At 37.9% G+C, this 72089-nt stretch overlaps 3 protein-coding genes and 1 long non-coding RNA gene across 6 annotated transcripts; 1 reads left to right on the top strand and 3 right to left on the bottom strand.

Annotated features, from left to right (window-relative positions):
* Positions 1-8600: 8600 nt before the first annotated feature.
* On the bottom strand, positions 8601-10490 carry LOC145488886 (uncharacterized). Its single transcript, XM_081467712.1, has 2 exons — positions 10115-10490; positions 8601-9930 (listed from the first exon to the last, which is right to left on the bottom strand). Exons 1-2 carry the CDS (start codon positions 10239-10241, stop codon positions 9863-9865), a joined length of 195 nt encoding a protein of 64 aa, XP_081323838.1. The 5' UTR covers positions 10242-10490; the 3' UTR covers positions 8601-9862.
* A 7123-nt stretch (positions 10491-17613) lies between these two features.
* LOC145488884 (uncharacterized) lies at positions 17614-19540 on the top strand. 3 transcript variants are annotated; one of them, XR_014049538.1, is made up of 4 exons: positions 17614-17825; positions 17945-18077; positions 18392-18492; positions 18848-19540. It is a non-coding gene; the product is annotated as an uncharacterized LOC145488884 (long non-coding RNA). The 3 variants fall into 3 exon arrangements; XR_014049540.1 differs by lacking the exon at positions 18392-18492; XR_014049539.1 differs by having other exon boundaries at positions 18392-19540.
* Positions 19541-31904: 12364 nt separating this feature from the next.
* On the bottom strand, positions 31905-35686 carry LOC145488869 (uncharacterized). The gene is made up of 4 exons (XM_081467695.1): positions 35207-35686; positions 34027-34168; positions 33281-33823; positions 31905-32584 (listed from the first exon to the last, which is right to left on the bottom strand). The coding sequence occupies exons 1-4, from the start codon at positions 35522-35524 to the stop codon at positions 32271-32273; spliced, it is 1317 nt and encodes a 438-aa protein (XP_081323821.1). The 5' UTR covers positions 35525-35686; the 3' UTR covers positions 31905-32270.
* A 589-nt stretch (positions 35687-36275) lies between these two features.
* LOC145488860 (uncharacterized) lies at positions 36276-50636 on the bottom strand. The gene is made up of 11 exons (XM_081467684.1): positions 49974-50636; positions 49536-49603; positions 48865-49116; positions 48397-48538; positions 46346-46674; positions 43688-43832; positions 40970-41104; positions 40133-40314; positions 39002-39143; positions 38315-38658; positions 36276-36428 (listed from the first exon to the last, which is right to left on the bottom strand). The coding sequence occupies exons 2-11, from the start codon at positions 49587-49589 to the stop codon at positions 36276-36278; spliced, it is 1878 nt and encodes a 625-aa protein (XP_081323810.1). The 5' UTR covers positions 49590-49603; positions 49974-50636.
* Between the last annotated feature and the right edge of the window lie 21453 nt (positions 50637-72089).

The raw sequence follows: 72089 nt of genomic DNA, 5'->3' as shown, positions 1-72089 counted from the left end.
ACAGCCCTTATTGCGGACGCGCTACAGGTTTTTAAAAATATAGTTCGTGCCTTAATTCAAGTTATCACTCAGTCTTTTTAACATATTAAAATATGCAAGCCAACTGCCGCGAACAAAACCAGCTGGTTGAACATTTTTACAAGTTTTTTAGCTCGTCCAAATTGTACCAAAAAAAATAAAAAGAAAAGAAAATGATTTGTAATGAAGACAATTGACTTCTATTTTTTGCCTTAGTATGTATATAGAGAGTCTTTTTGGCGTTTCACGTTGTCTTATTCGTATAACAGTTTCTTCGACCTACAGCAATATTTTTAAACAAAACTCACGCTTCCTCTGTTTGGAAAGTTTCAATAACCATTCATTCTGTCTAAGGACAAAATATTGATTATTATTTTGTAAATATATATATATATATATATATATATATATATATATATAAGTGAATAAATGTTTGAAAGAAAATTCGCCCCACTCAGGGCGAATTTTCTTTCAAACATTTATTCACTTTAAAATATGATTACTTGGGGTGAACAGGGTTAGGGGTTCTCTCATATACAGTATATATATATATATATATATATATATATATATATATATAAACGTTTAATAAAGCAAGGACGGACAACTTCTGACGGTAAAAAATTATTAAATTTTTAACTTTTTAACTTTTTTTACCGTCAGAAGTTGTCCGTCCTTGCTTTATCAAACGTTTTTAAATTCATTTTTGCGGTGAGGCTTGGATTGTGAATCTTCATTGATCCTCCTGACGCAGTGGCATTCTTTGTTGGCTTGAGGCATTTTATAACCGTTTATATATATATATATATATATATATATATATATATATATATATATAGATATATATATATATATATATATAGATATATATATATAGATATAGCTCGCTGGCATACAAAGCTCTGCTTTCTGCCCAGTTTGGGCACTCTACTAGGATGAGTTGTTACTCTTGCAATTGCGCATTCTCACTAGGTCGCTAGTTTGAGCACTCTGGTAATGACTTAGATACTACCACATGTGTAGTATTTGGGGCGGCTTTTTAAGCTTAGCCTCCATCCTAGTCTTCAGCACTGCACTGATGAGGCCCAGAAGGCCGAAACAGTACTGTCTGCAGTTAGTTATATATATATATATATATATATATATATATACATATAAAACGGTTATAAAATGCCTCAAGCCAACAAATGGCCCCTAATGACTCAGACGAGATCGATAGGTTTTTAATTACGAAAGAGGCTTATTTGAGTGCTCAACTGTTCTCTTTGGCTCCCCATGGCTTAAATAAAAGAAAAGAATTTCACTCCAAAAACAGAATTTGTTATAATTAACTTTCTCTTGTGTAAATATGCGTTCGCGCCATAAGGCAGTTCAAAGGCCCTTCCTTGGATTTTGTCAGCTTTTTGGGTGTTAGGTATGCTCAAAGGCCCTGCCTGGGATCTTATTACAGCTTATTGTTTAAGGGCCCCTCCAGGGATTTTGTTGTTTGTCAACCCTTTAATGCTCCAAAGGCCTCGATTTGGGATTTTGTTATTAACCTTGTCCAGCGTAAACGTAGGTTTCTTCTTTTTTTTTTTTTTTTTTTTTTTTTTTTTTTTTTCAACTGCTTATCTTTGCAAAATATTTCTCCCGTTATATTTACCGCATTGCAAGAGTCCGTTTTATCTATTTTAACTCTTTTAGTTTTTAGGTTGAATTTAACCTAGTTCTGCAATTATCACGCTCTATAATGTAATTTATGCACAGTATTGTATTCTTTTCGTTTGGACTATTAATTATCACCCTGTATGACGCAATTTATAGTACAGCATTGTATTTCTCGTTTTGCATTTTCTTCCTGTATTGTATTAATCACGATGTATTAATAGCACAATATCGTATTTTTCATTTCGTTACGTAATCTCCCACACTGTAACCGTATTTAAACTTAGTTTTCGTCATTTTTCTCTTGTAACTGATGAAGGTCTAAGACCGAAACGTTTTTCTATTAAATTTTTAACTTTTTAACTTTTTTTACCGTCAGAAGTTGTCCATCCTTGCTTTATCAAACGTTTATATATATATATATATATATATATATATATATATATATATATATATAAGCAAAATTTAAACAAAACTCACGCTTCATCTGTTTGGAAAGTTTCAATAAGCAAATATATATATAAAACGGTTATAAAATGCCTCAAGCCAACAAAGAATGCCACTGCGTCAGGAGGATCAATGAAGATTCACAGTCCAAGCCTCGCCGCAAAAATGAATTTAAAAACGTTTGATAAAGCAAGGACGGACAACTTCTGACGGTAAAAAAAGTTAAAAAGTTAAAAATTTAATAGAAAAACGTTTCGGTCTTAGACCTTCATCAGTTACAAGAGAAAAATGACGAAAACTAAGTTTAAATACGGTTACAGTGTGGGAGATTACGTAACGAAATGAAAAATACAATATTGTGCTATTAATGCATCGTGATTAATACAATACAGGAAGAAAATGCAAAACGAGAAATACAATGCTGTACTATAAATTGCGTCATACAGGGTGATAATTAATAGTCCAAACGAAAAGAATACAATACTGTGCATAAATTACATTATAGAGCGTGATAATTGCAGAACTAGGTTAAATTCAACCTAAAAACTAAAAGAGTTAAAATAGATAAAACGGACTCTTGCAATACGGTAAATATAACGGGAAAAATAGTTTGCAAAGATAAGCAGTTGAAAAGAAAAAAAAAAAAAAAAAAAAAGAAGAAGAAACCTGCGTTTACGCTGGACAAGGTTAATAACAAAATCCCAAATCGAGGCCTTTGGAGCATTAAAGGGTTGACAAACAACAAAATCCCTGGAGGGGCCCTTAAACAATTAGCTGTAATAAGATCCCAGGCAGGGCCTTTGAGCATACCTAACACCCAAAAAGCTGACAAAATTCAAGGAAGGGTCTTTGAACTGCCTTATGGCGCGAACGCATATTTACACAAGAGAAAGTTAATTATAACAAATTCTGTTTTTGGAGTGAAATTCTTTTCTTTTATATATATATATATATATATATATATATATATATATATATATATATATATTTATATATATTTGTTATTCTTTACTCGATCTATTCATCAATCATCAATCAAAGTCTGGATATCATATTTTTTGTAGACTAGAAACTCAGTCAAGGGAAAGAAAGCAGACGAGTTAAGAGTGCCTGCCTGTAAAAATCAGACAAATTCTTAATTTCGCGGCAAGGGTCGAAAATTCGATTTCGCTCATATTCTTATGGTAGATAGGCTAGGGCATGACAAAGACTACTGGATAGTTTTCTTGGCAAAATATCCTTTTATTTCAAAGAAATATGCAAATTACCAAATTCCGTTAAAATCGTCATTTGACGCACCATTTTATTAAGCAAGTTTGAGAGCCTCGCATGCAAAACCGCATCAGTCTTCCGTCTTTAAAACACTCAAATATTTTTATGCCGTGTTTAAATGTGTACTGGGTTGGTTTTAGGGAATGTTGCGTTGTCTTTTTGGGTGCAAAATAATTAAATTTCGAAGACATGTATCTCATTCACTTAAAAGTACTTCGTGCATATAATTAATTTTCACCATATGCGAAACCTTCAAATTGATTAAGCTTCTGGTGGTTGAATTGCAGAAGGATGGTCTACAGATTCCTGTAAAAATTTCTTTGGGCAAATGATTGTGAGCGACGCGAGAGCTTTCCAAAGTACGTCAAAAATGCACATATTTGACCATTCGTCGTCAAATTTCAATTTACTGGTTAGACGTATATTTTAGCATGCGCGACATGACGTGACCTATGATAAGTTGAAATAGACACAGAGCTGATAATTTCGAAATGTTCTAACCTTATTTGCCGCAAAAGGCAGGTCCAAAGCCGATTTGACGTGTTTCTAGTCGATCTCTCACCATTCGTTGTACATAAAGCAGACGTTTGCTTTTGTTTACACAAGGTTAACGTCCGATGTACATCGCCAACTGTCAACCTATCATTGGTCGAATATCATGAATCTGTGACCATCTTTCTGCGCATATGAACATCACTGCATCTAAGTCAAAAACGGTTGAGTCATTTGTAGATAGTTGCTTGCTTTGCACTGCGCCAAAATAATACGTTTGATCGATTGCTGACCATTGCTGATAAGCGTGTCGGCGCAGCCGCAATCTTACAGCCGTTATTTATTCGTCACGCAATGCTGTCACGGCATATGCTGCACATTTTGATTTGATTTGATTTGATTTTGTATAGAGCACTCTCAGGACAAATGAAACAATTTAATCATTGTTCATCTGTTTATTCATATGCATAATAACATGTGTATATTTATATAATCGTATTCTATAGTGTGCGTGGCCTAGGTCCAAATCACGTTTGTTGTACGTTTTGATGTTTCAGACAACAGCTGATAAAGCTAGTGCCTGTACTCACTAGAATTTTAAAAAAATCGCTATGAAACCAATTTTAGATCAATGAAGCAAGAACTAGCTGAAATAAAAATAGAAAATCGCAACGTGTCTAATTCGTGAGAAAAACAGACTAAATTTAATTAGTGATTACGTGAGTAAATAACCCTGGCCATGCCATTTTATTTGGCGTATTTTGTTTGCCTTGTGGCGAGACATTGGTATGTTTGTAACAGGAAATAGAGGACTGTTGTCAATACAGTCCAAAATTATTGTCAGTAAAATATTGTAAATAAAACACCTATTGACCGGTTACCTCCGCGGCCACCATTTGGTCGTTCCGATAGGGGTTTCATTATTGTCTTTACCCCTATTAAGCGGCCACCCAAAATTTAAGAACTTTGTTTTGGAAAGGGCGATGGCAGATAAGAGTCTGAAATTGAAGGTGCATGACGAGTGATAATTCAAATACACGTCGATCATGATTGTCTTGAATTGACTCCATGTTCACCAAGAAATTTATAACCCGATAGTGAAAAATTAAATATTCAAGGTACACCAACCTCTATTTAAGCGGCTAGCCCCATTAAGCGGTCACCACCCATTTCCCCGGGGGTAGCCCACTGTATTACATGTAAACCAAAAATAATTGCACAGTGCGAAAAGACCTAGGTATGAGTTTAGCGTTACAGTATTACGCAGGGCATGTAGGTAGCGGTGGTCGAGTGAAAGATAACAACAGGGGCAATGGTAAACTATTCATTCTTCTCATTTCTTAATTTAATCTCTTCCTACTTAACACGATTGTGTGCTCCCAGTGGTTCCCAGCCTTACGGAGCCTTATGTATTAGGATAGGAATTGTCCTACCCCTACCCCCTCAAATGGGATGACAGCATTGCGTGACGAACAAGGAACCGCTGCAAGCAAGGATTCAAGCCATCAAACCATGACGATCAAAACGTAATATTTTAGTGTAGTGCAAAGCAAGCAACTATCTACAAATGACTCAACCGTTTTTGACTTAGATGCAGTGGTGATCATATGTGTCGAAAGAGGGTCATAGATTCATGGTATTCGACCATTAAATAAGTTGACAGTTGGCGATGTACATCGGGCGTTGTGTAAACAAAAGCAAACTTCTGCTTTATGTGCGACGAATGGTGAGAGAAACACGTCAAATCGGCTTTGGACTTGCCTTTTACAGCACATGAGGTAAGAGCATTTCGAAATTATCAGCTCTGTGTCTATTTCAACGTAACATTGGTCAAGTCATGTGGCGCATGCTAAAATATACGTTTAACCCGTAAATTGAAATTTGATGAGGGAATGGTTAAATATTTGCATTTTTGACGTACTTCGAAAAGCTCTAGCTTCGCTGACAATCATTTGCCCAAAGAAATTTTTACAGGAATCTGTAGATCATCCTTCTGCGATTCAACCACCAGAAGCTTGATCCATTTAAAGGTTTCGCACATGGTGAAATTAATTATATACACAAAGTACTTTTAAGTGAAGGAAATACATGTCTTCGAAATTTAATTATTTTGCACCCAAAAAGACAACGCAACATTCCCTAAAACTAACCCAGTACACATTTAAACATTGCACAAAAATATTTGAGTGTTTTAAAGACGGAAGAATGATGCGGTTTTGCATGCGAGGCTCTCAAACTTGTTTAATAAAATGGTGCGTCAAATGACGATTTTAACGGAATTTGGTAATTTGCATAATTCTTTGAAATGAAAGGATGTTTTGCCAAAAAAACTATCCAGTAGTTTTTGTCATGCCTTAGCCTATCTACCATGAAAATATGAGCAAAATCGAATTTTCGACCCTTGCCGAGTTATTTTCCATTTTTATGGACAGGGACTCTTAAGTAGTTGTTTCTTCGTATCGGCTCACCTGTTCAAGCTAAGTGCCAAGTTAAAATTTCCTGTCGGTGGTGTGTTAACGCACGTTCTAATGCATTGACTCATTAAAACGGTTTTATTTTACCCCATGCAGACAGTTAATTACCATTTTACCAAATTTTGCTCAGCTGTTCGAAAAAGCAAAAAGAGTGATAGGGAAAGAAACCTAATGATTATTTCAGCTTAGTTTTAAGGAAGACTATATAGATATTGTACGCATACAATCTTTAATTTTTCATTTCTACAAATTCAAAAGTGTTTTTGCAAATGACGGAAATCTACCCCAAAACCTGACACTAGATTGATTTGGTTACTTAATGTCTCTTAACTGTTATCATTAAGAAAACAGTATTTTCAAATTTCGTCACCGACTGCATCAGCTTCCTTCAAGTAAACCTTGAATAAATAGTTTCTTTATGTGTTCGTTAAACGCTCAAATTTGCTCCACGTAAAGAAGGACCAACATTTCTTTATAATATCACTTTTGCTCTTTTGAGAGATGAAAAAAATTAAAACCATTGACTGGTCAAAAAGGGTTAGAGCTTTTCAAGCTTTCGATTGCTGCAACTGCAGTCTTCGACAGATGCAATGATAAAAAAGCGGCGAAAACGGATCTGGAATAGAAATGTACTAAGTAATATAACAGATTAATATTATGGAAATAAATCTAACAATTTTGTTGAAAATAGTGCTGCATTGTTCTAGAGGCTAGAGTTATTGCAAACATTGTATACCAGGATTAAAACTAGCTTCACTGTCACGATTTGTAAGCTTGCTTTTTGTTTTTGTTTTTGGTTTGTTTGTTTGTTTTTTTTTACCTAAATGTGTTGCAAAATTACTTATAAAATGTTAGACTTTTACCGGTCGCTTTCTTCTCGCTTTCTTCTCGTAACCTGCACTTAAACAAAAATATTCCCGAACATTGACTGAAGACAACCTTACCTTGCGCCTCCGGGATCAAGGAAGCCAACAAGACGCGGAAAACAAAGCAAAAAGGTACAACGAGCATCTCTAAGACGGTCTCGTAAAAACCTTGTAAAACAGCTTCAAAATACAGTGAGAAGCTGAAACGTCCGGTTCAACTTTGCGCATCATGAAAAGCTAAACTTTGACACCTGGCTGAATCAGTTTTCAAACCACCAGCTCCAGAAATAAGCGACATATTAATCATTGGTGGTTGCAGCAACAAAGGAGTTCCTCTCAACTGTGATTGGTGGATGAATTATTTATTTTTTTATTGCCATAGAAAACAATGCTATGAAGTTGACGTCTTGTCATGTTGCGGTCTCTAGCCTAAATGATGATAAAAGAGAGCGATGATGTCGTTGATTCGACGTAGTTACCATGTAATATAGTTTTAGCCTTTTACGTGAAAACACGAAATTTTGCAAAGATGTCAGAAGATTTAGAAACGGAGACTTTATTAGCGCTGTGACCTATGTCCTATGAAATACAAAAACAAAGCAAGTTAATTCAGTGTCGTCGACGCTAGCTTGGCTGTTTGTCAAACTGTATTTATTTAGTAATTTGATTCCTTGTCATAAGCAGGTTTTTTTAGAGTGACGCAAATCATGAACTCATTTTCCTCTTTTCTTTTGATTGGCTAGAGAATGACATAATGACGAATGAAATTCTAATGTGGTTCAAACGCAACAATCTGGCCTCCATTACTTAATGCATGAGTGCAGTAAATAATAGTAAGTAGTCCCGAGATCCTCATAACTGATACGCCATTTTCTAGTTTCCTTTTGTATCTGTGTCAAAATGAATCTTCGAGCGAAACCCGGCTAGGTAATTTTGGCGCTTCGAACACGCTTTAATGGCCGTTGGCGTTGTGTAGAGGGCGCTTTTGTAGAGTGGTTAAAATAAGATTGAAAGTATCTGGACCAGTGGCCATGGTGGAAGGTGGCCGTTAGTGGAGGTTCGAATGTATCATGGCTGCTGTTGAGATAGTGATCTAGATATAGAAATTGGCCTATGTAAAGTGAAAAATTCCCACCCTCGCCTGTTTAGAATTTCTCGAGAGCTTTCAGAAATTCTTGATTTCATTGTTAGTGTTCAATAATTATCACGAGCAGAGCTCAGTTTGTATAATATCACAGCTTCTCTATTAGGCAAAACAGAACGGACAGGGAGGACTGGGAGAGGGCGTCTTTGATTTGCATTAATTACTCCTAGTATCGCGCGAAGTTAAATCCTCGATAAGTCATTTAATCACTGACAGTTTCTTCAGGGTTGCACCTGATTTTTTTTTTTTTTTTTTTTTTTTTTTGAGATCAAAAGGAAACGTAGTATTAACATTGCCATTCCTTGGTTCAGGCTCACTCATGGATCTTGCCTTCAGAGTACTTTTCCGCCGATTTCAAACAATATTCGACCGGATAAAGACTGAGCTATCTGTCGCGACTGGAACTAATCAACAAATGCAATCACTGAAAATGCAGAATAAAATATAGCTGTTCCAACGGTTGACACCCCAAAGCCAAGGCGATTCAAAGTCGTGTTCATGATATAAGCTTTCGTTTCTGTCTTTGTGTCACAGACTACGATGCTCAGACTTGCTCAGACTCACACACTACGCAGCAAACGAAAACATCCTCAGACTACTATGAAGACCACGAGGTAGTCTTCAGATATCCGCTTTACGATGCTTAGACTTGCCCAGACCAATACAAAAACCGAGAGGTGCGCGATAGTCTTTGCGCATATGACGTATGACGACATTTAAAATAGCGCAGAAAATGCAGACGGTCAACGAAAAATCTCAAAACAAGGTCTTCCTTAAAACCACAGGACACCCAAGATTATGGACTGCATTCTGCCAACGCAAATAGTAGTCGCGAATCTGGTAACGCGCGTCATGATACGAGGAGCACCCTTCCGGCATTGTAAGTTTTTAGGAGGGGGGGTGGTGGGGTTATGTATGGTCAGAGGCGAGGAGATATTGTAATGGAAATTTTAAAGCACGTGAACAAAACTGCTGGATTCAGCTTAACATAAGATTTGGTTGCTATCACGTAATAATCTTGGATCAGGTTTCAACATTCTCGGAACCTTTTTCTTGTTCAACCCTTACCTATATGCAAAAAATTCCCAGCATAGACCAGTGAATGCGCGGCTCATCAGCAAACAGTAAAACCGCTTTTCAAACACCTTTATTTTCTTACTACTTCTACAATTATTGCTTCCCTCAAGTAAAACTACATTAAACCATTACTGAACTACAACTGGAAGTCGCTATTCATACTCAAGATGAAAGAAATCTTTTTTTCATTTTCGGCCGTTCAATTGACTTCCAACAGCAACCATCCCGGAGTTAGTCCCCTGTTGGCCAACATTGCCAGCGGTGTTGCGAAAGGTCATCTGACGCTTACCGTTCCATTGATGTCCAACAGCAACATTCCCCGAATTAGTTCCCTGTTGACCAACACTGCCAACGGTGTTGCCAAAGGTCATCTGACGTTTGCCATTCCATTGATGTCCAACAGCAACATTCCCTGAGTTAGTTCCCTGTTAGCCGACATTGCCACCGGTAGCGCCAAAGCTCATCTGAAGTCGGCCAGGCTCCTCCAGCTCTGTTTCTATAGAAAAAGGCGTCAAACATTCGATTGAAATTTTTCTTTTAGGTTTAGGGGTATTATAGAAGGCTTTATAGGAAACATGTCACAAAGGAACAAAGGAACAACCAACAAGACTTATCCTGTACGCAACAAGAAAGCTATCAATTAAAATATTATACAGTTTTCTACAAGAAGTTGTACACACCTCGTCGGCCGTAGTAGTTGCCGTAGTAGTGGCCGCCGTAACCACCGTTCCATTGAGTTCCGACATTAACATTTCCCGAGTTGATTCCCTGCTGGCCAACATTGCCAGCGGTGTTGCCAAACGTCATGTAACTTCGGCGGCCAGGCTCACTCAGTTCCGGCTCTGCAAAGCAAGTGCCAAAAGTTTCTAATTGTATGAAAATCCCGTTTTCCTTGCTTTAGATGGCATTTAAATGAAGAAGGCCAGAAAGAAACTTCGGAATTCTCTTCAAGCCTCTATCACTAGTTTAAAAACCGCTTTCCCAGCTTTATTATTTTAATGAATTGGCCAAGCCGCACATAGACAAGTAATGACAAAAACCATTATTGACTATCAACCTGGCTTCCCTTGTAAGATTCGGTCCTTTTTTTAAGTTGTTCTTGCCCTGTTTAAGTTACTGTGACAAATATTATCCTGTTTTAAGACAAAAATAATATCATCATGATAATGTCGAGATTCGTTCATTTTTTTTTTTTTTCCAAAAAACAAAGGCCGTATGACATCTGAATTAAATCGACAGTTTTTTTTAACATCAGGGACTCTTCTTTCAGTAAAAAAGGGCAAATTGCAATTGAATTAAGTTTCCTTTGAAAATCGGAGGCTTTCTATACTATGCTCTACAAAACGGGACAAGTTAACAACAAGTGTTATTGGTTATGTTCGAACTCGTACAAGAAGTCTATTAATCTCACCTCGGACTATCGGCTGAAAAGGGTGGCTGAGTTCTGCTTCTGTAAAAAACGGACATGTTACAATATTGAGTTAAGTTTCGTTGGAACATAGGGGCTTTTCATCGGTCATGCTATGCTTCTATATAAGGGACAGAACAAATTAAAAGTACCCGCAAAACAGCAGAGATAAAAGATCTACTACGAGACTCGCACAATAAGGAGTAAAGAAAGAATCACGTTTGGCAAAAACTTTTCCTAATGTCTATCCGCATTATGTAAGGAACGACTAGTCTCATTGATTTTACGCAGATTTGAATCACCCAAATTTGAATTACAAAGATAAAGTGAACAACGCACAATTCTGAATAAGATACGACACATTTACGCAAAAGAAACCACGTTAGCCCGAGGCACTAAAAGTGCTACCTGGTTAGCAAGTGTTCAGTACCATTAAACAGGCACAACTGAACGAACTAAAATACAGTACTAGTGTTACTATCAAAGGTCAAATGAAAACACGGCTGCTAACTATAGCAATAAACTGACGGACATACCGGCCATCTGGTTTTTCAGATCCTCAGCATCACGGTAAGGAGGTGGAGGAAATGACATCGCCAGACCCAAAGAGATGAAGAACAAAACAAGGCACTTCATATTCCTTCAAAGGAACGTATGAACAGAAATTAGTAGAATTCTGCTAGAATACCAATACAAATGCTGTAATCTGGTTGATTGAGCTATAACACACTATTTAATTTAACAACATAGTATTTAACAACTGAAGAACAATTTACTGTTATGCGATAAGTATCAATCCAATATACACAGCTACAGTGCAGTTCAAATTACAATTCAGTTCGGAGCGCGTGTAAAACATGAGGCCATAGTTCATTCGGTCATCTGCGACGTTGCCTATTACTGACCTCAAAGAAATCACATACAATCTCATATGCTAATAATAATAATTTGTTTGTTGTTGTAACTTGTGCAAATAAACGCTCTCGTAAATCTGCAAGGTCATTTAATCCAGTTGTATCACTTACTATATACGCAAGCTTGTCGAGAATCATACATGCATTAGAAGTTGCAAAACGAAATGAAAACAAATAGCTGCATGCAAGCTGCGTATTTGAAATTAACTCGTTTGAAGATACACCTTTTAGGGAATTTACCTTTTGCGACTGAATCGCTAATTGCTTGTCAGTAGAAATTAAGTTTGCGGACACTCTGAAATCTTATCTTGCAATCTTCGTCTTTGTGGAGTAGTTGATGTGTCAAGCAAGGTCTGTTTAAATACATCCCGCAAAGTAGCAAAATTAGTCATGTCACGTTTTAGCTCATAGCATTCTGTCAGATTCAAAACCCAAACGGACGTATGTAGGAAACGGATGTTAGAAATCTGCCACAGGAAACGGAAAGTACTCAACTTCAAGGAGGGTAACTAGCGTCAGCAAGCTTAAGGGGGCTTTTGTTGATTTTTCTCATTAAAAATATCAAGCTTTGCTTTAAGTTAGAGCAGTATATTCCTCATGAATGAAGAGGCACTGACAATTTATAGTCACGGCGTGATCTTGCACCAAAATTATGGAATACCTTTACAAAAGCATCCAGATGCGTACTGAAATATAGAGAAATTTAGTTACAGAGCAAAAAGTCTAAAACGGGATCGAGGGAAGAGGAACGAGCAATGTTCACCCCTCGTCACCCATCACCCTTCACCCCACCTTGTAGATTTGCCCTTAGCGGTACCATTCATGTCAGCTACCTATGCTGACATAAACTCGTCATTTATTTTTCAAAATTATCATATTTATAGTTAGGTATATGGGATAAATATTGACAATAAACGTTGGCTTGTTATTTATCAGAAATTTGTAATTATAATCCATCAAATAGTTCGCTCTCGCGCGACTGGCTTAAACGCGTCACGTTACTGAATATTTCTAAAGCTAAAATTGGGTAATATCCGAGAGCATGATATTCCTCAATTTTCTAAACCGTGCGTGTTGGGGAAAAATATTGAAGGACACTAAGCACAATAGCCTCCAAAAATATGCTCGGATATTTGTCCTTGGCAAAAGATTATGTCCTTGGATGTTATCTGTTCCACAAAGCTCACAGTTTACGTTCGCTTCTCGGAACAGATGATGTCCGCGGACAAATATCCGAGTATATTCTCGCGCCAAATGGGGCGATTTTGTATTGAGTTGACATAGTGTTCGATATTATTTATAGGGCTAAGCAAATTTGACCACTTTAATTGTTACAACAATTCTTATTCTACCAGAAAATAATTTGTCAAATGCTCAGAACTAATAAGATAATAGCAATTCGCAGCGTTAAATAGGTTGTTTCTCCCTGTAGTTCCTCGAGGGTCTTGAAAAACCCTGGAGATGAACTGGAGGCTTTGAAATTACTGAGTTTATTTTTAATGAATTTATTTATTAGTATCTGACAGGGCTAAGATTGATAGTCTTGGCACAACCCTTGTGAGATGACTTTAAGAATTCCTAGGAATTCCTAGGAATTTCCTAAGAATTCCTAGGAAAAAATTCCTAGGAATTCCTAGGAATCTAAGGTGTGAATTTTCACGGTAATTCGGACTCGGAATTCCTAGGAATTCCAAGGAATTCCAAGTTTACATAGAACTGACTTGGAATTCCTAGGAATTCCTAGGAATTCCAACTGAAATATACTCACCTTGAAAATTCCTTAAAATTCCCAAAAATTCCTAGGAATTTCTGAGAATAACTTGGAATTTGTAGGATTTTTTGAGAATAGGTTGGAATTTTTGGGAAAATCTGAGAAAAACTGGGAATTTTGTATCATTTGTAGGCCAGACAAAATTTTGATGATAAATGCCTAGCATTAAAATAACAAATAAAGTCACTGATATCACATCAAACAGGTTTTAAATGAATGGTTTATTACATTGGCTCTCATGAATTTAAACATAAGAATAATCATCCTGTTTCTTTTTCATTACATCAAGAATCAAAAGTAAAACTGAAAACAGATATGAAGGTCAAACTTTTACATGTTTGATAAAAAGAGAACTTTTTCAGATAATTTACTTTTTTAGTTTACAAATCCAACAATTTTCCATACACAAGATTTTACCTTAAATTATTGTTATTGTGTGGAACATATCTGGATTTTCATGATTGTAAGGAATCAATGATAAGAACAAAACTGAGACATTCCTTAAAATTAAAAAAAGGCTGAGTTTGGGCAAACTTAGCTGCTGTTCAGTTATTTCTGTTGATTCTGCAGCTAGCCTCTTCATCTTCATCTTTGTTGTATGACACCTAAAACAAAATTTAAAAAAATACATTACACTGCGATATATATGAGGTACTGTAAGACTAAGATCCAAATATTTATGTGCTCACAGTTTAATACATGCAGCTAATTAAGGCCTGACTGTAAGCTGGTTGAAATGTTAAAAGAGAAAACTTGATAATTGTGAAGGTGCTTGTATACTATTGATAAATATGTTACATAAATCTTGAGCTTACAGTAGACTAAATCAAGGTTTTCCTTCTTCTGTAAGTGTATCAACAACTCTCGAATTGGAGGATATATATCACGGTTTTTAGCCAAATTTAGAGATTAGAAATATTAAAAAAGACACTTAAAACATCAAAGGAACATTGAAATAATAGAGTAAACGCAAAAGAATATACGGATGGACAAAATTGAAGATCAACACGGATTGCCATACAGTCAGGCTGAAACACACAGGAGACATATCAAACTCATGCAGACTGTGGCTGCCTCGTTGGAGTTTTTGTCAAGAACTTTGACTGGGATCAGCGAGAACTGCTATATTTGTTTCGTTTGAACAAGTGTGGCGAGAGAAACGACTTGTTATTCGCAAATCAAATTGTTTAGGCATGCCCTCTGGGCAACCTAAATTGTTTCAACCTTGCTTTAGCCAGAATTCATTTCATGCCATGACTGAGTGACCCACTCGTGTATGATTCGTGATGACAAAGTTCATTCAAAAGCTTTTGTCTAAATAAAAGAAGTTACTTTGTATAATATAGGGTTACTTGAATTTGATTACTCACCAAATAATTTTGTATACAGCTAATCTGCCCTTTGAATTTTTCCCTGTTGAAACATCCACAGTAAGACTTTCTTTTAGCTCCAAATCTTCGCCAAGAATAACATGTTTCTCATTAATGACACTCACGCTGTTTTCTTCTAGTCACAGGACCGCAGAAAAAACCATTTTCATATAATTTTGGAAGTGAAATCTACTAATACGTACGAGCGATCAACCGTTAACGCTAAATTCAAAGATGGGCGCCAAAAGAGAATGACTAACGCGATCTTTGTCAGACTCAGTCACGAGGATAGTCACGTGAAAATTCGCGTGCTGTGATTGGTTCAGTTGATCAGTTGAGGAGAGAATGGAAACTGGAGAAGAAGGAGAGAGAGACTGGCAACAAGGTTGCCAGACCAGTCGCTTTCGATAGTAACTCTGCTTCCCTTTCCACGCTGTGTTGGTGGTCTTTTGAAAGATGGGTCTTGCTTCAAAAGGAAAAAACTACACAAACTTTTTACGAAGAAATCGAGGAAACTGGAACGTACTTTAACTAGTTGATCTGTTCCCGACGGTTGTCAAGATAACAAAGGATCGTGAGGCACTTAAATCAAGTTCACTGCAAAGGTAAGGAATCCAATTTTATAGGGATTTTCTGTTATGATAAGCTATAATTCTAAACAAATCAAACTAAGCAATGCATTGTGTGCTCTTTAAAAACCCCAAAAGCCGAAATTCACCTAAAAGGTTTCAGATCGACCTGAGAAAACGAGATAAATTCTGCAAAATAAGCTTAAGCTTGTTGTAAGTCCACCAAATCTATTTTGAGAACCCACGTGTTTCAACACCCAGTCAGCACGATGCAGCAAGTAGAAATTTGCAATGCTTATCATTTTTTCCTTTGAATTATTTATAAGGATTAACATTATATGAGATCTGTGGTCTTTTCAATACATCAAGATGTAGGTTTTTTTTTATTTGTCATTTATTTATGTCAGTTATTTATTTGTTTCCCACTGACTCATAATCTTTTTTATTCTTTTGATTTTGTTGTGTCATGAATTAAAGTGACCGCGAGGACAAGGAAATACAAGAAACATATTGATGATCCCACTATACCCATACCAAAATCTACAAGATTAGACCAGTTGATGTCATCTCCCTCTCTTGCATCACTTTTTTCTGGAGATCATTTCCAGCACCATGAACAGAACACCTCAGAGTTTTCGGCTCGCCTGAGTGAGATGGCTGTTGACAGAAATGTTGTGGATGACTTTGATGGACTATGGAGTCAACCTTTATGCAAGAATTGAAGCTTCACAGAAGCATTTGATGAAATTGAGTTGCCTATACACTGTACCTGAAAAGACCACAGAAATACCAATTGATGTAATACACACAACAACTCAGATTTGTCCACAGACAGTGATTCAGATAATGATGTTGAAGTTTCTAGTTCTGACTCCTCTGAAGAAATTGAGAACTCTGACACTGACGGCCATTCACTGGACTCCCCTGATGAAAGTGAAACTAATTGTTCACAAGAAAAGAACATTTTCTGCCAAAGAATTTGCCTGTATGGCTATTCTGGCCTTCATTTCAAGACATTGTATGACAATGAGAGGCTGCTAAAGATATCCTTGTTTTAATGAAACTACGGGTAATTTGTCCAGAGAATGTCACAGTACAGTTTTGCAAATTTACAGCAAGTGTGTGGAAACTGTGAGCTTTTCATTTCTGACATCTGTGAGAGATGTCTTCCTCTTTTTCCTAAAGTCATAAAGGATCAAGTCAAAAATTGTTCAACAGTGGGCTGTGATGGGTATGTGTGTGAATCTACAATTATATTAAATATATACATGCATATAATTATATACTTTTGGTTTTATTGAAATTGTAAATAATATATATACATTTATGCTGACAGGAATTTTTTGCCTAATCTATTTATCAGATCTGAGAGCATCCATTTTTCTATCAGTTAAACTCTGGGTGTTTGATTTAAAGGTCCATACGGGCACATATACACTAACAAATCAGGTTGGATCTAAAAAGCAATGTTATGAGTGCTATAGTTTTATGTTGAGTTGTCAGACTTAAACTGGAATTAATGTAGTAACATTTGTTTGGAAATAATTACCTTGGAGCTTGACGACAATAAAAAGGTATGGAACTCCAGGGAAATGATCCTGTTGATTTTTACTAATTCACAGAAACTGATTCATGCACTGAGTTCATCTTTAATTTTGACATTTTGGGAAATTTATAGAAATTTCAAACACAATATTTCATGTGTTTTAGCTGTTCCCAAAAATTCCCAGTCATACTTTTCACTATTCCCAAATATTGCCAGAAATTCCAAGGTCTTGGATTAAGCATAATTTGCATGGCTTGGAATAACTTGGAATTCCTAGGAATTCCCAATAATTCCCAGTCATACTTCCACTATTCCCAAATATTCCCAGAAATTCCAAGGTCTTGGATAAAGCATAATTTGCATGTCTTGGAATAACTTGGAATTCCTAAGAATTCCTAGGAATTCCTAGGAATTCCCAGACTACTGGGAATTTATTTCGCAGGGGAATGAGCCACTTTGTGCAAAGTATATCCATATAAAAGAAAGAACTACAGGAAACGGAAAAAAAAAAACGACTAAAGGAAACGGAAAAGAATTAATATTTCAAAATCTCTTGCTTGAGATAAATCGTCGATCAGTAGGTTTGTACTGAAGGCCCGCGCATGTGCGAAATTTGGCTCCGTTCTCATTGAGATTCAAATGCATCCGCCATCTTGAATTTATCGGAGTTGTTAAATTTTGCGCGAATTTAGCCGTTCTTGGTTAAAATTATTACGTCTTTTTGTCGCGTGTGTGGATTTCTTCTCGTCGATCTACTTATTTTATCGCAGAGGCAAAATTATGGACGCAGAAGAGGCAAGAAAGGCTACGGTGGTGAGTTTCCTTCGACTCAATTACGTGACAGATTAAAATGTGTGAACTGTTTCGTAGTTTCTGGGAATATGCTCCAACGCAACGTCCATTTTCTCTTTCTTCTGTTGTTATCCTCTTAGGAAAATCGCATCTCCTGTTCGTTCAAAAGCGCTTGTTCCACGAAACAGAAAGCAAATGCAAATCGTGGCTGCCCTTGCAGATGTGGTAGTGAGTGCATGTGTGGTTCGACAGCAAATCCGTGTCGAAAACACGGTGAGATTCCTTATTTATGCACTTAGCTTTGATGTAACATAGTTTGTAAGTAGGTTTGAAGGCTGCACGCGAATGGAACGACTAGATTTCTGGCTATTTTTGTTTCTGTTTGTGTTCAAGTCTTCATATGTACACATGTTCATGTGTACAGCATGTCTTTTCATTAAGGCCAAACATTTCACCAAGCATAGAGCAGTTTCGAGTTTTTGCAGTTTGAATTGTCTTTTCCTTGAGCTGAGAAGGTTTCTAGGAGAGTTTGATTTTTCGTATACAAAGTACAACAGCTTTGACATGACTCTTTTTTTCATATCAAGGCTGGTGCAAGTACAGCTTCATTTGTGGCTGAAAAACACAGCCATACCAGACTGACAACAGGCCACGTGAAGAGCAGGAGAGGATAAAATAAAATAGAGATGTAAGGGTCTGCTTGTATAGAAATATGTTTTTATTTGTTATTATTCCAATAACAAAAATATGCCTACATATGGAAAAGACCACAAAAATCAAAGCTTGAACACCAATGCAAATGCATAAAGTTTAGCAAGACAAGATTTGTTTTGTTGCTACACTTGATTTTTTTTTTATTTCTAGGCCCACTTGAATTGGCAAAAACTCTGTGCTTGCTAGCAAGCTGTCAAACTTGAATCTTTGAAACAGTTGTTGGCTCTACCTAAAATAAATCAATTACAACACTTAATTTTGTCAGGCCAGCTAAAAATACTTTACAGAACTGTACTTTATTGGTGATTACCTCCATAATGTTCTTTTAGGAATTCATTCAAATGCTTGATGAAGCAATGTGTGCAAGCTGTGTGCGAGAAGCCTGCCTAGAAGAATTGACAACTTAGATGAGACCATCAGTGAAAGCAACATTTCTCAACCCACCCCTGGTACATCCACAGAAGGACAGATGACAATTGTGGATGGAATGCCTAACCCTGCACGTCCTTCTAGTAACTCGGCAATACCATGGTGCAAGTGTGGCATGTACCAAATTATGCTACAAGAAATAGACTGCAATGACAATAGCATGCATGTCTTTATGAATGCCGACTATTGGCAAAATGTTCTCCATAGATACGGTTATCTGGGGAAAGGAAACCAGGTGTGCCCTTCCTGGTAGTAACAGTTATCCATTGGCAATATCCCTCACACTGGAGTTTATTTGAGATTCAGGGCTGATTAAACCAAAACAAATGCAAGTAACAAGTTCTTTCCCCCTGAAGAAAAGCCTACAAAGAAAGCATTATTTTATAGTAATATTGGAAGAGGCATTTGTTTTGTTAATGTAAATCACCTCCACACCTTGTTTTCACCTTTATCATTGCACATTCAGGATGGGTGTTGGTTCATTATGCCGAAATAAAATGCATGCTCAATACATGGTTCTGAGCTGAAAATTCACCAACAGCTAGTTTATGAATTTGTTCCTTTTATAACAAGGCCAAAGTTTATTACTGGAAAAAAAATCAGTACAGAAAAAAGATCAATAAATTCAAGGTATAGACAGAAAAAAGATCAATAAAACAAGGTATAGACTAGAAGAGTACTCTGGGATTTTTAATGAGCCAGATTTTCAAGCTACATTTCTAGGCAGGCTTGTGCAATTTTAAAAATATTTCCCTACAACTGATGGCAGTGCCAAAACCCAAAACAAAACCACTGAAATGAAACTCCTCACAACTGTCAACAGCCAACTGTAACCTGAGTGTTATTCAGGCTAACCAGGGTTTTATAGAGCTAACCTGAGTGCTATCTTGTTGTTACATTTTGTTTGCAGGGCTGCAAATAACAGTCGGTCATCAGTCATTGGCCGACCAAAATTTGCTCATGTCCAACGAAATCCCAAATGTGGGTGGACATGATGTCTTGACAATTTTTTTTTTTTTTTTAATTACTTTACAGTAAGGGTGAATAAAGATCTACTGTGAGTAAATCTTACTTTTTCGGTGATGCCCGACCACAATTTGTTTTGTCTGACCAAGATGGTGTTTTAGTAGGACATATGTCCTTTCAAGAGAAAAAAATTATTTGCAGCCCTGGTTTGGTTATTTTGTTTCTGGTTTTAGTACCTGACCTATGCAATTTTTCCATTTTTGCTAGCAATGTTTCATAATATGCAGTAGTTCCAAAAGACTTTGCTTTCATCAAACACCCTGGGACATACTGTATTCAATAACTAGTCATGGTCAGCACAGTCACCAAATAGTAATCAATAAATTTTATTGACTGTATACATGTACTTTAGTGGAGATGTAATTTATTTTAGAGTGGGAGAGAAGTAAAAATTGGTTTGATCATGTCATTGAAATGAAAGAATATTGGTACACATTGTAAAAAATAAACAATTTGTATGTTTGAGGACAATTTGGATTTTAAGCATCTATACTGTATTAGACAAATAATTTGACAGTATTGAAAGACAACTGTTCCCAAAGAGATACTCTAAAAGAGGCCATATCTTGTAAACAGGACTTCCTTATATGTTCAATAAGATGCTGATATGCCTGTAATGTCAACATTGGTAGAACTCGCTGTAAGATCAGTATCCTCTCTGCAACAAAGACATTGAACACAACACATATTAATCATACAATAAGTACATATATGCATAAGTGAAGCCTTGGAGCTGATGGCTCATAGTTGCCAGAGCTTATCCTGGTTTCTGTAGCATGAAGAGGCTAGGAGTATTTCTAATCCCCCGGGATGGGATGCTAGTCCATCGCAGGGGCACTCCCCTACCCCCCCCCCCCCCCCGCAATTTGTTAGGTTTCCCCAACAATTCACCGGTACCCATTTATACTCCTGGGAGAGAGGCACTGTGAGAGTAAAGTGTCTTGCCCAAGAACACAACACCGTATCCCCAGCCAGGGCTCGAACCCAAACCCCTCGCTCCAGAGACGAGTGCACTAACCATACATGCATACATATACTCTATTGGCTCAGCCGCATAATATAGTCAATTTTTGAATGCAACAAACAAAACAGTAACAAATATATAAAAAAAAAACTATCAAAATAAATGCAAAGTCACGCCAAATTAAATTTTGAGCATTACTGAAAAGGATGCAGAGCACAAAGGGAATTTTGTATATTTGGATAATAAATGTAAAATGTGGAGGGCAGGACGACTGAAAAAACATCAGTTACTTGACTGGGCCTTTATGATTACGGCTGATCATCCACCCTTACAACAACAAAGCCAAGAGTTTATAGTAATAATAGTCCTGATGATGCACTAATTAACACACTTGTAAAACATACAGAATAGCGAGGCATACTAAATGTAAGTGACAAATTATTTTGTTTTGAAAGGGGGAAATTTCACTTGTAGAAAAATCTAGTTCATATGCCCAGTTAGAGTACATTAAAATAAGTAAACAGGTTGTATTGACTCCGAAAGAAACATATATGAAGAAAATGGCGAAATGAATTAAATGAAACGACTACACATAGTTATTGCTCCTCTAATTAAAGTCAAAGTTGCGTGTGGCAACTTGTTTACAGTTGTACATATCAGCTCACCTTCAACATGGCGCCGTCATTTCACGGAAGAGCTATCTTTCAGTATCTTCTCTCGTCTTGTATTTTCCTCTACTGACTTAGCTTCCTTTACGTGAGAGGCAAAAGAATAGGAAACATGTAAAATGACCAGATAAACGGTACAAACAAAGTGGCAAACTGCACGTGAAAGATAAACGAAAGGTACTTGCCTTCGTCGTTCTAGGGAAAGAAGGTGGCCAGCAAACGCTGAATCACTCCGATATTCGCCATAAATCATCGCAGATACTGACGAAGAATAAAAGCGGCAGTCTAGCAAAATCCTTCGATGGCCTTTTTACCAAAACGTTACTCCCTCAGAAACTGAAGTGTAAATCCTCTTCCGACCACTTGCAGATCGCCGACCGCCTCAAGAAGACATCACACTGCATCAAAACATCCACGGAAATTCACTCACATCGAACACGAGCCAAAATCTACATGTAAATACTCTACAACAGTCAATTGGCTTATAACCGCTATCAAAAGAATAGACCACTCAAGGATAACAGAGATATTTTTCGATAAAGTTACGAATACGTCCTCGCCGACGACTTTGAAAGTTTGAGGCTAAAACTTTCAAACGTTTTCGTGACCGCGCGCGCATGCGCGACCGTGACGTATCCCCTCTAAATGCTGGATTCTCTTTTCTTCTTTCTAACATAGAAGCCAACAAGCTTCAAAATGCATCATAACCAAGTTTAATTCGCTTCATGAAAATGACTACCTTATTACATGAAATTTTCGCGGGACGTTAATTTCGCAAATTTCGCGATTAAAAAAAATCGCGAAATTAAAGTGATGCGAACAGTAAGTGTCGCGATGAAAACATGACGCGAAAATTAAGTGACTTACATTATGTTACTGTTGGCATTTAGTCCCCCATTGTTGTTGTTTTTTTTTTTTTGTCAATTTGACGTTATTTTGCCTTTGATAAAGTCGATTTACAAAATTCAAAATTCAAGGACATGTTACATTGTTACATTATTACATTGCCAAGGAAATACATTGTGTTACCCAAAAGCGCGAAGTCAAAGTGATTCAAAATACAAAAGTTTGGTAATAAGGTACACAACTGAAGCAACCTATCGAAGGCGCCTTATATTGTATAAATTTTGTAATGCAATCAGCTTGCTGAACAATTTTTCAGCAGGAGTTTCATTCGTTCTGTCAGATGTTGACGAGCGTATTGAATACATTTCTTTTAGACTATTTGTAGAAATTAGCAAGTTCGAGATCCCATGTTTTCAAGAGATTGCGATGGATTCTTGTGAAACTTCGCATACTTGTTTAACTTTTGGGTGCCTTCTATTCAAACAAAACGTCCGGACATTTTGAAACGAGGAAAAATAGTACAGAAATTTTCTTGGAAAGCTTCCAGAGAATCCGGATATTGTTGAACTTCCGAGAAACCAACGATTCAACCGAAAATTTCGGAAATTTGGGTGGCAGAGTCACATGGAATAGAAATTCCTAGCAAGAAATTTCCAAAATTCCGGCATACCCCTCAAGGTTGTCCTCTTCATTCGTCCCTTGAAATTTCCGGAAATTTAAGCCAGAATGAGATCAAAATTAACGGTCGGGTCCTTGAGAAGCGCGAAATTACTTAGAGGAAAATTTCCTCTCTTGTTAGAGTCTCTTCCTCTTCCTCTTACGTCTTTTAATTTTCTTCTTTCATTTTCTGTAGAAAGGCCAGAGTTTCTTGTCATTTTTGAAGGGGAAAATGGAAAAATAACCTGCCAAAAAGAGAAAAAAATCAGCATACTAGACGCGAACTATGGCAGACTGGATCGGGATGCGTGTTTACATCCGGCCATGAGCAGCATTAACTGTCGTGCCAACAATTCTCTTCAAATCGTGCTGGACAAGTGTAACGGCAAACCTAATGCCTGGAATTGTAGAAAATTTAGAACCACCTTAAGACTTCAATAGAGCTTGTTAATAAATTGCATTTCGAATGTCTAAAGTTCCTTGTTTATTTGTAAATTCCGACCTCTTTAAACGCGCGGCCATACAGAGATCTGGTTATCTCTATAGAAGGTTTATTCGCTCAGAGCGCATAAAATCTCTGTGAAATACTACCTTTTTTCCTGTTAGTTTTGCACAGATCTCTGTACTCAAAGAGTCAAAATAATAGCTTAAAATGTTGATAACTTCTGCACAACTAAACCACACAAAATATCTCGAAAGAATACACATAATGTCTCTGCCATATTCCGGGAAAATTTCACACAAAAATTTCGGACACTGAAATATAGCTAAAGTAAATTTACGCCTATAAAACTGCATCATCAAGCTCTACAGTTGCACTGACCAGAAAATAACACAAACGGAATACCGATTCCGATTATGACTCTGTCACTTATCATCCAGTGAAAACTTAATTGTCGGAGTCGAAAGCGAAAGAAGAAGAATCAACCAATCACAATGTTCGATTCCGGGCTTTACGATTGGTTGATTTTTGTGTTCCTGCTGCCAACAGCGACAAACTATGGAGACGTTTTGATTGTTCCGATTCCGATTCCTTCGAGCTTCTGAATCCGCTTACGACTCCGATTGTCAATTTGCACTAGGCCATAAGCGCTCGCTCATCCTTGTCTACGACGTTTCTATACCACAAGAAAAGCACCACGTCTCGTCGGATGATCAAAGTTAAGGTGGTATGGTACCCTCAAATGGACCAAAAAGTTTGTTTAAATATGGTGAAGAAAGATCAATTGTGTGCTATTGCACTCAAGAAGAGAAATTAAATTTCTACAGTTTTACTCAAAATGGTTGCTATGGAAACCAGCCACAGCCTTTTGAAGTAGTGTTTTATAGTATTGACGCCAACACTTCCTGCTCTTTTACAAAACAAGATTTGACTGTCAAATAAGCATATCATGTAAGTTTCTGTTTTGTTCTGTGCTATGAACCTAAGTTTTGACAGTTAACTCTTACTTTCAGTGCTTTTTACAGCTTTATTTGGAAATAACCTTATTTTTTATCACACCCAGTGGACAAATCATCTCATGTCACGTGACAGACCTTAAAATGTTACGATTTTTTTGGTTTATATCATCAAGACACTATTGGTCTTTTGATGAGCCCAAGTTTCAGAAATTCTACTTAAAAACCTTGCAAAGTAGAAATGTTGGCGCCAAGTCAGTCGGTACGAAAGTAAACTTTTGAGAAAAATGCACTTTAAGTTTCTTACACGAAGTATTAAGCATTTAACGACCCGAAAATAGTGGGGGAGGGGGTGCAGATTGGATCTCGGGGGAGGGAGCTGTGCAATGGTTGTTCTATTTTGTAAAAAGTTACCGCAGTTGTGGGAAATATTCCTTGTCATAAAGGAAATGAATGAGCCTGTGATGGCAATTTGAGGCAAAGCTTTTCACAAATAATTATACCAATCGAGTTGCGCATGTCTTAAAAGTTTTTTCTAAATAGTTTCGTTCATATAAGTTAAAAATAATCTATATTTTTGGTCACGTCCTTATAGTAAACAGTCGTTGCTACGGCCGTTGCCACGTGAAAAAACTTATACCACTGTGTACTTTCCTTAAATTTCACACTCATCTGGAAGGAAATTCGGCAAGATCGTTTCAAAATGTTTTTGACAAGTCCTCAACGGTCTTAAGAGCATGTCCACCAGAGGACCAGGCAGAGGTGATACATGCCATCTCACCGATTTCAGTGAAACTTGGCCAGATTGAAGGGCATACCCAATAACTCAAAAAGCCAAAACGGTTTCAAAATTGCAATTTTCCGGGGGGAGTTACACCACCCCCCTACTTTTTTCACATAAATTTCTTTAAATACTACACTAAATGAGGGTAAAAGTAGGGGGCTCTTAAACCTGAGCAATTCATCCAATTCAATTGTAGCTATACATGAGCGTAGATTAGTCCTACATGAGTTATGTACGGGAGTTTCATGTAATTTGATTGATTACCTGTCGATCAATGTAAGCTAATAACTACCCATGTAAAATGGCATAGCAAAGTATGGTGATTTTGAGGCCAAATATCTCCTGTGGCCAAGTCCTTCCCAAAGAGATATCTATACCACGGTTCAGTTCCACCTTTAGTCTGTACGAATTATCAAAAAAATTTTTGGGACCTGCCATTTTTTGTTCGCAGATCGAGCTCAAACCCTGCACATCTTGTACAAGATTTTAGTTTAATGACTGACATCGTAAAAGTTCCTGCATAAACCGCACCCGTAGATTAGCCATAACCCCAAGATGGAAGCTCAAATATTGAAAAGCAACGTAAAGACAATAAAGTTTGAAGATCCAGTGAAGTTCTAATCGGTATAAAAACAAAGACAACCAAGTGCGGTTTCAGAACACTGATACAGCGGCTGTTGCGAGCCTTCAAATGCATTTAAAAGTCTTTAGATAACAAATTTTCACTTGTTATACCTTCTCGTCTTCCTAATTCACTCTTCTTAAACTTGAGATTATCTCTTGATAACATTATCGCTTCGCCGGAACACTCCATGACATTAAACTTCGTACACCATATCGAAACGATACGAATTAGTGCTTAGTAGCCAAGCTTTGAAATGTGGAGAGGAGTCTGGGCATCACAACGCGTAATAGAGGGGCTACGACAAAACACTGACCCCTGGTCAACTGACCCCCTACTTAACCCCCTTACCGACCCCCTCAAAAATTCACTGGAAATAATAATTAAAGAAAAATATACATTAAGGCCGACTTACCCAAGGAAAAAATTATTTTTCAATACCGCACAGTGTTATTACGCATACATAACGTGTATGAGCCGAGCGATAATTTTCACGTGCGTTATATTGTTTGCAGGTTCACTGAGAGACTTGAGAACATCACAGCATAAAACGAAAAAAAATGTTAGCATTTCCCCAAAACATTTGCGTTTCTGACGGGCAAAAAAATTGTTGAAAGGGGGAAATAAATTACTATTCCTACTGTAAACATTTTCACTGATGCGCCGAGGTTTCTTGCTTTGTTTACTTTTTGGCGCAAAGATAATTATCTGTCGTCACGAAATATCCCAGTTCATGTTTCACCGAGGTTTTTGAATAGTAAGTTCAAGAACAATTTCATGACCCTGAACTTGGAAAAAAGAAATTAACCCGACATTCCCTGAAAAAAATTCAGAAAACTATTACTGCAATAAGCCGAGACAGAAAATTACGGACATTCATAGTTACTGTCCATTTTCAGCTTAAATAAAACACTTCCTCGCCTTGTTTATTTCAAAGTACCTTTCCTTTTTCTTTTTAACAGCATTTCTTAACGACTATTATTAAATATATTTTTGTGAAATTGTTCTTGAACTTATTGTTTAAAAACTTCAGCGAAACATGAACTGTGATGTTTCGTACGCCAAATGATTACGTCTACACTGAAAAGTAAACAACTTTGTCTGCGATTGTAAGTGGGACCTTCGCACAACAAAGTCATTTTCTTCGTGACCTTTACGTTGTGAAAACAATGTCTAATCTTTCCTGTTCCTTTGCCTCGCACTGTGACTCTCACTGCGATATTTCATCCCAAGGAAACGAGCTTCTTCCTCTGAGCTCTTGCTAGAGATATAAGTGCTCATCTTCGACAAATCTCTGTATCCCAAACAAGTGTCTCTTCTGAGAAAGAACTAATTCTTGCACGCGTGGGGTTGTTTGATGAAGGCGGCCGTGACTTCACAATTTTCCAAAACACCGGGATCAGTTAGGCGTCAAGTTCAAGGCCTCGATAAGATGTCAGCATCCACTCCATGGAAATCGTAAGGGTAAGAGGGAGAGGGGTGTTAACCTGCGAATGTCAAAGGAAATCAAGAATAAATGGAATGTTGTTGTCCCCGTTGGAGCAGGTAAACTGCTTTGTCTCTTTATCTTCGAATCCAGCTATAGTACGAATTCCTACCTTGATTTGTTTTCAAGAATTATAAGCTCGATTACCAGTCGGTGTTCGAGAAAGCGGAGAAAATCTGGCCTTACAAATAAATGATGTCATATTCTGTGAACACAGGTATTTGTAGAATTTGTCGTGGGAAACATCAAGCTGCCATGAAATTCGTAGCAAATGCTTCACCGCCCCAGGAGCAGAGAGAGGAACAAAGTTCAGCAGACCTACCCATGGAGAAGGCTGACAGCACCATTGTTGATCCACAAGCGCACGTGCGATTCTTGTTACCACCGGAAGAACCATCAGGTGAGTTATTACACATGTGTACTCAGTTATCTATTAGTTCGTTATGGTAACACAAGAGTATTTTATACGTAGATACGGTTCCAAGAGATTTTCGAGTCGATTTTTGAAAGGAGAGTTTTGAAGAGGCAGATGAGGAATACATGCCTTTGGTTACACAGCTCATTAACTGCAGAAGAGATGAGTATATGCCCAATTAGCGTTAAAATATTTAATATTTGAGAATTATAATGCACTGTTGATCCTTTTTGATAAAGTTATTAACATTGTAAATAATTATCATTATTAGTTCTTCTAGTTTAGCTGCGACTGCTATCACTTTTACAGCAACATTTATCCATTGGATTATCCCACTACTCGTCTGTGTGAAGTTTTTCTCCTGCTGTAGTCGTTCAAAGATCTTGATGGTACGTAGTATCCCTCTAAAGTAAATAGGTGTCCTCTTGTGTGTTGTGATGCCCAGACTCCTCTCCACATTTCAAAGCTTGGCTACTAAGCACTAATTCGTATCGTTTCGATATGGTGTACGAAGTTTAATGTCATGGAGTGTTCCGGCGAAGCGATAATGTTATCAAGAGATAATCTCAAGTTTAAGAAGAGTGAATTAGGAAGACGAGAAGGTATAACAAGTGAAAATTTGTTATCTAAAGACTTTTAAATGCATTTGAAGGCTCGCAACAGCCGCTGTATCAGTGTTCTGAAACCGCACTTGGTTGTCTTTGTTTTTATACCGATTAGAACTTCACTGGATCTTCAAACTTTATTGTCTTTACGTTGCTTTTCAATATTTGAGCTTCCATCTTGGGGTTATGGCTAATCTACGGGTGCGGTTTATGCAGGAACTTTTACGATGTCAGTCATTAAACTAAAATCTTGTGCAAGATGTGCAGGGTTTGAGCTCGATCTGCGAACAAAAAATGGCAGGTCCCAAAAATTTTTTTGATAATTCGTACAGACTAAAGGTGGAACTGAACCGTGGTATAGATATCTCTTTGGGAAGGACTTGGCCACAGGAGATATTTGGCCTCAAAATCACCATACTTTGCTATGCCATTTTACATGGGTAGTTATTAGCTTACATTGATCGACAGGTAATCAATCAAATTACATGAAACTCCCGTACATAACTCATGTAGGACTAATCTACACTCATGTACAGCCACAATTGAATTGGATGAATTGCTCAGGTTTAAGAGCCCCCTACTTTTACCCTCATTTAGTGTAGTATTTAAAGAAATTTATGTGAAAAAAGTAGGGGGGTGGTGTAACTCCCCCCGGAAAATTGCAATTTTGAAACCGTTTTGGCTTTTTGAGTTATTGGGTATGCCCTTCAATCTGGCCAAGTTTCACTGAAATCGGTGAGATGGCATGTATCACCTCTGCCTGGTCCTCTGGTGGACATGCTCTTAAGTCTTGTATTTCCAAGAAATTGAATTTTTCATGAACATCGCCATATTTTAGGGTACCATACCCCCTTAAGCCCGCATGATCATGATAAAAAAAGAATAATAAAAGTAGTTTTAAACAAATATTTGGGTGTCATTATCACAAATATTAGGGGAAGAGTCCACACGGCCTGAATCATTGAATAATTTTAACCTCACATTGTCAAACATCTTGGTTCAACCCCTATATACATCCCCTGGGGGGTGGAGGTGCGATCTTGTCTTGTCAACTGTGCATTGTACTGTAGCGTTAGAAGATTTCTCGCATCATGGTTCTGTAGAATGGGCAGCACGGCTTAATCAATTTCAACCTGACGCCGAAAAGATGCTCGTGTTAGAAACGTATCAATAAGTAGGGAAATAAAGCAAGGAAGATGGAAGATGTTCGTCATTTACTGCCTCAGGATCATACAAACGACCGCAATATTGCAATGACCTAGGCACTCGAGGGTAGAAGAAGAAGAGGAAGAGGAAGAGGAAGAGGAAGAGGAAGAGGAAGAGGAAGAGGAAGAGGAAGAGGAAGAGGAAGAGGAAGAAGGAGCAGGAGCAGGAGCAGGAGCAGGAGCAGGAGCAGGAGCAGGAGCAGGAGCAGGAGAAGGAGAAGGAGAAGGTGAGTACTATAAATACCCGAAGGTGAGACTTGCCCAGGAAAAAAACGAAGAAAGCCTGAAGAGTAGGTTTTTTTCCTGCTGTTTTTTAGATTGATAGCCTACGCGATCGATCACAATATCAACATTACAATTTTCGTTTACGTTCCAGCACAGTGGTTTTAAAGAATTTTTTTCCTTTGAAATTGTTTGAAGGATGGATGTTTTCTAGGGTTAAAATAAGCGATATCGCAAAGAGCTCACTAAATTTGGTGGAAATATTGGACCGGCAACAGAGCAATCTGATTGGTTTATTTTCGTTATTAGCCCTCTGGAGTAACTAAGTTCACGCGCAATAATTATATATTTTTTTCGTCTAATAGTCGCACAGAAATTTCTAAAACTGACTGAGACAAGCAAATGACTGGATAACTTTTTTATTGATATAAATGGCCGCACACATCAGTTTCCAGTGCTAGTTATGATAATGTTAGAAGTTAAATTATACCATTTAAATTATGATATGAGTAGCAAAACTACATTTTAAGCATTTAAAATTATTGAGTCAACTGAAAGCCTCAATTACACGTAAGGTTTAACACAAGCTCCACTTTGAAAACCTAAACATGCCAAAAGTAACCTTTTAGGCCCCGTCCACAATACTTTGGAGGAATTTGCAAACGCAGCTTTATTTCCACACTTGCCTAACTTTTCGAAAACCCTGTTCAATCCGGAGGAATTTGAAAACGCCGGCTTTTCGTTTTCGTGCGGACGGGAAACATTTTGGAAACATAGCTTTTCGAAAACGATGACGTCACGATAATCATGTGATTTCCCTGACCGAGTTTTCTTCAAACACAAATCCAAAATGACCGTTGATTGATGTGTTTTATTTTACATCCTCCGGCGTCGCGTGGAAAAAAATCATTTGATGCGTTTTCAGAGTGAAACCTTCGTTTCCAAATTCCTCCGTTCTAGTACGGACGGGGCTAATAAACGTATGATAAAGAGTGTTCAAACCAAGATGACACTGACATACTGCCGCCTTTTCATAAAGCTCTGGGTAGGTTTGTTCAAACAAAGAATTGGCCTGAATTTTGTTTCTTTTCATTGGAATTTTGTGATTATCCGCTTGTTCCACTCAGTTTTGAATCACTTTATATTAGCGGTGAAAAAACATCACATTTATCTCCCAGCATTTAAAACTTCTGGACTTTTGAATAACGAGGTCCGTGACATTCTTGACATGGCCAGTCTGGGAAAAACCAAAATAACTTCATGCTGACGAAGAACACGAGCAGTTGCTTGTTCCTAACTGATTGGATAAAAAGTTTGAAAAACCAACACAAAGTTGACAAAATATCAGGTCAAAAATGACACAATTCCACTAAAAAATCCCAAGTGGCAACTCGTGCTACAAAGTAGTAAATTAAGCAATGTACAAGCTGAACCTTAACCTATTTGCCATTCATTTGAAAAGCTCACTGGATCAAGGCCAGTCGACATAGGCAGAAAGTCTGTACAGCGAAGATATCGGTGACGTGACCTATTGTTATCCACGAGAGAGGTAAGGAGAGTCTTGGGGCTCCAATGACTTTTACTCTCCATGTACAAATTCTACTTACTCTACTGCTGACAGTGTGACTGACTAACCTAATGAATATACAAGCACGATACTTTCCAGCAAAATGCCTTCATGTCAGCATACATGTTTGGGTTTACTGACCGTGCGAACTAAAGAGACCTCCCTGGCTTTGCTTAAACAAGAAACCGCACCCACCAACGAGACGAATAGCAATACTTGATGAAGGGCCACTGAAAACGATGGGATAGATCATCCGTAAAATCGAACCATAACGTATACTTTCGTGGAGGTCTCAACCAAGGTCAGCAAGACTACCGAAAACGGCTATATATCGTGAGTACAAAACCAACAACGAAACTAAGTTCAAGAAAAGATATCTGTGGGAGGACCACACGAGACATATCGTAAACTACCGCTGCTTATATGCCATGGACTGATAACTTCGTAAAGAGTTTTGGATAGCCTATAAACGGAGGGGCATATATCCGGGAGGGATTTTAAGCTGAATGAAAAAAAAAAAAAAACAGTTTTGCAAATGCGTTTTTTTTTTTATACTCATTTCACTCTAAACTTGAAATGGGGCTTATATCCTGGGGGCTGTTTTAATGGTAGTAGAATTTTGCTCACAGCTGCATGGGTCTGTAACTGGAGGGGCTTATACGAGGGAAGGCTTATAAGCGGCAGTTTACAGTACTTAAAAAGAAAAAATTAAAACAGTTAAGCAACGAACAAATTTAGCTTCTTAGTATTATTAAATTGCTAACCAAGAGACCTTTAGCTGATGTAGCAAAGACTCCTTTATAGTTTCGTTTCCTGGAATTAGTAATAACAAAAACAGCGTTTGAGGGTTTACTTTTTCTACAGTAACGTAATGATCACCTTGCCATGACCAGCTGTATTGTAACAGCAATCACTTTGCTGATCTTTTCCAACATTATAGGAGCCTCCTCCTCCTGCACAGGAATCATTTTTATTATTCCCATTGCTTCCCCCTGAGTACCCTCCACCACCACCTCCACCCATACCACCACCCCCACCCCCTCCAAAACCACCGTTTGCATGGCCATCCCAGGATTGTCCACCCGTCCCTCCCTGAAGAAATCCTTTACCCCCTTCTCCGTCCTGTACCGCGGTACCATTTCGTCCACCGAAGTAAAAACCGCCGCCACCACCTGAGAAACAAAAATCAGTTGACTGATTGCTTTAAATATATTTAGCGATTCTAGATTTAGCAGTGTCAGGCGCCGCAATGGGAGTTTTCTGAATGATTAAATCCTCACTTGCTTATCTTTCCTACAAACGAGATTTTTACCTGACCCTATTTACTGCGTTTTTCAATAACACGAGAAAAATGGGATTTAAACTCAGCTCCTGGCATGTTGTGTCTCTTGTTTCTGTCAGTTAAATGTTTCTCGGTTTCCTAAGTTTGAGAAGAGCATTTCGAACGCTAACGTTCTCACTTTTGACATGCAGAGCAAGCCAGGTAGGTGTCTTCGTTTTTAAGATAATTCTTCTCGTCTTCCAGTTTTCTCAGCCAACATTGCAGAGTTCTAAGTTTTACTGGTTTTGTAGAATCTAGTTTGGATAACTTGGTTAACTGCATGCATTGTCTTGCAAACATTACAACAACAGGAACGAAATGGAGATTTCTTAACTTTGGTGAAGTGAAAACATTCAAAGCAATAAGGGAATCCCCGAGTTTGCCTCTCTGCCAAAACAAGTCTTCGTGCGAAACCATTCATATGAAAATGATTTTGTCCTCAGGTTCATTCTCGTTTTGCAAATCAAACCCATTTTAATTCATATAAAAGGTTTTGCACGTAGACTCGTTTTCAAGCAGAGGCAATAGGTAACTCGGTCACTCTCACCTGACAGCTTATCATCTTCCGTTTCTGCACCTTGTCCATTGCTGCCTCCTGACCTTGAGTTGTACCCAGGATTCCCTGACATGTTCGTGCTGGCATCACATCCCTCGTGTCTCGATGTTACAGCTCTGAGGCCTCCACCGCCTCCCGCCACTATCAAAGACGTATTGCTTCCTCTCACCACAAATGTTCCTCCACCACCTCCACCAGCTCCACTAACTCCAGAACTCAAGTCGTGTCTTATTCCTCCCTCTTGACCAACCAGAATTTGAATTATTTCTCCTTGCGAGAGGTTGAAGGTTCCAACCATTCTTGCACCTCTTCCTCTGTATTGTGAACTGTTCTGGTAGTTATCATGGCCCCCTGCTGCTCCTACTGCTTCTATTCTGTATTGACCAGTGTACGGCACAGTCCACTGTTGAATACCGCCGGACAGTGTAACTTGACCGTCATGATCCTGACCTGTGTAGTTACTACCGAGTGACTTTGGACCATCTTTTCCACTCGCTCCGAGACTTGTAAAGGTAGCATCGAAGCCTGAATCAGCTGGAAACAATAACCGTGAGTCCAAAATTCAACAGTCGAACAACTTTTGTGCCTTAAGCTACCCAAGAAGGTAACGGGTGGTCCTAAATTTTATCTTGCAAAACGAAAAGACAGATGAATCTTGTAAAAGTTAAACAAGAATTTAGAATGTGTTTCGCGCTTGGTGCAGATTTTACACATTTTTAGCTGTCTTTTTAAAATACCTTGTACACATCCATAGAGCTCCACTCTCATTGAAACGTGACTATGGTTAGCCACTGGTTGAAAACGAATGTACCGAGCTGTGATTGGTGGGTTAAGTGCATGATACACAACAGTGTCCTGGTCTGTGTTTCCATCAAATTCCTGAGTAAGTAACACAATGAAATGTTAGACATTAACCTATTTGCTTAATAATTCAGTGAAACCTTGTTAATCCGGTCATCAACGGACCACAAAAATCTGGTTGAAATAACGGGGGGCTTTATTAAAGGGGTTCTGAGCTTTTCTTCCTGCCACAATAAATGGCTGTAATAACGAGGTGGCCGTATCAACAGGATCGTACGTGGGCGTAAGGCGGGGTTTCACTGTATCATGAATGACAAATTACTCCTTAATTTTGGCGCAAAACTTCAACGTTAATCACAAACTTACGATTGTAAGCGTAATTTGTCACCCGTGATATTAAAAGGTAGTCAAAAGGTATACTCTGATTTCTCTTGCGCTATGTCAAAATTCTAATACTTTCCCACGTCTAAAGCCTCGGAAATTATTAGAATCGTGACAAAAACGCGCGTGAAATCATTTCATATAAAATAAATTAAGTGAAATGTTTCAATTCTTCGGTTAACACTTGCCAGGTTTTATGTTCATTTATTTATATTAATAAACAGAGGTGAAATGGAAAAGCTATTTTATGTGATTTTGCTACACATAAAATGTTTAGGAAAATGACTGAATTGCTGAAAACTGTAATCATAATTTCACTCGTCACCATACAGTCTTTTTATTGGAGATTAAGAACATTAAGATATCGAGCAGCAGTTATGTCATGAACAGTTTAATCATATTCTATGAGAGTTTCGCTCAGTTACAAGCCGTAAATTTCATATTTCTTAGGGGAAAAAAAAAATAATATTCCAATAGCGCTCAGTATTGCTTTTAAGCCTCCTCCAATATTTGCTGCTAATGTTTCAGTTTAGTTTCGTCGTTTTCCTTCTGATAATTTCATTTATACAGTTTTCAGCAATTCAGTCATTTTCATAAACATTTTATGTGTAACAAAATCACATAAAATAGCTCTTTCATTTCACTTCTGTTTATTAATATAAATAAATGAACATAAAACCTGGCAAGTGTTAACCGAAGAATTGAAACATTTCATTTAATTTAAGCTATTTTTACTTTATCTGTGGCTTGTCCCAGTTCCTTGTAGTAGTGGATTGCCTCTCCATTGTCACTGTACTGCAGTTTGTACTTAGTTACCCACTGTGAAAAATCCGGGGAATTCCTTCCTTGGGTTGCTACTCGTGTCACTTTAGTGTACTGAACTCCCAGATCAACCTGCAACCACGGATTTTCATCTCTTGAATCAGCGACCCAAGCTCCTGCTGCCGTGTTTGGAATTTCTTGAAAGTTTAGCCTTGCGTGCGAGGCAGCATATTCAGCATCTACTTCCGATGAGGCGGTAATCTGTGCGTCAGTGATTGCTCGGCTTTCCATACCGAGAGCGTCTTGACATTCTGAGGGTTTTAAGAAAAATTACAATATTCAGTATGATGGCCTTTAAGACTAACTAATAGAACTAAACCGTTTTTTTTTTTTTCTTTTTTGGTCTCCTGGAGTTTGCTATCAATTACGGTGGAACCCCTTTGGTGCGATCACCAACGGGCCATGGAAATTTGGCCGTATTAACGGAATAGCCGCATTAACGGGGTGGCCGTATGAACGAAGTAGGATCAAATTTTATGACTCGTCTAAATTGAGTAACGTCTTAACATATATAGCACAAGTGCACTTCTAAACTTTAAAAGGCAACCGGAATGCAGATATAACTTTTAAAAATTGAAACTTTAATAGCTAAATGCACTATTAATAATACTGAAGATGGACATAACTGGTTTGAGTGGCCGAATAAACGGGATAAATAATATAGTATTACACAGGTTGGGATTTCAGAATGTGGTCATTTGCCGTATTAATGGGGTGGCCGCATTAACAGGCTCTTCTTATTAGAAACTGTATGGGCGTTTCTCCGGGACAAAAAGGTGGCCGTAATAACGAGATGACCGTTTAATGAGGTGACCGTTAGGCGGGTTCCACTGTATCATGGGTGACACTTTTAAAACATTTCTTTCTCTTGGTCTCACTTGTCAATTGGCTCGTTTCGTCAAGCTTTTAACGTGTTCCAATTTTTTTTCTGAAGTAAATAGTTCAGGTTAATTTACATGAAAAGTCGAAATAACTGAATTTGCTAATTCTCACCTTCAATACAGCCATAGAACTCTGTCCTCATGGCAATGCGACCATGCCATGATTCTGGATGAATACGAATGTAGGGAGTGATGATGGGATATTTTAGATCATTACTCACAGGTGTATATCGATCATTATTTCCTGAGAATACCTTAAAGAATGAAGAATTCAAAATGATCAATTCTACCGCGAAATTAGAAAAGTCGCGTCACCCCCCCTGCCCCCCCCCACTCCACCCCGAACAATCCGCGAAAAGGTAGTGACGTAATTTAACACCTGTGAATGAATCCCACAAGCAACGACCCAAAGGTTACCGTATACTTCAGGGGTGTCTCTCCACTCCAATGGAGGTAGCGTCTCGCGATTACATCACAGATACCCTAAACTCTTTTTTCAATATAAGCTCATAGATTTGCAATTGCCTATCCAAAAAGTTCATTAAGTTTGTCGAAACTGATGAAATTTAAATCGGAGGATTTAAGTTATCTCTTTTAAGTACCAACTCAACACAATTTTATAGTTTCTCATTTCTTTTTTTAAGGAAACCAAACGCTTAAAAAGCAAATTTTAGGATTTTCAAATTTCCCATCACTCTTTTGTTGTTGTTTGATCTTTCAACTGACCAAATTTGAACGAAACTTTTGTTTCAGTTTAGTCTCGAGAATCGAGCTACCAATAGATAAGAAACTTTTACTTCCGGTTGGTCGGCTGTGTCCATTTTCGCGATTAATATTGACTCTTTCTAACTTTTTCCCTTTTTTGCCTGAAAGCTCATAGAATGAGGCGAACGAAAATTGAAGTTTTCACTTTGAAGGTACATGGCAACCTTAGGACACTCCATAGCTATCTCAAACGTGACTGAACTTTGTATTTTGGTAAGTCCTTAAGAAGAAGAGCCACCCTCCCCTCCACCCCACCTCACTTTTACACATAGCTCATAATATCACCCAATAGCAATTACGAAACATACATTGAACAAAGTCTCTTCCTTGATGCAAAAATCATTGTAGACGAAGGCTGCGGAGTACAAAAACTGATTCACTTAAATTTCATCAAAAACCAACGAACAAAATATTGATAAAGCTCCTTTAAATAGAAATTGTGTATCCCTTGTCACATTCGCCGGTCATGAACATTGAAGCTAGGAGGAGTGGGACATAGGAGAAGGCAGCGTCGCCGAGTGGTCAGCGCGTCGGACTCGTAATCCAGTGGTCCCGGGTTCGAGTCCCACTCCAACCATTACCAAGATTTGTTTCATGGTACTCTAGTTCAAATACTCAGTTACGCTTGTAAATAGCCAGCTGGTTTGCTTCCGGCTAGTTGGGATTTTTAGCAATGTTATTTTCACTTTTCAATTATTTGTTTTAGTTGTTTACTCGGCCTCACTGGCCTTTGAGCTATAAACACCGGCGAGGGTAAGTAAAGGTTATTATTATTCAACTTTCATACACTATGCGAATTCCGATTTTCTGATTGGCTGATTTGTGCCACGTGATACTGGGTTGTGAGGAAACAACCACCTTGACGTCATTATCGTGGTGTAAAAGCAAGGTGTAAATTCAACACACCACGGTCATTACACCATGGCTTCGGCTGACTCAAATATAGTGGTTTCAATGCAATGTTTCTTTGTGCAGTGTATCCAATTTGAATAATAAAAATGTTAACGTACTCATTGCTCATGAATTATCGGGATTTACCTGTACTCGTTCACAAAGAATGAACTCGAAATTTCTCGTTCATTGTTAGCGAACTCGAGCAAGTAAATCCCGATAATTCACTCGCTGATTGCGGTAACCTGTAATTATTATTAATTTATCATTATTTATATAAGCATGAGTGTCTTGTCCAAGGACATGTTGATCCAGGTAAGAAACAGACCCGGACCTCTGAACACACTATCTACTTGCTAAGCCACCACGCCTCCCAGTGACAAGTAACTTGGTATAACATGATATAAACTAAGTACAGCACTTAATGTCAGAACGTAGACAGAGTTGAACTAATTAACCTTTTATTACTCATTCTTTTACTTACTTTCTTTAATCCCTCCTCTTTGTAATCTTGAAAAGACACCGAGTCGTATCCATAAGATAGGCTGAAACTTTTTACCCACTGATTTCGATCCTCTCTTCCTTGTATAGCCACTCGAGCTACTTTTCTCCAGTCACCAAAATGTACTTGAAAAAATTGATTATTGTCATCCCTTCCCGCTGCCCAGCCACCCGCTCTGTCTGATGTGCGCAGAAAATGCAATCTTCCGTTTTTAGCCTCAGTTCTACTGGACAGGTAAGAGGAAACTGTTATAGCAGAGTCTGGAATTTGTTTATTCTGCATTCCAAAGGCTTCTAAACACACTGGAGGCTTTGGCGTCGGGAAACCTGTTTTATTGCAACGAAAACAGATTTACTGACGACATATCATGACAAGGATGATATAAAAATATCTTGAATAGGCCAAAATATTCAGGCTATTCTTCTTTTACTTAGTTCTGACAGTTGATATACCTTGCAGAAAATCAGCAAGAGATACTGATGTATTTTTGTTTTAAAGAGTAAACAGCAGTTTATATTCTATCGTGCAAGTAAGCTTTAGTTATCGTTATGGTGACAACCCTGACATAGAGGAGACTATAATTATATCCATCCACAGCGTCGTTTACGAACGACAGCTGGGGAAAGTAGATATATGGAGACGAGAGCCAGACGAGCATAATATACATACCATCACTGCATCCGTACAACTCCACCCTTAATGACGGCCTTTCTTGGTATGTTTTAACATTGATTTTAATAAAACGAGCGATGATCGGAGGATCAAGGATGTGGCCCGCTGTACGAACATTATCTGTGTTTCCCTGGAGGACCTTTAAACATTAAGAACATGAGTATCTTAGCCTTTACTTCCTCCTTTTTATTATCTTTTGGTTACGCTTTCGTAAAGAAGTTCTTTTGGATAAAGAAAAAATGATAAACTGAAGGAATTCCTTAACTCAGGGAAAGATGTCAAATCGGGCCTGAATTGTCGCGATTTTTCCTTCTCGTGAGAGCCGAGTCATTTGCATATTTTAATTTCGAGGAAAAGCAAGCGTAGATACACAAAAAATGGCACAACATCTGTGAGATAGGTGGGATATAGTTTACGGGATATAATTCATCACTGAGTAGAAATCAAAATAGCTCGCGACAAAAATGACAGACTGTTCTTCCTTCCTTGCGAAATTTACATAAACATAATCCTTTCACCGCGTGTTTCCATTATGCCGTCCAAGACGAGAAGTCTATAAAGTATATTGCTGCGCTTCAATCCTTTTCGAGGGTCAAATCATGTTAGTTTTGAAACTCATTAAAAGATGAACTTTTGGTATTTTTTAGTTCACGGTCACAGGCGACTATGTTCCAGTTCCTTTAGCAGAAAAGCAGTGTTTTATCTTATCTTCTATCACTATTCTGTCATCATACTATTATTTTTCTTTGACAAAACACTAGCATTGACCGTAGTTGTTTCTAGAATATTAGCAGAAAATAATGTTTAACAATTATTATTAACCGAGGCCGCCAAGCGGCCAGGTAAAATATTCACCACTTACACCGACAATGAGGTTAATAATTGTTTTGATACACACCACACAAGCTGAATACCTAGCAGATCCAAAAAGCCTTTAATACTGACAATAAATCAACAAACCGAAACGGAAGCTATTTTGTTTCTCTTCGGCTGCTCAGAGGTGAACATTTAGCCAATCAGAACGCTTGAAACTCACTATTCTCTTGAAATTGTATGGTATATCCGTATGAAAAGCCAACCCCATCCAGACCCTTTGTTAATATGTAGATGCGGGAGTTATGCTAATACCTGACCATTGTTGTGTGATATGAATGTTACCCCGTCCTGGCTGTAATCCAGGGTGTAGTTTTTTGTCCACCAGTTTTTATCAAATGATCCTTGAGTGGCAATCCTTGTCACCTTGGTAACATTTTCCAAGTCAATATGTAGAAACTGATTGTCCTTCCAGTCATCGTCAGATATCCATCCTCCTTTTAATATTGTATTTGAAAACAGGGGAAATGAAGAAATATAGAAAACGAAAGGAGGACAAATGATGTCTACAGAATAAAGTCTTATTTCTAAATAGTTCATATTGATGGTATCGAGTATTTGCTCTAAGTACATCTGGGATCTGTTTTGTGTTTTCTGGAAACAAAATTAATTACAAACGCGAACTTTTCAATTCCACCATTTAACGCTGTTTCAAACAGTACACAGCCTTCGCAATCGAGGATCAACATCGTTGTAACTAGTTTTCGTAAGTAAACAAGGAATGTGAATTGACTGAGCGGTTTATCCATTGTTTACTGTGTGCGAATCAGTAGATGATCCCGGTGGTGCAATTGCGATGCCGTTTGGGGGCACGGTGGTTAGCTTCAGTGATCAGTTCAACATAAATAATAGGGTTTTCTTTCTATATGATTATGAGTATGATTATGATTATGATTATGGTTATGATTAGTCACGTAACCAGCGCGCTATCACGTGGTTATCCAATTTGTTCTGTTGCATTCTTCGATATAACACTTAAAAGAAACAGTTTCACGGTTCCATGTACAAAATTACACCGATGATTTTCCTAGGTTTTATCTAAGGCTTTTTGGCTTAATCTCATGTCGATGATATTTTGATAGAAAACATTACCTTCGTTGTTCAGTCTCCCTCGTTCCGGTCCATAAGAGTGCCTGTAACGTGACGATGCCACAATGGCTGAATTTGGTATCCTTCCGTTTTCCATTCCCAGCGGAGAAGCACATACCGTTTGCGGGATTTCCATTTCTGTTTAAAATAAAAAAGCCTTGAAATAAGCCAACCATGTAAATAAATTTTTCTCCAAAATTTTTAATTAATTGATTTTCTTAAATTCATATGAACTGATTTGTTATTTAAAATCCCAGCTTGCATGATTGCATAATAGACCAACGGTTCGAAAATTTTACGACCAAGAGCATTACCAAGGTGAGCTCGCTCCCGTTCCTTAAAAAAGAAGGTAATTGAACATTATAATTACCCAGAAATAACTGGTTAAGCCTGGAGGTATCAGTGGCATACACCTGGAGGGTGAAAATAGACATAGTAACAGCCCATCCTACATGTCCGCACCAGTTCTCGCCAACCTTTTCATGCCCACCTTGGGAGGACTGTGGATGAAGCAGTGCAGTGCGCCCTTTTTTTCCGACGCCATCTATTAAACGTCGTTTTATATCCTTAGCAATGAACAAGACGCCCTCCTATTCTTTGATATTCTTTGTACACCACACCACAAAGAGGCTTATACACAAATTGCCTCTTTTGGATCACAAGAACGCTTTTACTGCTCTAGCTACATCGTAATGACCACTATAGAAATTTCTGTCGCAACATGTTTTCAAATCAGGAGCCATAATCGGGGACGGAGACCGTAAGTCTTGGGATCCGCGCGCACCTATGATATGGGACAATTTTTCTATTTTTAGAACAAATTGCGCCATCCTGACGTCATATATCCGCGGGGATCCACGCACATGTCGGGGCTCTCGCGTGGGTGTTGTCACGTTGCGTGATCAAATGGTGAGAGTTGAGAGACCTTGGGAGATTATCTTGCGTATTTTTCACAGTGATGGCGGGGAATAAGGCAGGGAATACGAACCAGGGCGCTTATATGTAGTTTTATGCTCTGGGCTAACGGAAAAGGTGGGATTTTCAGGGTCGAAAACAAGACTTCAATCTCCCGCTGGGAATGAATAATAAGATCTGCTCGCGCTAGTTGTAAGCTTACGCGTATGTTTTTGCGTTTGTTCTGACTCAAGAATATAGCAAGAAAACCCTCTACTCTGGTATCGAGTTAATTTGTGAGTTTCTCAGACAATGGTTAATCATAACCAAAACCTGTTTTGATGGTTTCTTATTGTTCCTGCTTGTTTGGTGAGTTTGCAAAAGATTTTGAAAGGAAAGTCTGACGCGTACAATTAGCTCATTTGCATAGTGCAGCTCGTGTACTTTCAAGTCCGAGTCGGTGTTTTCAATTGTCAACAAATCTTGACAAAGATTTCTTTCGTTGTCTTTTGTGCTGAGATGCTGCAACAAATTTCACGAACGCAAAAAAGGCTACTAACATCATGTGTGTTTCTTCAACATAAGCATAGTGAAGTTTTACACTGTGAAAATGAAAATAGACAAGGAGTTTTGATAACTCGATCAACAAAATCGAAATCGTTATTTGAAGTTGATTAACGAAAGCGTCATCGTAACTTTGCTGATTATTTCTGCTTTATTCACATATTTTCAGCTTAGCTTTTAATATGTTCTCAAACATTTATCAATCTTAAACATATTTAAAAACTATCGAGTTATTGTTTGAGTTCGATGTACGCTTTCACACGAAAGTGCGGCGGAAGTACAATTTGTCATGTTTATTGACTGTACAAAACACGCATCGGCGGGCGCTCTCATTCATCGACAACAGAGAATTGACTGGATTTTTACACGAATAAAACTGAGCAGTATCTACGGACGTAAAGTTATTGGGCCTTGATGAAACATTAAGCGTTGCTTACAATTCAAGCGAAACTCAAACTAGCAATTATTTTGTTTAGTTTTCGGTCGCGATAGACAGGCAAATTCCTCGCAAGCGTGTGGCAAGAGGAGCTAGGAAACTATGAAGTCCTGAAGCTCTGCTATATCTTAATATATCCAGCTACTTTTTTGCTCTGTAATGGAAAAGCTGTTAATCTTCAACATATGTGAAATTTAGAGTGGAGTAATGTACAGTTCATGTAAAAGAAGCATCCGTCGGGACACAACTTGGCCAGCGATATATATAAGCTTACAGCGGAACATACCTAAATTCGACACTGTCTTACTTCACTCAAACTGGAGCAGCTTACGACGAAAATACTTAAGCAAAATTCCAACAGACGTAAACGCGTTGAGGTTGTGGGCCAAAAACATGAAAATTTTCGGGAATTTCGGACGCCATTTCCCCCGCGCGACATCCGCAAAAATCCTCGCAGCATGTACGCGCGTGTGCCGCAGGTGATGGCGCAATTTGTTCTAAAAATAGAATTATTGTCCCATATCATGGGGACAACCCCAATACTTGAAATGGCGCGCGCTTACGGTCTCCGTCCCCGATTATGGCTCCTGTTTCACATTTATTGTTCTTTTTTCCAAAAAATATTACGGCCCTGTTTCTACAAGAAATAGTACAAATACTGCATAACAAAATTTAATAAACATTGGTTTCGCATTCCATTCGCTCCTCTTAGTAATTGGAATTTGAGTAACTGATTAAGTCAAAGTAGAGAAGTAGAGAAGATATTATGTAGGATTAATCCTAATAACTTTGTAGATGGTGAAAAATAATGGCATAATCCAGCGTACCTGATTTGCAGCCATAGAAGTCCGCTCGTAAGCTAATACCATTGTTCCAAGCCACTGGATAAATTCTTATATAACGAGTGACATTGATTGGATTTTTCAGCAAATGACTCACAACGAGAAAATGATCAGTGTTTCCTGCGAATTCCTACGTCAAAAGGAACACAAACGGAGGCAGAGGAGTATCTTAATGTCAGCGGGTAGGGGTATATCATCTAAACGTTAAAAGGAGAAAGCATTACATGGAGAACTCTTTTACCTAAATTCCAGTTACAATCATTTTTGTCTTTTTTGGTATTTTATTGCTAAACCAGATCGCACCTTACCACGATATATATTATATATCCTTGTACCCGGTTGTTCAAAAGACGAACAAATTGACCTTGGATTATATTCGAATTTTTTAACCGAATGTTTTTTAGCCAGCGGGTAAAATAGCATTTTTACAATAACTGTCTAATTTCTCGCGCGCTGATTGGCTCGTTGTTATCATCAATAAGAGTACAGAAAGATAAATTTTTAATTTATGCAAGCTTTCAACAGTTCAACATTCAGCTGTCGAATTGTAAACTTTGTAACCAATGAGATTTTATTGACTTTTTTAAGTATAGCCAATCAAAAAGCGAGAAAAGCTATTGACAATGTTCGCTTCATCTTGAATAAAATTCACTTATCTTTCTTTACGGCAAGTTTAAGGCGTCTTTTCCCTCATTCATTCCTGGCATTTGACCATTTGAGTTGTTATTGTAAAAAATAAATAGACGTCAGTTTTTTATGCGTCTGTCCTCTTATTGATGATAAATTTCGTCATGACATTGTCAAAGTCTACTGCGGAACCACTCGCCTGCGCCTTGTGGTTCCACAGCCACTTTGACAATGTTATGACGCAATTTATCATCAATAAGAGGACAGACGCATAAAGAACTGACGTCAATTTGTTAAACCGAAGCAGCTTTTGTTGGCCGGGTAGTAAATCTCGGGTTAAGGAAGTTTAACTCCTAGTTAGCATCCCCTACTCTTTGTCAAGCTTAAGGACGGTGCCTACTAAATGCAAAGGTTTTTGCGCCAGGTTAGGACCTTGCGGAACAAGTAGATCTTTGCAAGGGCTATCGGAATCCACAAAGAAAAAAGAGGGTAGCCACGCATTTTTTCGAGGTAATTAGCCTTGAATCTCAACAAAAATGCTGACATTAGCATTTTTCTGAAAATAGAAGGAGAGGATATTTCTTCACAGCTTTCTTTAGAATTCGCCTTTACATACAGAAAAGCAACCACATTTATAAAGATTTATAAGTGGTAACATAAAAACCATTTTTGGTATGTTTTTAATAATAAAATCGTTGCAACAGCACTTTTAGCGTCTCTGACAGCCTTCCTCTGTTTTAGCTAAAATACAGTCTAAATATCTTTTGCTCACAACCAGAAACTAATCACTTGCTGAATAGGCTTGTCACTTCCATTTCATAACATAAAATATAGGGGTGGCCACGCGTTTTTAAAAGTTATTGATCCCTTTTTAAACTTTTTACGGTGCTTGTTACATTTTTTCCTGTCACCTCCCCAGTAAGTAAAACATTTGCGTATCTCGCACTTGTTTTGCGCTCGCACCACGCCATCTGCAGCTACATGTTTACAGTTGTATTTCGTTATAATTTTCGACAGATAACAGCTAGTTTTTCAGCTGGAAGACGTTAACAGTTAGTGGTTAGCGATATGCTACTGCTCTGGTGTTCCTGGTTTAAGTACAGGTTCATTAAACTTGATTTGGTCACAGTAGGAGAATTTTGCTTTCAATTTAGTGGTGTACTTGGTAGCGTAGTTGATTGCGTCATGTCAACCCAGCGCGCGCGTGGCGCTTAAACCATGCCTTGCGTGATGCGCAGAACGTGTGCGCACTAACAAAAGTAGACACCGTCCTTAAACGCCAAAATCATAGCTTCCCTTGAAGTTATTTCGCCACGTAAGAAGACGAGAAAGCACAACATAAGCGCATCGAAAACTATCATATTGTCCAAGACAGTGAATTGCGGAGCAGCTGGATATTCTCCAAGCAAGTTTACTGAATTTCTAATTAAAAAGAAAACGAAGCCCGACGCGTCTGTCTGTCTGTCTGTCTGTCTTTCTGTCTGTCTGTTTGTCTGTCTGTCTGTCTTTCAAATCGTTTAAATCTGTTTTCCCGTAGTTCTTTGTCTATGACATCATCGATGAGGACGGAATTTTGTAGAGGGCGAAGTTTTCACAGTATTTCTTACCTTCGCTATGCACTGAAAAACAACTTCGTAATTTTGATTCAACTTTTTTTCATTTAACGTATCCACGGTTAGCGAGGTGGGTTAAAGCTAACCGGCTGTTTAACCCGAGATTGCCCGTTATCTAGCTACAGACACAACGAACTAACATGCGGTCAAAATTTAAATCCCAAGTTAATTTAAGACTTTTAAGTCTTTAAGTCTTAAAGGTTAAAACCTTCCTTCGATCAACCGGACCCTGGAGGAAGGGTTCAACAACCACTGTATGAGAAACGTTTCATGCCTCGGAACACAGCACATTGGCCGTGGCCAGCGCAAGCACTAAGATTCTTTAATCTGGTGTACAGCACAGAGACGATTGGGCAAATGTGCATCTGAAATGGACTGCTCTTAAACTATAATAAAGCAATACCTTTGTATTATGGCCGTCTTCCTTGTAGTCACTGAAAAACTCTCCATCGTAACTGTAAGCAAGTTTGAACTTCGTAACCCACCACTTCCAAGACCGGTACGTACATCCCTGAATGGCCACACCAGTCACCTTGGTCCAATTTACAAATTCTACTTGAAACCATTGCTCTGTACCCTTTACGTCAGCTATCCAGCTTTCCTGTTGATAAAGCCGACCCCGACTTGCTTTATAGTACTGTTCGCTTGAAGCCGTTATGGCCGAATCGGGGATGTCGTTATTTTCTAATCCAAGACTAGCCATGCATACAGGAGGTTTAGAGGTCGGAAAACCTGTGATAGAAAAATTGTGGTTTAGAAATTAGGTCTCCTTGTTTGTAAATTCGAGCTGGCCGTTTTGCCATTCAACTACGAAAACACGCACAAATGTGTCTTGAAGAACCGAAAAAAGGGGCACCCTGTTACAGAAGCGAACTTTGCCAAAGCTTTGCCGAGTCACAAACTTAACCATGTTTTCGTAAGAACTGAGGTGGTGAGCGGTAAAATTAGGAAAATCATCATGAGTCAATTGATATAAATTTGAAATCAGTTCTTAGTTTAGCGAAGAGCATAAGGAGGTGGGGGGTGGAGGGGGTAAGATATAAATAAAATTGCTCAGATCAAATTTGGGCTAGATCTATTATCCCAATCTGTTGTTAGCTAAAATTCCAGTCTCAGAAGAGAAATTTTTATTTGTTCGTTTTTATTCAATTGCGCTGTTTTGCGCCCCAATGTATACATCGAATGCTGTTGCTATATAATATTGCAATAAGCGCTCCTCGTGCCCGCCCCCCCCCCCCCCCACAATTAATTAGCTTTTGACCTTAACATAATATTAAACATCATGATTATTAGAGCCCCTAAAATTACAGTTCCCGAGTTAAAGTATCTATTGTTTATCATTATAGATGTACATTTTTACCACAATTGCTGCTAATCTCGCAATCTGATTGGCTACCTTGTCGTTTTCGATAAAAGTCCATACCACGCTGCTCGCGTCAATGTATCGACTCTGAAAAAACGTTTTCTTTGACGTTGATATTGAGGTAAAAAACAAATCGAAATGTGGTTTAGCGTGGTCTGTACTCTTATCGACAACGAGTACGTGTCATTACTCTTTTCCTAAACATTTTTTTTTATTGTTTCTTCATGTTGAGCGAGTTTGCAAAAGTTTTTGGAATGAAAGTCTGACGTGTGCAACTAGCTCATCTGCATAGCGTTCACTTTCAAATCCGAGTTTTCAATTGTCAACAAAGCTTGACAAAGATTTCCTTCGTTATCTTTGATATTGTGGTAAAAAACAAATCCAAATGTGGTTTAGCGTGGTCTGTACTCTTATCGACAACGAGTACACGTCATCACGGTGGTCAAGCTTTGTTGTGGACTGACTCGGTAAACTTTTTAAAAGTCCTTTTCAATAATATTTCAATTGTCAGTTTTGCCGTTGGAAAGGTCGACCTCTCGCGACCTGCATCGCTCCCGCTCGCGCTCGCCCTCCGGACTTCGTCGCGCGAAGATTACTCTCTCGCTTCGCTCGAGGGGGGCTAAGTAAGTCAAACATTAACAAAAGGTCGACTTGTGATAAGTCTACTCACTCGGCTGCACCTCGTAGGTCTACAACATTTTGATCACTGTGATGTCGCGTATTCGTTGTCGATAAGAGTACAGACCAGGCTACACCACATTCGATTTATTAAATTCACAAGGAAGGAAACTTCCCGCCTCTAATAAGCGCCCTCCCAAATAAGCGCCCTCCCTTGCCAAAAGTAAATTAGCGTCTTGAGCGCTGAATCGAATTATTACGATAAAGGTTAGTAGCGTCATGTTTGTCTATGCTAATGCACGGATCGCGAGAACTTCAAAACATCAACCTAAACGACAAAAATCGCGTCACACGACATCGTGTCGTGAATATATTCTCTATCCTTGTAACGTTTTGGCGTTGCGATTTGCAAGGTAGGATAAGATTTTTTAGGGAGCAAATAGAAAATCAGCCCAGGCCTTTAGCCATCTTACCTGAATAGCAGCCATACAATTCCAACCGCATCGATATACGTCCATTCCAGGTGGATGGGTGAATGCGAACGTAACGAGCTACGATTGGTTCATCCAATGTATTGACGACAAGATTTGCACTGTCCTTGTTGGCTTCATATTCCTAAAATTAGACACACTCATTTGTTGACGTGTAACTGAAGGATACATGTAGTTATCAAACAAACGTAAATCAAAAGAGAACGCTAAAACTCAGTTCTATATCATTAGGGGACCCGCGGTATTACAATCCCCGACTCCACCAAATAGTCAACCGCTGGGACAAGAATGGAGAAGAATAGCGAATGGTCAAAGTAAAGGGTTTGTTGTTCTTATACCAATACATTTATCTATACTAAAGTATTGAGCTTCTTCTTGATGACGTTCTACTCATATCTAGCTCAGGATGATGGAGAGCCTGTCTACAATAGACTGAAATTTTCAACTTACCCTACGAACGTCGCTTGAGTTTTGAAGTTGATTCTCAAAGTATTCACCATTAAAACTGTAAGAGACAGTGTACTTAGACACCCACTCTTCATTGCAATGATGCTGATTATAGCAACCCTGCGTTCCAATTTTGGATACTTTGGCGACCTCCCCAAAATCCACTTGGATCCACTGTTCTTTGTTACTCTCCTTGGCTATATAGGTGGTGTGATGGTTGACCCTTCCTTTGCTTGGTCCAGTAGCATCTCTCAACTGCCAAAAATAATAAAGTGCATTTCATTTCACAAGTCGATGTATTGTTCCTGAGTCAGTATTTTTCCCTGTAGCGATAAGTACACCATTTGATGAAGTCCTTAAAATTTTTTTATCTTTAATTCATACTCATAACTAAAAAAAAAATCTTTAACACTTAGTAAACCTGTGGACTATATTTTCTGCAAGCAATGGGAGTGTTTAATTGTAGCAGAGTATTGTTTTGTCAGTAATAATAAAAAAAAACATTAAGCAAACTAATACGAGACCTAGTTCATTAAAGCTGTATCAGTATAACGTGGTACGGCATGTTTTTTTTATGACATAAATCACTTTTTGGCTTGGCATCACGTGACATGGTGCGATTTAGAACAGCATGGTATGGATTTTTGTTATATTGCCATTTAATGCGAAGATACCTCAGTAAAAGCCCTCAATGCGGAGTCTGAAATGTTCCCATTTTCCATTCCCATTGGTGAAGCACAATCTAGTATATTAGACAGGAAACTTCCATTTGTAAAAGTTGCGTTTTTGTGTCAGGATGGATGACTGAATGACTGAATGACTGAATGACTGAATGAATGAATGAATGGATGGATGGATGGATGGATGAATGAATGAATGAACCCTATTGCGGACGGCCACCGCATAAGCATAAGAATAAGAATATCAAAACCCTTCCTCCTTCTTATGCTTATGTCGCTCTTGTTTCTAGTGGGGACATGGTTGGCATAAGCATAAGCATAAGCGTAAGACTATCAGCCAATCAACGAGCACTTTATGCTTATGTCAACCATGTCCTCACTGAACATAAGCATAAGCATAAGAAGAACGCTTAGCTTTTATTATAAACGTACCTCCAGCTACAAACCCTGCAAAAAAGTAAGAAAAAAAGAAAAAGCTTAGTAAAAAATGTTGTAGTTTTCAAAATGCTTATGAGGCGTAAAAGTAACGAACAATAGAACTGATCTAACTTCACTACTGACAGTCGTCAGGAGCCAGCCAATGCCACGGCATTTTTACAGACCGGTCTATTTTTAGGCTTCTTTTCCGGTGAAATAGGTCAGTTCCTGTCTACATAAGCGCGCATCGGTAAGGAAAAAATTGTGATTGGTCAAAGAGGTTTCTACGGGGGTCTGAACTCGCGGTAAAATCAAACTAAAACTAGATCGGTCTGTGAAAACACCGTATCGGGAATATGGGGTAGTTGCACGCTCCTAGTGATGGGCTCCTGCAGTCGTGCATGACCACCCCAGGAACACCAAGTAAAACTGTTTCTGCAGGAACACCACTTGTGTGGTACGATAACTTCGCTGCAATGATCTTACCAGCTCTACCGGCTTGAGTCTGAAACCAATTCAAAAAAGTTTAAGTCACACTTAAACAGGTTAGTTCTACAGCTATACATGACGGATGTATGACCAATTTCTATGTTGCACTACGGATCAAGGAAAGTCGTAAAACTGATGGTTTGTTAGGAACATCCAAAACGATAAAGGGGAGTTTAAGGGATTGACGGGGGGGGGGGGGGTCTTGCTGATTGGGAAAGTTGCGCTAGTTGTGTCGCTGGTAAAGTTGTTTCCTGGAAAACTTAAAGGAAAATGTATTTCATTGTTACTAGTGCAGTTTTGTCCATCTTTGTAAAATCCCTCTTTGCAGATGCAGACGTGAGATCCCTGGGTATTGTTACACACTGCATTGGCGTCACAATCAGGCGGAATTTCGTTGGCACACTCATCTATATCTAAAAAAACAGAAATTAATTTCCTTAAAACTAGGTTCCTTTGAAGTTCCCTTGATCAGAATAGAGTCTTCACTCTACATTAAAATTTTTTTAAGTCTTTCGCGGTTGTTGGTAGTCCTAGAGCGAACTTGCTGACCTCTTTATCACCGTTCTCCTCAGCTATGGGTTTTAAGCGTGGCGGGGGAGATTTTTGAACCTCCGAGTTCGCCTTTCGCAGTTAGATTTGTGAACAAATCTAGAGACGCGCCTAGCTTTTGCCCTTTCCGAGTTTAATCCATATGTAAAACACTGGCTACTCATACCCCGTCCACATTGCGTCGTAGAGATATAAGGACGTTCGCGTTAGTTGTTTCTACGCATCCTTACTGCGCACGAAAATTTTCTTGCATTCTGACACAAGTAACTCATTATCTGACTGCTGTAAAAATTTTAAAAAATCTATCGCCTGGAAAATTTTCGCGTGAACGGGGCTCCCTAATAACGGCATTTTCACTCTGAAAACGCATCATATGTTTTCTTTCCACACTACGCTGGAGGAATTTTGGATTTGTGTTTGAGGAAGACTCTGACATAAGAGAAATCACATGACTATCGTGACGTCATTGTTTTTGAAAAGATCCGTTTCCAAAATGTAATCCGTCCACACTAGACCTCACTAAAAGTCAGCGTTTTCAAATTTCTCCGGTTTGGAGCGTTTTCGGCAAGCTCCGGTTTCCCTTGCGGATTAGTGTGGACGGTACTAACCTAACTGTAGAAATACAGCTGTGTTTTTAAATTTCTGCGGCGTAGTGTGAAATAGAACTCAGAAGAACATTACGCGCAGCTCTTTGTTTAAATATACAACTTACCCGTGCAGGTTATTCCATTGCCAACAAATCCATCTTTGCACGTGCAGTTATATGATGGCAGTGTATTTTTGCACACAGCGCCGTTAACATCACAGTTGTGAGTTCCGTCGGTACACTCGTCAATATCTAACAAAATAAAAAGATTCCTGTGGAATATCTAAATCGTAACGACAGTTGTTATTACTTTATCTCACCGGAGATAATTGTTATTATATTCCATGTGATCTCCTAGCATGAACTACCTGTTAAACTTTTAAGCAAGATCCGACAGTAGCAGCAGTGCAGATTATTCCATCTTCATGAAATCTATCTTTGCACGTGCGGTTATAGGATCCTCGGGTGTTGTTACACACAGCATTAACACTACAGTTGTGTGTTCCGTTACTACACCCATCGATATCTAAAGCAACAAAAGGAGTCATTGAAATGGTGTGCCTACCAAACTTTTCGTCCCGACATAGTCTTATTGCCGGCTCGCATATAAGTTATTGCAGAGTTATTTCCTCGCATATACGATATAACGTAACTTACCAATTCATTGCATGTTCAGTCGGGTGTAAAAAAGATTAGAATTAATTATTGTTGGTAATTACGAAATCGCCTCGACTACGCGTGGCGGGAAAAACAAGTCATGTGACTTATGTTTTAAAAGGGAAATCTTATCATGTAACGGACATTCGAAGTCAAGTCAATCAACAGTCGCAAGCATAAACATCAAGATAGCGACCAAAGGGATCTGATACTCAGGAACACAAATTGTAAGTTTCGAAATCGTTTGTCACTTCGATTTAGAATGTTGTAAATAGTAATTTATCTCGTAATTATTTCAATTTCAGTTGACTACGATGTAACCACGGACGCAGCGAGCCGTGTCTCTAGTTCAAATAAATCTGACAACGTTTTGATCCCTGGTGGGCTAATCTTCAAAATAAGTAGCGCCTTCAACCACGGGAGCGAATCACCAATGTCTGATAAAATTACTCGCTTTGAATAATAGTTTCAACTAGATGCACGAGATTGTGTTACAGATAGTTAACAGTGCACTTTATTCCATCTCCGTAAAATCCATCTTTGCACGTGCAGTTGTAGGATCCCGGTGTATTGTTACAGACAGCATAAACGCCACAGCTGTATGTGCCGTCGGTACACTCGTCAATATCTATCACAATAAAAAGGTTCCTGTGGAATATCTGTATCATAACGACAATTGTTATTAAATTATCTTATGTTATTGTTCTTATATTCCGTGTGATATCCTAGCATGAACTGCCTGCTAAACGTTTTAAAAGCAGGATCCGACGACGGCAGCAGTATTAATTGCAACAACAACAATAATGAAAGCAATAGAAACCAATAGAAAGCCAACTTTTATAGTTACAACTCCCTGTTTTAAGTTCTCATTCTTGGTATTTAAGCCCCTCAAAATTCTCATTGCTAAGTTGAGTAAGACCGCTAATAACAAAAGAATGTGTGTAGTACCCTGTTCACAGTCATGACCAGTAAATCCGGGAATACACAAACACTGGTAATCTCTGTCTGTAAAACCGGCCTGGCAGGTTGCGTTGTTCTTGCAAGGTTTCTTTGCACAAGCATTCTTCAAAGAAAAGAACAAAAACAGCCGTTACAACAGTGACATGGTAACGACACTTAACAATTAAAATGACTATAATAATAATAATAATAATAATAATAATAACAATAATAATAATAATAATAATAATAATTGGAAAGTGTTGGAAACTGTTGCCAGCCACCTTCAGTTATTATCTTCATGATTACCTCGGCTTCGCGATACATATAACTTTCGTTCTTCGCGAAGTCGCCTGAGTGTTCATAAGTAGCGTTATTCAGATCACATTTGTGTCGTCCATTTGCATCTTCCTTCTTGTTAAAATTATAACTGACACAGTTTGGCTCCAGAAGGCATTTCAGTCGGCAGGCATGCTCATCGATGACGTCAGTAGTTCGTATCACGTGATCTTCCAGCCGTTGGCCATGGATTGGATCAATGGTGAATCGCAATTTACGACAGTCACCTGAAGAATGAAAATTTTGACATACCTTTACGTTATCATTTGCAATAATTTCTAGCGAAGTCAGTAAAATGAAAGATAAAGACAATAACAAGGGGTGGTGAATAGTAAATGCGAGACTTTGCGAGAAGGCGAGAACAGCGCTTTTCTTTGCGAGCCCGACACATATTGACTTTTTAGATTGCGAGATCGAGACTTCAAAGTGTTTTGAGTGCGAGTGCAAGGGGCTCAGACTCTTAAAATTCGAGCTCCAGATTTAGTTGAGAGCTATAAGAATGAGCGAGAATGAGCTTGTACAGAAGTCATACAAAGGAGCCTTTTGTCGTAAATACTTGTGCCTTTACACAGTTCCACAGGGGACAAAAGATCAGTTCTTCGACTTCGTGGGTTTCATCATCAGCTATCGTGGGTTGTGTGTGGCTTCTTGATCCCCCTTTTACCCTTTTAGGCAGCCTTTGCAAACAAGCTGGAACTGGAAATTCCACCATAGCACACTACGTTAGGATATCCTAGAACAAAATAACTGGTTTTTGGCGCCAAAATGACGTTGCGGTAAGTTTTGTAGCTTTTTGTGAAGTTCAGACAATTTGGCAGAAAGTTAGGATTAACGTTTCTCGCAAATTGGAAAGTTGCTTTATTTAAATTCAATACCAAGTGACGAGAAGACGTCATTTATTAAAACAAATAAACGAATAGGAACTTCGAAACCCTTAACCTTGCAACTGCAAAAAGTCGAGACTCCGAGAGAGCTTCGTATAAAAATCGAGACTAATGCGAGACGCACATAACCGCTAAAAAAAGAGACTGCAAGACCCGTGAAATTCGACTAAAATTTTGCGAGACCCAGAGTTGTTTAGGGACCATTCGCCAGCCCTAATAACAATGAGATGAAAGGTGAGGTCATAAATCTCTTTTTCTGTTTGAGTCAATTTGGATGTTTATATTATTTTAAATAACGAGTTATTCCTTGCAAAGAAACTTAAACTTTTTTAAGCACATTTAGGGCGCGAGGTTCGACTTAGGTTTTCGGATTAATAAAGCTATTACATGGAATGGTGCTATAAACGAGAGGCAAAAACTCGAAATAAAATATCAAGGCTCGAGGTATGGAGAAGAAGAAAGAAAGGAAGAAAGAAGAAGAAAGAAGAAAATAGAGAAAAATATTGCTCAGGTGGCTTTTAACCAAAAACAGATTCTACAAGAGAAACAAGGAAACGCAAGGCTTCTGTTTTGGCGATACGAGAGTTACGGAGATTAGTTCGAAGTTTCTTGTAATTTATCGCTACCGAAAACCTAGGTGTCAAAACCATCTGTACACATCTTCCTATACGTAGTAATACTTTGAAGTTAAATATAATCGCTCTATACATGAGAAATGTTTTACCCCCCTATCGTTTTATTTGGATAAATAACCATTGGACTTTTACATCCCTTACCGCGGACGCGCAACAGGTTTTTAAAAATATGGTTCATGCCTTAATTCAAGTTATCACTCAGTCTTTTTAAAATATCAAAATATGCAAACCAACTGCCGCGAACAAAACCAGCTGGTTGAACATTTTTAGAAATTTTTTAGCTCGTCCAAATGGGACCAAAAAAGCAAGAAAATGACTTGTAATGAAGAAAATTGACTTTTATTTTTCGCCTCAGTATGTATATAGAGAGACTTTTTGGCGTTTCACGTTGTCTAACTCGTATAACAGTTTCTTCGACCTACAGCAATATTTTAAAACAAAACTCAAACTTCATCTGTTTGGAAAGTTTCAATAACCATTCATTCTGTCTAGGGACAAAATATTGATTATTCTTTTGCAAATATTTTTTTTGTCATTCTTTACTCGATCTATTCATCAATCATCAATCAAAGTCTGAAACTCAGTCAAGGGAAAGAAAGCAGATGAGTGAAGTAGTTGTTACTTCGTATCGGCTCAATTCAGTCGATTATCTTTGAATGTTAACTCCGTTGCAGAAAAAAAACTTTAAATGACGTCTTTCCTGTGCAGACACCGCAGGGATTATTCTGTTTTAAGAATCGAAGATAATTAGGTGAGACTCATGCGGAGTTCTGCAGGCGCTACGGTATAACTTCAGAGGCAAAAACTTCGAACCTTTATAGAGCTTCAGATTTAAATATTTCGACAACGCCAGTATTGAGGCATCTCGAGACGGTGCAGCTAGAAACAAAATTGGAAAAACAGAGAGAATGTGCTGGTTTGGACGGTTTGAGTTAAACAAATGAAATTTTCTTTGGACTCGAGCTAGCCGCTAATTGTGTGAATTTTATTCTGTATTCTGTATTTTTTAACTGGGTTTATTTTACCGGAAAGTTAGATAATTAGTTACGCCGGAATTTGAAAACATAATTTAATTTATTATTGGAATATTTCTTAAGCTTTTAATCAAACTTTCATCGCTGTAGTTTTTACGACCTCGGCTTGACTGGAAAAGAAAAACAGGCGAAACTGAAAATATACAGTGTGGCTGGTTCAACCAGCTATACGATCGAATAGGCCAAGCTTGTTATCTAAAATTATCTTCTTCGAAGCGAAATAACGTCGGCCAAGCTAATGACTGAAAGTTGAGACACGGAAACCTCGAGTAGGTTAGCAATATCGATACGAAGTTGTTCAAAAAATTTGCATGTGCATGTCAAAGCTAATTGTGTACTGAATTAATCTCAAGTTAAGTTAAAAAAAAGCTTCGTCTTAGCGGTGTGTTTAATGTAATGTGGTCGGTCTAATTCTAAGCAAACCGTTGAGTATTTTTTTTTTAAAGAAAGCGTTTGGAAAAACAACAAAGGAATTCTATGAAAATAACCAGTTGTTACATCAACTCAGTTTTAAGAGATATAATATGCGTGCTAATTCATCAATTTTTCATTTTGCGCAAATTTGAGATTGATTTGCAGGGTAGTTTTGGCACATGACAGTTTAATATCTCAGGTAAAAATACCACATTTAATTTTTCTTTTCTCGTTTTATTTTTGAACAACAGAATCGGCCAAATCAGCCAAATATGCATTGAAATTCTTTTTAAACTCGAGCAAAATTGTGGGATTTTACTGCATAAAAATTACTCGAGGTTTTCGTTCGTATTTTTTATTTAACTCGAAGTAGGTCTTTCTTCACCTTCAAGTCTTAAGAAAGATCATTAGCGCACTACTCTAACTGATTAATTTTTCATTTTGAGGAAATTCGTAAGTACTTTGCAAGGTATAGTTTTGCAAATGACGCTTATTAAACTTGGAGTCGGTCTAGATCTGTAGCTCTAAAATGTTTCAAAACAAACGTTTTTTGAAGTGTGTTAACTCAATATAACTGGAAACCTTTTTTCTCATTTGAAAAAAAAAAAAAAAACAAAGCCCAACGGAAGACATATATAGGGTGCCACTGAATTAAGCAGCAATACGAAAGACTAAGCCACGCTTGATATCTGAAATTAAAATACAACAGTTTGCACGTTCATGTCAAAGCCACTTGTTTAAATTAGGTGTAAGTTAGTTTAAAACTTCCTCTCAGCGGTATATTTGATGTGAGCTATTACATGTAATGTGGTCGATCTATTTCTACTGACGCAACCTGAGTTCGCGTTTTAGGAACGTTCTCCAAATTGCAGCCATGTTTCCTTAACGAAACTTTACGAAAACAAAATCAAAGGCTCCTGTGAGCAGCTCATGGATGAATGTTTCCCTTTGCCTCTGTTTCAAAAATGAGTCTTCGTGCGAAACCTTTCTCATAAAAATGAGTTAATGAACCTGTAGGCGAAAGTCATATGAATGGTTTTGTACAAGGCAACTCGGAAATGGCCTATTGGATGAACGAAGAAAACGTATTTGAATAAAAAGAGAAGAGGAATTGGTCATTGTAGAGTTGTTCTTGGTACCGCAGTGGAAAACAGGAAAAGAAACATCAGTTGGTCAAATGTGATGGATAGGTTTTGATGTGCAAATATGGTTGTTTATTGACACCCTTTAGGTGGTTGAATTCGTTCTCTGGTAAAATTGTTTTATAATAAATAATTATTTATTACATGTTTGAAATAGATCTCAACAGCTAGAGCACAACAGCAAAAATCAAGTTTAACACTGCTTTTATTAGGAACATTTTCTTTCTTTTTAAGTCCACTGAAATACTGACTACCATAATGTAGGACATAAAAGCTAAGAGGAGACATTGTAGCCAACAGTCTCCTATACATGTATATGCAGATCAGATTATACATTTTTTTGGCTGAGTTATAAATAACATAATCATAACAGCATCAGGACACAGATGTAGTAGAAGTACAGCATGATAACAAGCATTGAAAAAATTGAATGAAAATTCAACAGGTATAAGATGAAAAAGTTAGGATAGCTTATACTATAATAAACATTGCAAGATTTGTATTTAATTAATAGAGAGAGATTAACATATTCTATTTTTGTGTTCCTTTATGATGGAGTCTAGTATTTTCCTTTAATTGTAGACCTAATATAAAAGACTGATGTTTCTCTACATGTATATGTTCATGTATATGAACATGATATGGAGCTGCTAATTTTAAGTTGAAGTTGTATTTCTGTATTCCACTGTAAAGCTGTAGGTTCTGAGTTAAGTTTTGACACATGTAGTGACATAAGGTGGATTTCACTTGTCAACATTCTTAACTTTAAGAAACCCACATGAACAAAGTTCCAAAGTGTTTCTGACTCTGTAATTACACTGTAAATCCTCAAATTAGCTCCAGCCCCCTTGATTAAGCACCCCCTTGAATAAGCACCCCCTCGTCTTCTCCTAAATTTGAAATAAGTGCCCCGGGCACTAATTCGAGGATTTATGGTGTGCAGTTTGGAAAGCCATTTCATGTGCTTGTATATATGTCTTTTGCAAAGAATGAGTTTCGACAGCTCAAGTTGCAGCTACATGTAACACAAGTGTTGAAAGCATCTTATTCTCTTCCTAAGTAGGAGTATTCCACATCCACCTGTAATTCTCAGACTACTTCCATGAAGTCTTAAGGGTGACTTGTGTTGTTAAGCCAGTTTCTATGAAGTCTTCTGCTATTATTTTTGGCAGCTGATAAACATGCATAGCATCACTAATGTTGTTAATATTAACATTTGCTTACTGTCACTTGCATATTATAGTATACTGTAGTTGTTACCACAGTGTTCATTTGGGTTATTTGCATACGCACAATAGTACAACTTGCTTCACCTGCAATACACAATAAAGATAATAGTCCCATATTTTAGAAGGGTATAAAAATGAATGCAGAAAAATTACATATGTATATCTTTAATTTGCTGTCCTTTCCCCTCCCCCCGTACCCAGCCCCAATAAAAATAGGTTACTTACCTAAATGTGGTGTCTAAGTGATATTTCTTGCTTTTCTGTAAAGGGTTTAAGAAAGAAAATGCCAGTTATAAATGGCATGCTTTCCTTCAAGAAACATTGGGGCTAAAATAATTCCTTTAACCTGAAAAATTTATTCTTATATACAGTATCTCCAAATTCTGGTAGAGTTACTGATGTACATGTAATTTTGAAACTCTATGAGGACTAGGAATTTAGGAACATAAAAAGCACAGGAAATTCAAACCATTCTTTGATTCTACAAATAAATGTTCTGACTGTTTTCCATATGTGATTCAAATAGTTGCTTGATACATTTAGATACTTATTTGGTATGTAAAGTTCATCTTCAACTAAATTAATTATAATGATCTCATATGATATACACAGTGACTTTTTTTAAAACAAATATCCAAATAGCTTTCATTGAAATTTGTATAAATGGGCTGATGATAACCTGCTGATTGTGCACTTAATTTGTGGTACATGATCTATCTGTGTACGGTAATCAGTAGTATACTGGTTCATCAACTGAGTGTATCCTTTGTCTGTTACAAGATATTTCATTAGAGCCTTTTGTTCCTTTTGTGCTGTATTTGCCTCCATTAGATCAATATTGAAATTCCCAAGCAGTACAGTTGGAATTGTACGTTCTATTAATACTGAGTTGTGAAGATGAGTAAGAGCCTGAATTAACTGAGAAATTGTAACTTTAGTTTTCGAGCATAAGAACTTGCTATAGAAATGCTGTGTACCTTTTAATGTTTTGAATTGTACCAAATTCCATACAGATGTAACATAAATAATTTAGAAATTACTGTTATGGTTTTAACCCAACCAATTCCAAATATTCATGTCATTGGTATTTATGTTAGACTGACTAAAGTCTTAGTCATTTCTGTAAAGCGTAAATTCACGAAGCTGACAAGCATCATCTCTATCTGACAAGCAAAGTTTTGATTCAACAAAAATGTTGACATCAGCTTTTTGAATGTTGTAATCACTTCGCACATCATCTATGTGGAGGTGGAACCAGAGGTGGAGAGATCCAACATTCTGAAACAAGATTGTTGTCGGTCTGTAACACTGCCAAAGGCACAAGGCTTGCTTGTGTTCTTAGTCTGCTCATTTCACTTTTAACTTTCTCACTAATCTTTACTGTGAACTCGACGTAAGCTTTTTTCAAAGCTACACGAGGCTGCATATACACACGAGAGACATGTTATGAGCATTTCCAGTACAAACTACATCCATAATACTGATCGATAGTATAAATCGCCGACAGACAGAAATCAAGTTCAACTCTGTAAAGACAACATCTAACAATGACACAAAATGGCGAACGTCAGCTCTTTTGTGTTTAGCAAACCATGTGCTTTGTCAGATGACTACTTTCGGAATAGAGCAGTTTCCGAACGAAAGAATCTAATATTAATAGTACGCAAAAGTGCTCTTATAGAGAGAAAAACGATACAACAAGAAGGCTTACCTTAGCTTCCAGATAACACGGCACTCATTTCATTCCCCCTCCGGGTGACATTAAGACATTTTTAAACGATTCTGTCGATTTGTCCACGGACCACGGTCGATGGACATTGTAGCTTTCAAGATTTCGATGCAAAGATTGTCGCTTACAGGATTTCATTGTCGATTTGTCGTAGCAAGTGTTCCTTAGCGTAAAAACTTTCCATTTTTCAACCCACGAAGGAATCCCTGTTTACAGATCGAACAAAAAACCATCTTCGACCTCCGTGCCGTGTTACGCCATGTTGTTGGACAAAAATTTACGCCTTTGTAGTACCCCCAAAAGAAAAATGTTTAATCCGAATTTAATGAATAAATTAATCAGAATCGAGTGAGTGAGTGAGTGCCATTGGACTGCCTACTAAGCTCATGGATGACGTAAATTACGTCATCCATGAGCAAAAAGGGTTATATGAAACTAAACTGGTTGTTACTTCAACTTAGTTTAAGAAAAATCATTCGCGCACTACTGTCACTCATTTATTTTTCATTTTGCCGAAATTTTTACAGTAATTAGAAGAGTCTATTTTTTTGCAAATGACAGTTTTTTAACAAACCCGTAAACTATGATCATTTAGAAACAGCAGTCATTTCAATTTTCGCTCCAATGTGCGCGCCATTATATTTCCCGGCGCGATGAAAGGATTTTTTTTTTTCTCTTTTGAAAGATCTATGAAAAATCCGAATTAAAGTTTGTTCAGAAGAAAACTTGTGATTTCGAGCCATTGTTTTCATAAAGAAAGACCTTTTACGATTTTAAGTTTACACGACAGTTTTCTATGATCAAAATTTTATAACCATAAAACTTCAGAGGTCATTACGTTTGGAAAACGCCGGTATTGAGGCATCTCGAGTAGGTACATGTAACACCGGTGAAGTTAGAGAGCAAAACTGGAAAAACGGAAAAAAAAATGTTGGTTTGGACAATTTGAGTGAACCAGACGTGTGCTGAAATTCTCTTCGAAGTCAAGCATGGTTGGGTGAATTTACTGTGTAACACTGATGAAAAAATTAATCGAGGTTTTCGTTCATGTTGTTTATTAAACTCGAAATAGGTCTTTCTTCAACTTACTTTTAAGGAAGATAATTCGTGCGCTTCTGTAACTCATTGATTTTTCATTTTGCGGAAATTCTACAGTAATTTGCAGAGTATATTTTTGCAAATGACAGTTATCTCTTAAAAAAATACAACATTGTCATTTCTCGGTTCGCTTTATATTTTGAACAACAGGATCGGCCATTAAACAGACCCGCAAATTGTGATCATTATGAAGCAGCAGTCATTTCAAGTTTCGCTTCCTCACGAACCTTCCTTCAGGTTGTCAAATACATTAACTAAACAGTCTTGCCTCCCGTTTAGAGTGTACCATTTCCCGGCGCAAGATAAGGATTCTTAATTCTCTTTAGTTTTAAAAGATTCATGAAAAATCGGAATGAATGTCTATTCAGAAAAAAAAAAAAAAAACTTTTGATTTCGAGCCTTTGTTTTCATAAAGAAAGAACTTTTACGTTTTTAAGTTATCTAATTCATATCACATTTTTTTCTGACGCCCTGCACCTCTTCAGAACTTTACGACCATAAAACTTCAGAGGCCAAACTTTAAAAAGTTGCTTAGCTTAGTTTTGCATTTTTGGAAAACTCCGGTAATGAAGCACCTCGAGTAGGTGCATGTGGCACAGGTGAATTTAGAAACAAAATTGGAAAAACAGGAAGAATGTGGTGGTTTAGACGGTTTGAGTTAACCAAACGTGTCCTGAAATTCTCTTTGAACTCGAGCATAATTGCGTGAACTTACTTTCAGTGTAAGGCTTTTTTGACTGAGTATAAGTCATGAAGTTTGTAACTTTGTTTTGAGAAAATGAGTCTCGTACGACAATTGCTAAACACATTTGCATGTGCATGTCAAAGCCACCTGTTTGAGTTCTTTTTTCTTAAGAAATTGTTTAGGAAAACAGAACAGAGTTCTATGAAATTAACTAGTTGTTACTTCAACTTAGTTTTCAGAAAAAAAGATTCGCGTACTAACTCATTAAGTTTTCATTTTTCTTAAATTCTAGAGTAATTTGCAAAATTTTTTTGAAAATGAAAACTCCACATATATTTCATTTCTTCGATCGCGGTTTTTTTTTTACAACATAATTTATGATTATTAAGAAACAGCAGTCATTTCAAGTTTCGCTTCCTAACGGGCTTTTCTCAGGTTACCAAAAAAAAAAACATCGACAAATTGTCTAAGTTGCTTGCTTCCCGTTTAGTGTGCACTATCGTATTTTCCGGCGTAATGCTAGGATTATTTTCCTTTTTGAAAGACTTAACACAACTAGTTTATGAGCTTAACAGACAAATTTGTGTGTGGCAGGTCTAAAAAATTTCTTATTTTTCGAACGAATTACTAAGCCCAGTTCAAAACTCATCGCTCATCCTGTCAAAAAAACAAAACAAGACAAAACAAAACAAAACAAAACAAAACAAAAATAAGCTGGCTGATGGTTATTTGAAAAAAAAAACAAAAAAACTTTCCTATCAGTAGTTTTTCTTTTTGACACCCAAAATTTATATTCAGTAAAGACTAGTTTTGTCAGTAGTTTCTTGGGAAGTAACAATTTCTTTTTCGATCAGAAAATGTTGTAACAAAAATACATAATGGTTATCGCAGTTACTTTTCATCAGCATACAACAAATTTTTTTATCAATCTTGAAAGCAGGCGAAGCGCTCATTAGTTTTAACTGATTCACGATCATGTACCTACAGTTCAGAAATTAATGCTAAAATGTAACGATTCTTGTGAAAAGAAGTATTCATGTTATTTAATTATTTAAACTAGGGCACTAAAAATGTTGCTGGTCCATCTTTCAAAAAGTGCTATACGTGGGCAAAAATCATGATAAACACAATAAAGATAGAATATTTTCTAACAGTGAATGAAAAAAAAGCTTTACCTTTTGCATCCGGTAACAGGGAAGCGAACAAGACGAAAACAAGGCCGGAAAATGCGAACAACATTTTTACGACAAGTTTTCGAAAACTTTGTAAAAACCGTTTGGTAGTGTTACATTCCAGCGAGAAGCTTTGGCCAGTGGTGCAATGATGATATGAATCATGAGCTAAGCTGTGACCTCTGAAGTAAGTTTAAACTTGTTCCGTATTCAAATATGCCAGCTCCATGGACTTACACTTATTAATTATTACTGACTGCTACAACTAGAGTGGTCCCCTGTAATGTGTTTGGAGCAGTAAATTGTTTTTTTATTAATACGTACATGTAAAATAATGATAATTGTCTTTGACAACGCTAATAAAAGAAAGATGTTACCGTGGTTACGTGGTTTTCCACAGTTAAGTACGTTTTTCAACCTTTTTAGGCCTTACGATGAAAAAAGCAAAACAAAACAAAACAAAAATGAAACAAAGAGCGTGTAAACTAAACGCTTTAAAGACGCCGGAAATTTGAAAGAGAGGCTTTTAGTTTATTCGTCCTGTGAAATTTGGACATTACGACGTAACGCCATCAGTCAAATCTATTTCATCGCTGCTGTTGTTAGAAATCAAATATTTACTCGTGTATCCTGAGTCACTGCATTAGAATTATATATGTAAAGCAGCTGTGTCAAAGTGACCAACAGCGCCGGTGCTTATTTCGGTTTCTCTAGCTCTCAAGAGCATTAAACGAAAGGGGTCACTGGATTTGGTATACAAGGCCTTTCTACCGTTAATGTCTTGTGCTTTTTTTTTTTTCTGAACCAAGACTACCATGGCAAATTCAGTAGTTTAATACCAAAACATTTTCACGATACCAAAGATTGGTATATACAAGCGTTTTGAAGACTTCCTAAGCGACTAATTATGTGATGACAAAAATAAAATTGTTGCTAGTCCCTTAGAATGCATTATCATAATTATTTTGCACGAAATCATTCTAGTGCAATGCACCTTACCGTAGCCACCCAAAAGAATTGTCTGGAAGTCACTCTTAGCCAATCACAGTGTGCGAGAGTTTGTTTGTAGTCACGCCTACTTGAACAGGTTTTAGCATGGTGATAGGTTTGTTGGTGGCTTATATGTAATTATTTTCAATGAAACATTTCGGGAAGAAAATCAAACGCAATTAAAAACAAATCTTAACGGGCAGGAGAAATTTCCGACTATTAGTCCTCAACATTCCATTAACAATTCGCTGTTATTGTTTGTTTTTATCGCAACTGTTAATAGTGTTGAAGCAGAACAAAAACAATCTGCAAAAGCAACACCGTCCGAACAACTTAACACATTTAGACCAATTTTAGAGCGAGGAATAATTGAAATACTTGCGTGTGTTCAGAATTCAAACCAGTGTTTAGTATTGTGAATGATTGTTTTTTGCGAATTCGAATATTTAACTGCACTACCAAATGGTCATGAATTTGTTGCTATGGAAGGTTTCTAAGCTTCGTATTTTGAAAACCAGACTTCCTAAGGATAAGCTTTTTGTAAAGGTTTGTTCCTTTGAGGAGTCCTGCAAAAGTTTCAAATCCCCGATATTTGACCAGTCACGCGACCAGAATAAAAGAAATCGTAAAACCTAATAGGCATCTGAACGCAACATTTTAAATCAGTGTCAATGAATTAAGAACGTCCACGTGCTTAGTGCTACGTTCGGGTTTTATGAAACTCGCATTATCATAAAAGTTATGAGGTAATAAACACCCGTATTAACAGACTTTCTACAGTAGCTTTCCTGTTTTACGTGTAAACCGTAATTCAATGCGTACGATTATAAATAAGGCTAAGTTATTTCTGATTCATGGGACAAATCGGAATTTTTCCTCTTTTCTTCCAAGTTTTAGGGATTTAAAATTCTAACGCGCGGTTTGGGACTGGCACTAGTTACGTACGGGAAATCATTTTTTTTTTCCAAAGGAATCGTTCCCCCATAAAAAAAAATTCACCATTTAGCACTGCAAAGCGCTCCAAAATAGCCTTCCTCGAAATATCGCCTTCAGCAATCCCTTAGCAACCGCTCTAAATCTGTAGTTAAGAAGCCCCCCCCCCCCCCCCTTAAACATCTTCCTTTATAACGCTCCTATATTTTTTTAGGTCCGCCATATAAATACTGAAAATGGAAATTTGCAAAACCTTACGGCACTACAACATATAAAGAGCAAGTCAATAATTCAGTCCGGTTGAGCTGTTCATTGTGGCCATAGAGATCATTATTCAGAACTCCTTGACTTTTCCCTGATTGGAAATTTCAGGTAAGCTAAATTTATTTTAAGATGAACTTGAATCGCTCCCATTGATATTTCTGGGCTTTCTTTTCTTTTTCCCGTTAACTTTATAGGGTGTCAGTCGGGGGTTGGGGGGGAGGGGATCAGTGTTTTGTGGAAACCCATCGAGCGCTGAAGGCGCGATCTAGAGGCCGTCAAACCAGTCGATTTTATTATCAAAATACAAAATACCAATTAACTTAAAGAGCGTCAGATATATCGAGATATAATAGCGGCCTCCAGCCTCCCCCAACAGCATTCCTTCCAAACCATTCATCTAAGACTGAGAGGTTTTTGAGTAAAACGTCGTTGAGATCATGGTAACCTTGAACAATTTTCTCTCTTGACCTGTGGCAACCCTGCCTTTGCGTGACAACATTTCAAGTTGTTGGGTGGCTAATGGTGGAGCGCGTCACACTGTTTCGTTGTCTGGACTGTGCTGAACGATTTGATTACCGCGCGCTCGGCAGTGGTCGGAAGCTGGAAGGAGCCGCCGAACATTTCATTGACAGTGGCGTTTTGAATTTTTGAGTCCGCGTATTATTGAAAGGCGCAGTGAAGAATTCCTGAGTTAGTTTGGTCTGATTCCTCGTACAAGACAGTCCTAAACTCTGGTTGGTGATAAAAGGGCTCAAAAGAAGATGTTTAAGCCGTAGGGGACTTTTCCGTGTTTACAAAGTCTCATCTAAACACGACAGGGGTTGGGAGAATTCGAGACAGTTATGCAAACCCGAGAAATCTCCAACCCCGAATTGTTCTCTAAAATAAACATCACAACCGTGTTTACATATTGTCATCGAAACACATCTCTTGACCATGAGAGCGCGCGTACTATCTTAAATATTTTATAAGTAACAATTATTCACCGACGTGGAGTTGAAGAGTAAATGAATTATTCTCATGTTGAAATTGAATACGAAGTGTGATTAACAGCGGTAACAGGCTGTTTTGCCAAACGACGTCGTCAATACGTTTCACTCGAAAATCGGGGCAATCGGAGACTTGCCATCATTTACCTGAACTTATTTGCACCGGGTCTTCGATGGTGTGTTAGTGTAGGCGGCATAGCTTAAAGGTTTCAACTAAAATTGATATTGGAAGATCGAAGGTTTTACGTTTTCCTTTCATCAAGCGTTTCTGAAAAGTAAAATCAAGCTCTACTATTTCCAACAATTTCTGCAACGAGAACTTGCGGGACATGTTCTATGCAGGGAGTGCTATGCTAGGCGACCTCTCGTGCTACGAATCTTGTATCAAAACTACGCGACAAGTTCAAAACACTTGCCAAGTGACCGTATTTTGTCCTGACCCCTTGGGTGTAATGGGCCTAAATTTACCCCAGTTTAACAGGGCCTTTAGGCAGTACAGCAAGAATGACAACATATAAATTGTACGTAACCGTAATTACTTGTCAACTATCCTGTAGACGCCGAATCCTCGCAGAGTTTGAGTGACTACTTCAGTGCCCAACCTTGTCAAAATCTCAATGTGAGAAAAAATATCAGAGCTTTGCTTTTAACTAAACTAACTCCACCGTCTTGAAGCTTGTTAATTGTCCCCCTTCTCCCCTATAGTAATGTCGAAATTCTGCTTTTACCAAGTCAAAATAATAGAATATTTTACTATAAAATTACTATTAATGTACCAACCGCAAGACATCCTTAACTCGATTTGTTTTTATCATTATGGTGAACTACGTAAGCACAGCTATATCTTCCTTTTCTTATTCATATTACAGACAAAAAAAGCGACGATTTGTCAAATTAATAGAATTGCGTTTTATCATGTAAAACTTTAATCCACCAACCACAATACAGGGAAACTATTTACGTTTTACCAGCTGCTAATATCTGAAGATGATTAATATAAGGAGCTGTCATGTTTTGATGATCGACTTCAGATGTTGCAACTCAGCTTATGATTCATACCATTGAACTTTCGAGACTTCTATTCGGAATTTAACATTACCAGCCGCCAATTTTTGTAATGAGTTTGACACACTTGTCGTAAACATGTCTTCATTATTTTTCTGCTCAGCTTTCGTGTTATTGAATTTCGTGATCCCGGGGACGTAAGGTAAGGTTCAATTCATTCGGCGTTTCAGAATACTCTTGCTTTAGTGTGTGTATCAATAGTTCTGGCAACGTGTAACAAGACAGACAGTAGTTTTTACCGCCCCCTTTTATATACATAGTTCGCAAGAGTTTATACTTCTTTTTCACGTGTCCTTCAGTTTTGTTTTGGCCATCATACTAATTAATTTAGCGAGGGTCAGTACCACTAAATTATTTCAACATCCAAATTTTCTCTACATTTAGAAAAACTTCAATTACAATAATCTCTTGAATTCCAGGCTGTGAGAAATTCCATAGAATTGTATTAAAGGGACACCGTCACTATGCATTTGCTTAAAACTGTTATAAATTCACGAAATGGTCTCTAAATTTATGTCATAAGAACTTAATTAGCTCTAACTATATGATTAAAAGCAATTTCTTGAAGAAAGTCCACACTGCAGAAACAGTTTTACAAAATTTCAACGATTTTCGAACCAAATTTGAACCTTTGAAAAACTGACATCCTGACACTTTTTCAAAAATCTATATCACAATCCATTTTCATCCTCGCCATCGTTAGCCATCCTCACTTCCTCAGTAATGGGTTTTAATCATTTGTCGAGTACTGCTCTACAAAATAAAACCATTATTTTTCAGCTTCCAAAGATCGATATATGTTTTTGAGATTTCCAAAATCATGCTAAAAATTGTAAGTGTCCCTTTAAGTATATAACTAGGAAAGGATTTTTAATAACTCTTAGCATGCATGGACTTCAAGCTCAAAATCGTATATTTTGTCAGCACAGTAAATTCTAAGCTAATCATTTCATACCTCAATTAGTTTTTCATTGTATTAAAACTTCTGAAAAGTTTTGCATTCAGTAAAGTGCAATTCATCTTTCCTGGAATGTTGCAAAATGAGTCGTTATATAGGACGGTAAATTTATCTGATATGTGCTGGCTATATGTTTTTTCATTGACGGTGGAGGGAAAACAAAACTCACTGGTTCCCTTGAGGCTAGTCATTAAGTGTTCATTAATTCACAAAGTCTTTCTCCCGTAAGTTGGAATAAAACTGCTTTTCTGCACGATTTTAAAAGCAAGAAAACTAATTAATCTAAAATTTTGCAAAAACTTTACAAAACGTTACTCGCTGGTTTCTATAAAATTAGACTGATTTTAATTTACTTAACGGTGGCATGAGAGCAAGTTAGACACTCAGCTATAGCAGGTGGCCTTGATATGCCCAAAACAGCTGTCGTTGCATTTTGTGGGAACAAAATTAATGAAATTCATGAATTTTCCTCTTTGGCAAACATCTCGCTTTAAAACGCTTTTAACAAGTCATATAAAGATACATGTCACCGAAAGGCTCCGAAAGGGGATCCAACATTTCTAAAGAGGGGGTGGCTGATACCTTGACATTGCAGAATCAATTGGGCATGCCCCCATGACCAAATTGTTGCAGTTTGAGAATTGGGACCTAATAGACCATTTCGTATTCTCGGTATTGGATTGGAACTAGCTCGCAACTAAGGCTAATGCTGGAATCTTTTGCAATGCAAATAGAGTTTATCCCTTTGCAAGCTCGTTCCAATCCAATACCGAGAATACGGAGATGGCCTATGGAAAACTGTTTTACAGACATGAAAAACGCCATAAAGTAGCGATGTTTTGCGCTATGTCACCTGGGTAATAAAGGAATATTTATCTTTTTTTCCAAACATAGAAATCCACTATTTCTAGCATATTTCGTGGAAAGTTGCTGGAAAGCGTTCAAGTGTATGACGCGAGACCTTGACGAAGTTTTTGTTGAAAAACAACTTAAATAAGCTAGCGGCTGAGAAAATAATCGGCAACAGAAAGGACTGAGGAAAAACTTGGACACATTTGACTAAAAATTCTAAAACTTTTAAAACGGGGGATACTGATGAAAGTTCCCGGAAAATCCTAAACTTGTTAATTTTAATTTCGAAATACGAGCCATTCAACCAAAAATTCCAGCATTGCTGACGGGAAAATCAAATGGTATGAAAATTTCCAGAACTTGTACTGAGGTAAGTGGTCAACGAGGGTTGGACACATCTGACACCTTATTTCGTATTATTTTCCCTTCTTTTACCCCGATAACAAACTATTCTAAAGGAGCACGAGATTCACTGGCTCTAAAGGCTTGAATCAGTCAAAATGTTCGTTTTTTAGGTCACTGTCGTAATTTGCGATTCACCATTGATCCAATCCATGCTTACCGGCTGGAGAATCACGTGATACGAACTATTGACGTCAACGATGAGGATATCTGCCAGCTGCAATGCTAAATGGAGCCAAACTGTGTCAGTTATAATTTTAACAAGAAGGAAGCGGCAAATGGACAACACAAATGTGATCTGAATAGCGCTACTTATGAACATGACAACGAACACTCAGGCGACCTCGCGAAGAACGAAAATTATGTGTATCGTGGAGCTGAGGTAAGTATTCAACTGCCGTTCGTACGTAGTACTCAAAGGTGAGCCTGCTCGCGAGCTAGACTCGTACATATCGGGTAACCAAACCCGGTTTATGACAGAGGCGAGTAAAATCGTATACCCTGTCCTGCGGCAAGTACCTGTATGGCCTAAATAAGGGAGACGGGGGGGGGGGGGCGGGTTTGTCAGGTCAAAGCCAAAGGTAATACCAAATCCAAAGCTAGCCTTTCATCAATAATATCATAGATAGAAAAATATGTTATGGATGTCACTGGATTTAACTATTTCACAGGTCTTTTTTTTTTTCTTTTCTTTTCTTTGAAGAATTCTTGTGCGAAGACACCTTGTAAGAACAACGCAACCTGCCAGGCCGGTTTTACAGACAGAGATTACCAGTGTTTGTGTATTCTCGGATTTACTGGCCATGACTGTGGAGAGGGTAAGGGTCATCAACTCTACTAGTTATAATTAACAATTAGACCTGTAGCCCTTGCGGGCTACGGTTCAATAGCCCATGAGACGAAGCCGAATGGGTTATTGACCCGTGGCCTGCAAGGGCGAAGGGTCTATTTGTTTAGACCCAACTAGTCGGACAGAAAAGGGAGTTATAAAGTTAGCAAATGCAAGTTGAAGAAATACTTATTTGGGAATAAAACGAAAGAAAGCGTCACGCTCGATGGCGCCAAAATCGCTACTGGAGGACTATTACTAATAGTCCTCTAGTAGCGTAGCCAATTAAAATGCAGGATTTGCATTAGTCCACTAGTTGGGTGATACTAATAAGAGATAATCCCTTCAGGCTGTGCGCGTTAAAACCCATACTATTTAACAATTGGATCATGAGTCCATGACCCCAGAGTTTTCTGACTTCCAGCGGCAGCCATGGACTAGCATTCCATCCAGGAGGGAGTAGAAATACTCCTAGTTGCTTCATGCTACAGAAACCGGAGATAAGTTCCGGTTTGATGGGCCACTTGGCTTGTGTGCAGACTTTACCTTATATACCTAACCTTACCTTTATGACTGATCAGAATCACCTTTTTCCCAAGACATGAGAACATTGTACGAGAAGGAAGGAAGAAAATGATCGTTAAAAAGGAGATACTATTGAGTAATTTTAAACACAAGTTAACAACTAGTACTGGAGGGAACGTATCTGAAGCTCACTTGCATGTTGAAGGAAGAACTTAGCCCTGCGCTGACCATCAAAATCCATAGTCTATTTATGCATGATTCACCTTGGGAGAACATAATTAATCATCACGACTGAGACAATTATTATTACCGTCTGCGTAACTGCTCTAATTAACAAATTAAGAAGCCAAAGTGCATTATAGCGGAGCTCGTACGCGCCGAAGGTACGTGACTATATCGCGGGCTCAGGTTTAGAGCTCATCGAGGTTGCGTGTTTTTTAAAAGTTGACCGCTGACCAGTTACTGGTTTACCGATTGGATCGGGCTCAAGTCACGTTATTTCTCTGGGGAAGAAAGAAGGAGTACTCGCAAAGGCAAAATTTCGGCGCAAATTAATCCCTGGCGCGTTGTTGACTTTTCTTTTGGCATATTCCTTGGACAATCGTCTCTTGGAAAGTCCCTGATATATTGCGTACGTAATTTCTACAATCTTGGTTAGGCTTATTGGGTATAGTTCGTAAAAATGTAACTGGAAAAAATACCAAAACCACACGCTAAACAATTACATGCTCACAATTGATTTT

Source organism: Orbicella franksi, chromosome 6 (assembly GCF_964199315.1).
Source record: "Orbicella franksi chromosome 6, jaOrbFran1.1, whole genome shotgun sequence".
Classification (NCBI taxonomy): Eukaryota; Metazoa; Cnidaria; class Anthozoa; order Scleractinia; family Merulinidae; genus Orbicella; species Orbicella franksi.
The sequence above is the reverse complement of the archived record's forward strand: the minus strand, read 5'-3'. Positions and strand labels throughout refer to the sequence as shown.

What these genes read in the sequence shown, in the direction of transcription:
- LOC145488886 (XM_081467712.1), bottom strand. Translation starts at nt 10,241, where the DNA reads ATGACGTTTGGCAACACCGCTGGCAATGTTGGCCAGCAGGGAATCAAC. An exon ending in CAACTACTACGGCCGACGAG is followed by an intron (nt 9,931 to 10,114) that starts GTGTGTACAACT and finishes CTTTTTCTATAG; the next exon opens with AAACAGAGCTGGAGGAGCCT.
- LOC145488860 (XM_081467684.1), bottom strand. Translation starts at nt 49,589, where the DNA reads ATGGGAATGGAAAATGGGAACATTTCAGACTCCGCATTGAGGGCTTTT. An exon ending in AAGACGGCCATAATACAAAG is followed by an intron (nt 43,833 to 46,345) that starts GTATTGCTTTAT and finishes CTTTTGACGTAG; the next exon opens with GAATTCGCAGGAAACACTGA. An exon ending in AAGAGGAGGGATTAAAGAAA is followed by an intron (nt 36,429 to 38,314) that starts GTAAGTAAAAGA and finishes TCATTCTTTAAG; the next exon opens with GTATTCTCAGGAAATAATGA.
- LOC145488869 (XM_081467695.1), bottom strand. Translation starts at nt 35,524, where the DNA reads ATGGAAAGCCGAGCAATCACTGACGCACAGATTACCGCCTCATCGGAA. An exon ending in TGGGACAAGCCACAGATAAA is followed by an intron (nt 34,169 to 35,206) that starts GTAAAAATAGCT and finishes TTACTTACTCAG; the next exon opens with GAATTTGATGGAAACACAGA. An exon ending in GCTCTATGGATGTGTACAAG is followed by an intron (nt 33,824 to 34,026) that starts GTATTTTAAAAA and finishes TATTGTTTCCAG; the next exon opens with CTGATTCAGGCTTCGATGCT.